At 50.6% G+C, this 70,437-nt stretch overlaps 3 protein-coding genes across 3 annotated transcripts; 2 read left to right on the top strand and 1 right to left on the bottom strand.

Annotated features, from left to right (window-relative positions):
• Nucleotides 1-19,348: 19,348 nt before the first annotated feature.
• On the top strand, nucleotides 19,349-20,287 carry LOC128138241 (olfactory receptor 10AG1-like). Its single transcript, XM_052779548.1, has one exon. The coding sequence runs from the start codon at nucleotides 19,349-19,351 to the stop codon at nucleotides 20,285-20,287; it is 939 nt and encodes a 312-aa protein (XP_052635508.1).
• A 20,950-nt stretch (nucleotides 20,288-41,237) lies between these two features.
• LOC128138240 (olfactory receptor 14A16-like) lies at nucleotides 41,238-54,333 on the top strand. Its single transcript, XM_052779547.1, has 4 exons — nucleotides 41,238-42,249; nucleotides 43,571-43,664; nucleotides 47,645-47,791; nucleotides 54,147-54,333. The coding sequence occupies exons 1-4, from the start codon at nucleotides 41,283-41,285 to the stop codon at nucleotides 54,331-54,333; spliced, it is 1,395 nt and encodes a 464-aa protein (XP_052635507.1). The 5' UTR covers nucleotides 41,238-41,282.
• Nucleotides 54,334-66,622: 12,289 nt separating this feature from the next.
• LOC128138243 (olfactory receptor 14A16-like) lies at nucleotides 66,623-67,549 on the bottom strand. The gene has a single exon (XM_052779550.1). It carries the CDS (start codon nucleotides 67,547-67,549, stop codon nucleotides 66,623-66,625), a length of 927 nt encoding a protein of 308 aa, XP_052635510.1.
• Nucleotides 67,550-70,437: the final 2,888 nt, after the last annotated feature.

Raw genomic sequence — 70,437 nt, 5'->3', positions numbered from 1 at the left:
AATTTCTCCCTGGAGAAACCCTGGCTTCCCCAGGAGCCACCTGGAGGGCTTTGCCTGCTCAGAGTGACCGCTCTACTTTGGGAGAGCTGAGGGCTGAACGGAGGCAGGCATCTGCCCCCAGGGCAGTGGCTTAGGCCCCAGCACCACCAGCAGGCCTGGGCTCCTCCATTCTCCTACTGTGGGACAAGGCCAGAGCAGGGCTGCAGGGCTGTGCTCCATCCCTCTGCCTGCAGACAACTGCATCCCATCCCCAGAGAGAGCTCTGCAGAGCCTCATCCCACCAGCCAGGCAGCAGGTGCCTGGGTGCCCCCAGCAGCAGCAGACCTGGCTGTGAGCTGCAGAGGGGACCCAGGTTTTGCCCTCGCTTCTCATCAGCAAAAGGCTCAATCTTGTTGTGTTTGGTGGGAAATCCCCCCTCGCCCCGCTCCCTGAAGGATGCCATGCTCCCCGGTGCCACCAATGGCTGTGGCATCTCTGCTCTCCCCAGGCTCAGCCGGCTTTGCATCCCTGCGGCTGGTGGGTGGAGGGAGCCGGTGCGATGGACGAGTGGAGATCTTCCAGAACGGGACATGGGGCAGAGTCCTGGATGACCAGTGGGACATGCAGGAGGCCAGCGTGGTGTGCCGGCAGCTGCGGTGCGGAGAGGCAGGGACAGCCTACAACCCCCCAAAGCCTGAGCGAGGGACCGGCCCTGTGGGGCTGCGAGGGGTCCGGTGCGCAGGGCACGAGGCCAGCCTGGCCCTCTGCAACACCTCCCTGCCCGAGAGTGCACCGGCGGCAGGGGTTGCGGAGGACGTGGGAGTCATCTGCTGGGGTGAGCGGCGCTGCACGGGCCCCCCAGGTGATGGGGTGGGTGGGCAGCCGGCCCCTGACAGCAACTGGGGTTGCAGCACCCAGAGGTGAGAGGCAAATTTAGCACTGTTGGTTCCTGGGGTGCCATCCCTGGTGCCATTCAACTCTCTGCTGTCCTGAGACCCCAGCCTCCTGGGAAGGGGGAACCTGTCCCGGGAGTTTTCCTTGGAGGGACTAGGGGTGGGAGAAGGAGCTGAATGTGGTGAGGAGCAGGGAGGAAGATGATGCATAGACCCCCTGGGGTGAACTGCATTGTCCTGCCTTGCTGCTTGCAGGGCCCAGCCTGCACTCCCGGAGAAGTGCTGGGGTCCCTGGAGCTGAAGGAGGCACATGGCCCCTGTCCCTGGGAAGCATGGGCTATGATGATGCTGAAGAGGTGTCTCTGGCACATCCCCCTGAGGACACAAGAGCTGTGACACCGGAGCTCTGTGCACAACAGTCCCAGAGCCCCAGGCCATGAGAGCCCAACCCTGCTGTGCAGCTGGGTGCAGCCAGGAGCGAGAAGAGGTCTGTGGAGCTGGGAGAGCCGTGAGCAGCAGGGAACCATGTCCCTTGTCCCATTGGCAGCAGAAACCGCCTGGAGTTTCCTCTATTTTTATTCCCATTTTTATGCTGTGCATCATCTTTGTTCATAATACAACAGCTGTGTTCAGCTTTGACCTGGAGTTGGTGCTTGCCTGCCCAGGTGTCAGGGCATCTTCCTGAGGCTGATCAGAAGGAGCAGAGAACAAAGTCACAGAGGTGGAGAAATGGGCATGTCTCAGGGACAGCAGGCTTGGGGTCAGGCTGTGGGGCTGCGAGAGCCCATGGTCGCTGGGGAATAATCCTGCTGACAGAGACATTTCCATCCTACTGGCCACAGGCAGTTTCTAGTCAAAATGGCTCTCTGATAGTTCCGTGATGCACTGCAGTGGGAGCACCCATTTCCTCGCCCTAGGGTTTCCCAGCTGCTCTTTGCCCCAGGCTGGTCCCACAGTGCAGAGGCCATGACAGAGCTGCCGTGTCAGGGTAAGCCCTGTCCTGCGGCCCCACAGAAGTGAGCCCTGAGGTGGCCGCAGTGCCCTGAACACCCCAGCCAGCCCCAGGGGGGAACATGGCCCATGGATTACCTCCCACCATGGTTAGGAGGCAGCTCTGCTCCCCACCGCCCCAGCACAGGGTGCAGAGCCGCTTTCTGGGTCACATGGGGCTGGGATTCCCTCTCCTCATGCTCTGCCAGGGCCCCAGTCTCCATGGGCTGCTCCTGCTGCCTTGGGCCCGTGCAGACCCTGAGCACTCTTGTCAAGGCACTGAGCTGCCATCTTCCTCAGCAGAGGCTCTAAGGCCCTACGGCAGCCCTGGGACCCCCTCCTCCTGCTCTCCTCCAGCCCCCACGCCTGCCCTCCTGCTGCCTCGCCAGGGATGTCAGTTTGGGTTTGTGTCAGGACGGTACTTGTGTGCAGGAAGAAGAGGGATGGGAGCATGGGGGGACGGGGGCACCTTTCCCCCAGCACTGTTGGAGGGCCAGGGGGAGGAGAAAATATCCCCCGGAGATGTGTGCTACAGCCAAAAGCCGTGGTCCAGTCCCTGGCCTGGAGAAGGGCTCATCTGGGAGGATGTTCACGTGGGCACGTTTCCATGGCAGAGATTTTGTGTCCCTCCCCTAGAAGAGGCACTGCTGGGAGCTGAGCCAGTGTTCCTCTCCCTTGGCTGTGGCTTTCACCTGCCCAGCGCCCATGGGCAGAGAAACTTCTTATGTAGCAGCCAGTGACACCTGGGCAGGACCTGGCACCCAAACTGCCCTCCCTGCTCCTGCTGGTGGGTCTCCACACCCCTCCGGCACTTCCCCAAAAGGCTCCTCTGCTGCGGGCTGGAAGGTGCATTGGCTGTCTGTGGCAGGGTTCCCTGTGGGGAGTTGCTGGAGCTCAGTACTGCTGCAAGCAGCAGGATCTGGCCCTAGAGGAGAAGTGGGGAGGAGGTGCCTGTGCCAACATCCTCTCCCACTTCAGCATTGCGCCATTCCCTCCTGGGAGCTCCTCCACCCCTGGGGTGATCCTGGGGGCATCTGGGAGAAGCCCAGGCACACATATCCCTCTGCCCCATACCCCAGAGCTTTCCTGCTGGCAGACCCCATGGGAGAGCAGCATTCCCAGGGTGAGACCCCCACGGTGATGGGTGACATACAGGGGCACTGCAAACACAGCCTCCATCCCCTGGAAAACTCCCATGGGGGCAAGCTCCAGTCCTGCATCTCAGAGAAGAAAGGTATAAAAGTGAAGAAGAAGGGGGGAGTGTTATCTTCTGAACAGAGGATGGTGGTGGCTATGGACAGTATGGACACTGACGTGCAGACTCAAGGTGCTACAACTGGGGACTGGGGAGAGGAACCCAGTGCCTGTCCTGTGCCACCTCACTGCCAGCTCTGCCCTCCCACAGGTGTAATATTTCTCCCTTACTCTGGCACCTGGCAGACATTTTCCTCTTCCTCCTTGGGGAGATGAGCCACAGGCCTGTGTGTGCTTGAGGGGGGCAGCACGCCTGAGCAGGAAGAGCCTGTTTCATGGCATTTGGGGACCTGAACAGTCTGGCCCTGCAGGCTGGGTCCATTCTCTGCAGCAAAGCAAGATTGTCGCTGTAGCCCAGATCTGTGGTTGTTCCTGCAGCTCCCGAGGACCTGCCTGAGGGGGGTCACAGTGAGACCCCCCAAGTCTCAGCACTGCAGCCCCCATGCTGGGCAGAGCTTGGCTGTTTAAAGCCCATAGGAGAGCAGCCTTATTTCTCTGAGTTTTGGCTCACCAGGGTGCTGGGCATGCTGCCGTGAAAGTCCATGTCTCATGCCCCATTTTGGTTGTGGGGGTTATTGCCAGGGAGCAGCCGAGGCACCATCTCCTGGCCCTCACTGCCTGTGCATGGCTGTGGACAGACCTGTGACTCCCTGATCCTACCAGCACAGGGTGGATGGAGTCACCAAACACCCCAGCAGCAAGAGGTGGGCACCGGCCCCAGCAGTCCTACCTCTGCAGGGCTGTGCCTGACCTCAGCAGATCCAGGTTCCCTGAGCTGAGACTCTGCTCAAGCTAGTGGCGATGGTGGAAGGAAAACTCCAGCTGAGAGTCCCACAGCCCTGCCCAGCTCACAGCCAAGCCCTGGGTGGGCAGGGCAGGCCCACAGGGCCTGGAGAGGAGCAGTGCCCGAGCTCCAGCCCACACCTGCCTGAGGCTGGGCAGTCAGGGCATAAGCACCATCCCTGGAGATGCCAGGGATTGAACCCAGGACCTCCCTCACGTGAAGCGGGCGCTCTTCCACTGAGCCCCATGCCCTTGATGCCTGCCAGCAGGAGAGACGCTCTTCTCCGGTGATGTGTCTATGACAAGCACAGTCCTGTTTTGCCCAAGTATGTTAACAGTAAAAAGTATCCCAAGGAGAAGATCTATCCTTTAATGGATACAGAAGGGAACGTAGCCACCAGAGATGAGGAAAAGGCCGAGGTAGTTAATGCCTTCTTTGCCTCAGTCTTTAATAGGGAGACCAGTTATCCTCAGGGTACTCTGCCTCCTGAGCTGGAAGGTGAGGATGAAGAGCAGAATATACCTCCCTTAATCCAGGAGGAAATAGTTAGTGACCTACTACGCCATCTGGATGCTCACAAATCTATGGGACCTGATGGGATCCATCCAAGAGTACTGAGGGAACTGGCGGAGGTGCTTGCCAAGCTTCTCTCCATCACCTATCGGTGATCCTGGTCAACGGGGTTGGTCCCAGAGGACTGGAGGCTTGCCAGTGTGACTCCCATTTACAAGAAGGGTCGGAGGGAGGATCCGGGGAACTACAGGCCTGCAGTCTGACCTCGGTACCGGGGAAGATTATGGAGTGGTTTATCTTGAGAGCACTCACGTGGCAAGTCCGGGACAAGCAGGGGATCAGGCCCAGTCAGCATGGGTTTACGAAAGGCAGGTCCTGGTTGGCCAACCTGATCTCCTTCTATGACCAGGTGACCCGCCTAGTGGATGAGGAAAAGGCTGTGGATGTTATCTGCCTTGACTTCAGCAAGGCCTTTGACACTGTCTCTCATGGCATACTCCTTGAGAAGCTGGCATCTCATGGCCTGGATAAGTGCACTATTCACTGGGTGAAAAACTGGCTGGATGGCCGAGCCCAGAGGGTAGTGGTGAATGGGGTGAAATCCAGTTGGTGGCGGGTCACACGTGGTGTTCCCCAGGGCTCGGTGTTGGGCCCCGTTCTCTTTAATATCTTTATCAATTATTTGGATGAGGGGATTGAGTGCACCCTCAGCAAGTTTGCAGATGACACCAAGTTGGGAGGCAGGGTCGATCTGCTTGAGGGTAGGGAGGCTCTACAGAGAGATCTGGACAGGCTGGATCAATGGGCTGAGGCCAATCGTATGAAGTTCAACAAGGCCAAGTGCCGGGTCCTGCACTTCGGTCACAGCAACCCCATGCAGTGCTACAGGCTTGGGGAAGAGTGGCTGGAAAGCTGCCCAGCAGAGAAAGACCTGGGGGTGCTGGTTGACAGCCAGCTGAATATGAGCCAGCAGTGTGCCCAGAGACTTAAAATCTCATGGAGCTCGGCCGCGGCAGAGCCTCTTTCCAAAAGGCAAAGGTCCGGCTCCATCTCGCACAAGGAAGGGCCCAGCCCTGAAATCTGTTGCTGCTCTTCACGGTCCCTTGGCGCCCTATCCTCAGGAACAACAGCACTGGGGATCTGTGCTTTCCCAGAGACGGAATATCTCATGGCGATCGGCCTCGGCACAGCCTCTATCCGAGAAGGCAAACGTCCGGCTCCTTTTCCCATAAGGAAGGGCCCAGCCCTGAAAGCTGTTGCTGCTCTTCATGGTCCCTTGGTGCCTCTCTACAGGCACAACAGCACTGGGGATCTGTGCTTTCCCAGAGACTGAACATCTCTTGGCGCTCGTGGTCGTCAGAGCCTCATTCCGTAAACCAAACGTCCGGCTCCTTCTCCCACAAGGAAGGGCCCAGCCCTCAAAGTTCTTGCTGCTTTTCACGGTCCCTTGGCGCCCTATCTACAGGCACAACAGCACTGGGGATCTGTGCTTTCCCAGAGACGCAACATCTCATGGCGATCCGCCTCGGCACAGCCTCTATCCGAAAAGGAAAAATTCCAACTCCTTGACCCACAAGGAAGGACACAGCCCTGAATGTTCTTGCTGCTCTTCACGATCCCTTGATGCCCTATCTACAGGCACAAAAGCACTGGGGATCTGTGCTTTTTCAGAGACGGAACATCTCATGGTGCTTGTCATCGGCGGAGCCTCATTCCGAAAAGTCAAAAGTCTGGCTCCTTCTCCCACAAGGAAAGGCCCAGCCCGGGAAGTTCTTGCTGGTCTTCACGGTCCCTTGACGCCCTATCCTTAGGCGCAACAGCACTGGGGATCTGTGCTTTCCCAGCGACGGAATATCTCATGGCGCTCATTCGCGGCAGAGCCTCTTATCGGAAAGGCAAACGTCCGGCACTTCTCCAACAAGGAAGGGATCATCCCTGAAAGCTGTTGCTGCTCTTCACGGTCCCTTGGTACCCTAACTACAGGCGGAACAGCACTGCGGATCTCTGCTTTACTAGAGACGTAACATCTCATGGCGCTCGTCCTCGGCAGAGCCTCTTTCCGAAAAGGAAAACGTCCGGCTACTTCTCCCGCAAGGAAGGGCCCAGCCCTGAAAGCTGTTGCTGCTCTTCACGGTACCTTGCCGCCCTATCTACAGGCACAACAGCACTGGGGATCTGTGCTTTCCCAGAGACAGAACATCTCATGGCGCTTGTCCTCAGCAGAGACTCTTTCCGAATAGTCAAAAGTCCGGCTCATTCTCCTACAAGGAAGGGCCCAACCCTGAAAGCTCTTAATGCTCCTCACGGTCCCTTGGTGCCCTATCTACAGGCACAACAGCACTGGGGATCTGTGCTTTACCAGAGACGTAAAATCTCATGGAGCTCGTCCTCGGCAGAGCCTCTTTCCAAAAAGGCAAACGTCCAGCTCCTTTTCCCACAAGGAAGGGCCCAGCCCTGAAAGCTCTTGCTGCTCTTCATGGTCCTTTGGTGCCCTACCTAGAGGCACAACAGCACTAGGGATCTGTGCTTACCCACAGGCAGAACATCTCATGGCATTTGTCCACTGCAGAGCCTCTTTGCGAAAAGGCAAACGTCCGTCTCCTTCTCTTACAAGGAAGGGCCCAACCCTGAAAGCTGTTGCTGCTCTTCACGGTAACTTGGCACCCTATCTACAGGCACAACAGCACTGGGGATCTGTGCTTTCCCAGAGATGTTAAATCTCATGACGCTTTTCGCTGGCAGAGCCTCTTTCCGAATAGGCAAAAGTCCAGCTCGTTCTCCCACAAGGAAGTGCCCAGCCCTGAAAGCTCTTGCTGCTCTTTACGGTCCGTTGGCGCCCTATCTGTGGGCACAACAGCACTGGGGATCTGTGCTTTCCCAGAGACAGAACATCTCATGGAGCTCGGCCTCAGCGGAGCCTCTTTCCCAAGAGGCAAACGTCCGGCTCCTTCTCCCAAAAGGAAGGGCCCAGCCCTGAAAGCTCTTGCTGCTCTTCTTTGTCCCTTGGTGCCCTATCCTCAGGCACAACAGCACTGGGGATCTGTGCTTTCGTAGAGACAGAACATCTCATGACGCTTTTCCCTGACAGAGCCTCTTTCCGAAGAGGCAAACGTCCGGCTACTTCTCCCGCAAGGAAGGGCCCAGCCCTGAAAGCTGTTGCTGCTCTTCACGGTCCCTTTTCACCCTATCTACAGGCACAACAGCACTGGGGATCTGTGCTTTCGTAGAGACAGAACATCTCATGACGCTTTTCCCTGACAGAGCCTCTTTCCGAAGAGGCAAACGTCCGGCTCCTTCTCCCACAAGGAAGGGCCCATCCCTGAAAGCTCTTCCTGCTCTTCATGGTCACTTGGAGCCCTATCTACAAGCACAACAGCACTGGGGATCTGTGCTTTACCAGAGACGTAAAATGTCATGGAACTCGGCCTCGGCACAGCCTCTTTCCGAAAAGGCAAACGTCCGGCTCCTTTTCCCACAGGGAATGGCCCAGCCCTGAAAGCTCTTGCTGCTCTTTACAATACCTTGGCACCCTATCTACAGGCACAACAGCACTGGGGATCTGTGCTTTCCCAGAGACAGAACATCTCATGGCACTCGTACTCGGCAGAGACTATTTCCGAAAAGGAAAACGTTGGCTCATTCTCCCAGAAGGAAGGGCCCAGCCCTGAAAGCTCTTGCTGCTCTTCAACTATCCTTGGTGCCCTAACTACAGGCACAACAGCACTGGGGAACTGTGCTTTACCAGAGACGGAACATCTCATGGCGCTCGGCCACGGCAGAGACTCTTTCCGAGAAGTTAAACGTTTGTCTCCTCCTCCCACAAGGAAGGGCCCAGTCCTGAAAGCTCTTGATGCTCTTCACGGTCCCTTGGCGCCCTATGTACAAACACAACAGCACTCGGGATCTCTGCTTTTTTAGAGACGGAACATCTCATGGCGTTCGTCCTCGGCAGAACCTCAGTCGGAAAAGGCAAACGTCTGGCTCCTTCTCCCACAAGGAAGGGCCCAGCCCTGAAAGCTGTTGCTGCTCTTCACGGTCCCTTGGCACCCTATCTACAGGTACAACAGCACTGGTGTTATGTGCTTTCCCAGAGACAGAACATCTCATGGCGCTCGTCTTCGTCAGAGACTATTTAGGAAAAGGCAAACGTTGGCTCATTCTCCCACAAGGAAGGGCCCATCCCTGAAAGTTGTAGCTGGTCTTGACCTTCCCTTGGTCCCCTATCTACAGGCACAACAGCACTGGTGATCTGTGCTTTCCCAGAGACAGAACATCTCATGGAGCTCTTTCGCATGAGAGCCTCTTTCCGAAGAGCAAACGTCCGGCTCCTTCTCCCACAAGGAAGGGCCCAGCCCTGAAAGCTGTTGCTGCTCTTCACATTCCCTTGGCCCCCTATCTGTGGGCAAAACAGCACTGGGGATCTGTGCTTTCCTAGAGACAGAACATCTCATGCCGCTCGGCCTCGGCAGAGACTCTTTCCGAATAGGGAAACTTTGGGCTCCTTCTTCCTCAAGGAAGGTGCCAGCCCTGAAAGCTCTTGCTGCTCTCCACCATCCCTTGGCAGCCTATTCACAAAAAAAATAAACTTTTATGTTGCTCTTGCAAAACCTTGGTTTGGGTATTGCATATCGTTGATGTTGGTATTGCAAAACACATTGCTGTTTCTATTGCAAAAATTTTTGGTGTTGCTATTGAAAAGACATTGTTTCTGCTTTTGCAAAACACTTTGAGTTTGATATTGCAAAACACATTGTGGTTCCTCCTGTTTCATCCTATTATCTCCTCCTTTTTCTCTTTTTGTTGACTCCTGTTGCCGCCTCCTTCTTTTGTCTCTGGTGTCCTACTCTGTCCTCCTCTTGCCTCCTCTTTCTTCCTTCTCCTGTGGCCTCCTATTGCCTCCTCCTCCTCCACTTGCCTCCTCTTACCTCATCTGGCATCCTGTGGTCTCCTCCTTTTACTCTTTCTGTTGCTTCCTCCTCCTTCTTGTCCTGCTCCCTCCTTTTGCCTCCTCCTCCTTCAGCTGTCTCCAGCTGTGTCCTCCTCCTGCCTCCAGAATTCTGCCCCTGCCATTGCCTCCTGTTGCATCCTCCTCCTCCTCCTGTTTCCTACTCCTACTCCTCTTGCTGACCTTTGTCTCCTGGTACCTCTTCCTCCTAAGCCCCTCTTGCCTCCTTTTGCCTCTCTCCTTTGCTTCATCTCATAAGCCTCCTCTCCTCAACTCTTGCTTTCTGCTGCCTCCTCTTGCCTCCACTTCCTCATCCTCCTCTTGTCTCCTCTTGCTTCCTCCTCCCCCTCTTGCTCTTTTCTCCTCTTGCCTCCTATTGCCACTTGTTTTTTCCTGTTGCCTCCTCCTCCTCTTCACTTCTCCTCTTACTCTTGCATCATGTTGCATCCTCCTCTGTGCATCCTGTTGCCTCTTAATGCCCCAATGCCTACTCCTCCACCTCCTCTAGATTTGTACTCTTGCCTCCTCTTGTCTCCTTCTCCTCTTCCCTATATTGTCTCCTCTTGCCTCCTCTTGTCTTCTACTTCACCTGCTCATCATCAACATCCTCCTGTTGCTTTCTCTTACCTCCTTTTTACTCCTCCTGCATGAACCTCCTTTTGCTTCCTTCTCCTCCTGTTGCTTCCTGTCCCCTTCTCCTCCTCCTCCTCCTCTGTTTGCCTCATTTGCATGTCCTTTTTCCTTGTCCTCTTGTTTCCTCCTGTGCTCTCCTTTTCCTGTTGCCTCTTATTGTCTCCTCCTTCTGTTTCCTCCACCAGCTTTCTCCTGCTCCTCCTCAGCTATTTCTCCTTTTGCCTACTCTTGCCTCCTCTTTTTGTTCAATCCTACTCATGTTGCCTCTGGTCTCCTCATTCTTCCATTTCCTCCTCCTCCTTATCCTCCTCATATTACCTCTTCCTTCTCTTGCCACCTTTCTCCTTCCATTGTCTCTTGTTTCCTCCTCTTGCCGCCTTCTCTTTCTCCTCCTGTTGCCTCTTGTTGGTTTCTTTTCCCTTCTCTCCTGTGTGCTGCTTTGTCCTTCTATTGACTCCTCTTTTTCCTTCTCCTCTTGACTCCTGTTGACTTATTGCCTCTTCCTCCTCCTCCTGTTGCCTCCTCCTGCCTCTCGTTTCATCCTGTTGTCTCCTTTTTCTGTTTTTCTTGCCCCCTCTGGCCTCCTTCTCCTTTTCCTCCTGGGTCCTCCTGTTGCCTTCTGGCTTTTTATAGGCAGAGCACTGTCTGTAAATCAAGCATTTACAAGTCCTAAGGGGGCAACTTGGACTGGAACTGCTGCAGGACAGTGAGATCTGTGACACCCCTGTGGCCAGGGATGCCTCCACCATTGTCTGCTTCTGCTGAGGACTGAGGCAGTGACTCATATTCTTTTCTATGGGTTTCAAGTCCAGATTAGGATTCTTGTACTGAGACAGCAAACCACGTACTCAGATTTGACCTGATCTGTAGAGGGTCCAGGTAGTTAGGAAACATAAGGTAAGTTACATTAGGATCCAGGTGATTAGAAATTATAAGAAGTTCAGTTGTATTATAAATTCTGTATTATGATACTTATAAATTGTTCTACATGGATTCTGCTTGTAGAAATCCTGTGCTATTCTACTCATAATTTTGGCGCTATACTAATCCTAGTATCCTATTAAGAAAAGAAAGCTTAATTATAACTATGATTTAGTGCCATAATCATTCTGGCAAGAATTCCTAAAAGAACCTGTCTGTCCCCTTAGTCTCGGGTGATACTCTTGCACACAGTTCTCCACAATGTGCCATGGGAAGGAGGTGGCTCATGATAGCTGCTTGTAGTTCAGCAGCTCAAACTAGACATCGTCTGCAAAGAGGAGGAATGTCGTCACTGCCACAGCAGGTAAAATTTCCAGGAAAGATTCATAACAAAGTTCTAGAGAAAAGGTCGTCTACAGAAACAGCTTTTGGGGAGTCAGTTGTTTTGCAGGAGCTCAAGCTGTCCCCTGACCTTTGGTGGTAATTGTCTACTTCTCCCAGCCCTTTCCAAGGAACAGGAAGCACACAATGCACGATCCCCAAGACCTGGAGAGGGAAAGGGGAGGGCAGCTGCTTCCTTCTCCCCAGGGATAATCACTGTGGGGAATGCAAGCTCCCGCAGCCATCATTCATCAATGTCCAGCTGGAAGATGGGTCTGTGAACCACAAATATGACTCATTTGCTGTGGAATTGCTCTTGGACCACAGCAAAGATCCTGAGGTTCCTGAGTCCTGCAACGAGGACATGCTGCCCAGGGAAAAGACAAAAAGGCTGATGAGTGAGTACTTTAGAGATAGGAAAAGTGAAAGCTTTTGAAAAAAACCCCCATGTTCTCCATTTTCTTCTTTCACCTCCTGAAAATATTTGCTGACATCTCTTGGCTAGAGAAGATCCCAGGCATTTCCACATGTGGAATACCCCTAAGACTTATTCCCGTGGATTATCTTTGGCACAGACCCAGCATCATCCCCTGTCTCTCTGCTTGGTCTCTCCACTGACCGCAGGGAAGAGTGAAGCCCTGTGGGGTGCTGAATACCTTCTCAGACTGGATCTCGACTTGGTTTCTCTCCCGGTTTGCCAAGAAGCTGCTCTGGGCACATGAGGTGGTCTCAGTGTGCTGCTGTGATGCTCAGGGAAGGATCGCTCCTCAGGGCCCAGGCTCTCAGGAAGACTGAAGCCCTACAGGGCGAGGGGGACCAGGATGCCAGCCCACCTTGTCCAGCTTCAGCTGTGCCAGCATGTAATCAGACACAGCTCCCCAGACAGCCACTATCTCTGGAAAGCGAGGGAAAGAGGTCCCAGGCTTCAGGCTAGACAGCTCACGGACTCTTGGCAAGCTCCTTGCCCCGGGCATGACAGATGCTGGCGTACACAGAGAGCCCAGAAAAACACTGCCATGGCTGTGGAGCTCCCAGAGAAAGCTGGCTCTGAATGGTCCCACTTTTGAGGGGACTGAGCCCTGCCCACAGGAGCCTTCATACTCAGGGCAGCCCCCGTACCAGGACCTGGCAGTCCTGGCAGCCACATTGTCCCCCGAGCCCGGTGGAATCCACAGGCAGGGCTCTTGTGACAGTCCCCAGCCCTGTCCAGCCTCCCCACAGCCCAGCTTTTGACAGCTGACAGCCCCACTGCGACTCCTGGGGAAGGAGCTCCCCAAACCCTCACCCTTGGTGGAAAGCTGCAGGAGTGTGGGCAACAAGCAGCTCAGCTCCAAGCTGATGGCCATGGTGCAGCAGCCCTCCATTCACCTTGCTGCTTGCCCTCAGCTCAGGAGAAGGGACACTCTTCCCGGCTCCTCACCCCAAACTCCTCTCTGACATTCTCCTGTCTGTCAGCGAGGGTCCCCCAGCGCATCCCTGCTGCCTCCTGACCCCGCTCTCAGCCGCGGAGCAGCTCCGAAGGGCAGCGGTGGGGAGTCCCTGAGCAGTGCCCGGCAGCACCCAAGCCTCGCTGGGAAGTGCCGGCACTGCCGTGGCGCTGGGGACACCTCCCTCTGATGCACTGCACCCCCCTGTGACATCAGCCCACGTCATTTGAAGGTCCATTGTGACATCAGCAGGGAGATGGTACAGCTGGGCAGGGAGGCGAGAGATTTTCCCCCTTGTCCTGAGAAACAGTCACCCCCTTTCTCCCCAGTCCTTTTCCAAATATTGTGTCTGCCCCCTGCACCAACAGGGCTCTGCTACTGGGACCCTCTCTGGTCAGGTGGGGTTTTGGGGTTGGCTGCAGTTGGGATGTTTTCAAGAGATGGGATTGAAGCCCGTGGGGTACAGCAGCCCCTCCCGTGTTACCGAACACTCTCTGCGTTGTCTCACTCTCATCGTAGGAGCAGCACATGCTTCACTGCACTGGTTTTGGCTGGGATGCAGTTAGTTTTCTTCATGGCAGCCCATAGGGTAATGTGGTTTGGTTTTATGACCAAAGCAGTCCTGATAAACCACTGATGATTCAGCTATTGCTGAACAGTGCTTGCACAGCATCAAGGGCTTCTCTGTTCCTCACTCTTGCCCACCAGCAAGTAGGCTGGGGGTGGGCATGAAGCTGCAAGGGGACATAGCCGGGACAGCTGACCCCGGCAGACCAAAGGGTTATTCCATGCATTATGACGTCATGCTTAGCAATCAAAGCTGGGGCAAGGAGGAGAAAGGCGGTGAGGTGGGTATGTTCAAGGCTATGACATTTGTCTTCCCAGCTAATTCCCTCAGATACTGGATACGTCCCTCAGCAGTGCTCCACTTGGTAACCTGCATGATCTTCTTTGAAGGGATACCTTTCCTTCACACTCAACTGGTGCCAACTCTAGGGGCACCTGATAGAGTTGGGGGCTGGGTCTCCGGTTTAGCCACAATGTCTGTGTGTGTGTCTTCAGATCCAGAGACCCTCTTTTCTCCTTGAGGGTGCTGAATAGTCATGAATAGTGCTCTGTAGGCACAGGCCAGGTCCCCGAACAGTGCAACAACTTGTGTCTCTTTGGCATAGCCAGGGCCAGGGCATGCTCTTTTCAAACATTCTGGCACTTCATTAGGATCCCACACTTGTTCGGGGGTGAAGTCCCAGACCACCATTCCGGGTACCTGCCCAGATTCTTCCATGTGCCTTGCCACCTAATACTGCACTGCCTTGGGTCATATGCCTGTGCCGATCTCTCTAAAGAGCTGCTTAAACTTTGAAAGAGCAGAAACAATATTCCTGAGAAGTACCAATAGGAGTATTTTGCTCACCCAAGGATGCTCACGATACTGAAGTTATTGTAGGAAGAGAAAAAATACTTACCTCACAGGAGAAAAAGGGGAAGGTGCCCTTCTCTTTCCTCCACTGATTGGCTCTTGGAAGAGAAAAGGGAAAAAATGTAATTGTGAAGTGTCTCCGTAAGGTGGTTCCCAAAATACAGGCAAGGCATAAATGCAGGGCTCAAATACCAAAACAGGATCAAGGCCACTGCTTTTATCAGAATTCTTCCAGGCAAAACACCACCAACTGCTACACAGCACAGCAAAAAAGGGAGCATGGCACAGATCAGATAAAGCAATGTCGAGGACAGAGAAGTCCACATCATGACCAGCAACTCTTCAAGAGATGTAATAATTATAGGTTCCCTCTAGTACCCTCTGGTCAAACCCTTTGAGCCCCATCTTGGGTTTAACCCCAGTAGGCAGCTAAGCATCACACAGCTGCTCGATCACTTCCCAACCTGCAATGGAATAGGGAGAGAATTAGAAGGGTAAAAGTGCAAAAATGTTTGAGTTGAGATAAAGACAATTTAATAAAAAGAGTAGGGGGGAACACCCACACACTCACCAAAAAAACCCAACCCAAACCAAGAAAAGTACGTGATGCAAAAAATCCCAATTGCTCACCACTGATGGATGCTCAGCCAGTACCTGAGAAACAGCAGCCCCCTGCAATTATCCCCACCCACCCCCACCATCTCCCCGATTTGATTTCTGAGCACAACATCATATGGTCTGGAATATCCCTTTGGTCAGCTGGGGTCAGCGGTCCCAGCTGTGTCCCCTCCCAACTTCTTGTGCACCCCGTGCCGGCTCACTGGCAGGGCACTATGAGAAGCAGAAAAGGCCTCGATGCTAACTGGGCAAGAACTGCTCAGCAATATGTAAAACATCCCTGTGTGATCAGCACTGTTGTAAGAACACATCCAAAACATAGCACCATACAGGTTCCCATGATGAAAATTAACTCTGTCCCAGCTAAAACCAGCACACAGGCACCATTATCACTAAAGACGCACACGCTTTCAAATGCAGATACAGCTGTAAAATATGTACAACTATAGATACAGTCAGATACCGTAACTTTCCGCATTGCAGATACAAGTATGGTTACACACACAAGCGCACGCTCCATTACACCTACAACTACAGCTACAGCTCCTAATACCATTACGGATAGAGGTGCCATTAAACATACGGGTACTGATCCAAATGCAATTGAAGACACACACACACAGATACCAGTACAGACGCAGGTACAGGTACAATTAGGCATGGAGGTACCCATACAGATACTGTTACAGACACTGATAGCAGTAAAAAGACCGCGACACTGTTTCAGACAGTCACACCCATGCCGAGACTGTGAGTGGTACAGAGACCATTAGAGAGAGCCTTGCTGATACTATGTCAGCTAGCGAGTCTTTGGAACTTAAAAGAGGGTCTTGGAACCTATAAATGAGGTTTTGGACACTAAAAATGCATCTTTGGCCTCTAAACCTGAGCCTTTGGGAACTAAACCTGAGCCTTTGGACCATTAAAAGGAGGCTGCTCTCCAGAAAAAGGCTTTCTGCACCTTAAAATAAGGGTTTAGATCCAAAAAATGAAACTGTGGGCCCTAAAAAAGCCTATGGGTAATAAAAGACAGGTCTGGACCCTAAAAAGGAGTATTTCTGCCCTAAACATGAGGCTTTGGGCACTAAAAAGGAGGGGCTAGAAGCTACACATGATGCTTTGCACCCTAAACAAGAAGGCAACCTATTGGTTCTTCTATGGAGCCCAGAAATGAAGCTTTGCTCCCGAATATAGGGCTTTGGGCACTCCAGTGGAGGCTTAGTGTTATGTAAAGGCAGTATTAATAAGTCTTCTCCCTCCCAAAGTCAAAGTCAAGATTAACAGTTTCAAGATACTTTTTTTTTTACCCTTGGCTTTTGACTCATTAAGGCAAAAAGTATTCTATTACTTTCTCTCTCTAGTTTCTACAGGGACATCCATTGCAACAGCAGAAGTGGAGGTGACGTCACATGAACCACTTCTTTGCTTAGACCTAACAAGTAAAACCAGAGGAGACCTTAATTCCTGCAATGGAATGTCTTGCTCAAAGTTACTAACCATACACAATTTCAACACCGAGCTGCTCCTCTTTAAGGAGATTGATTGTGCATCCCTCACCCCTTCCACCTGGACTTCCAAGCCGCACACACAGCAACCAGCTAAGAAAGCAGATAGAAAACAGCAAAGTTTGCAGGAAGTCTGGTATCAAAGAGCCTCCCTCACCGAGTGTTTATGCATGAGTAACTTTTCTTTCAATCACTTTGACAGAACACTTGCTCCATAAACAAAGGAAAACATTTCAGTTGAATTGTTGCTGTTTGAACTTTATTTAAAACAGCTGTAATCTAAGCTGCATAGTCCTGGGGCAGTATCGAACTTCTGCAATAGCCAGGGGAACTCCAGAACAGTGACGTCACTCTGCACTGCGCCAAGCATTGAGTCAGGGTATGTTAAGGTAAAGTGTGTAATCTCACCTATGCTGGATCAAGTCCGGGAAAGTAGGAACCTAACTTCTTCCTAAACTTCTTCTTAACACCCTAAGAGTGAGAGGAACAACAACAACAAAAAAAGTAAGAGCAATCAGAAGATAGTTCTGCAAAGCAAAAGTAAAAAAAAAAAAAAAAATCCATGTAAAGGCATATATTTTGATATCAATTAGCTAGGTTAGTTTGAGACTAGTTGCATAAATGCATATGCTGACCTAGAGGTTAAGGGCAAGACAGCCTTTAACAGCCTTGGGATACTCAAGTGGAAGAATTTGCTTAAAAGCATGGTGATATCACAGGGTTGTAGACTATAACAAAACACTTACTTTTCACATTTGCTTTGCTGTTTATCTTATCACCTACTTCAGCCTTAATTCCTTCAAATTCCTGATGGATTTTTATTTACACAGGTGCTGAAGTTGTATACCTACTGTAACTAGTACACAGACTTGACAGTATTTAAATACCATGGTTTTAACACAGGTCACAAAACCAAGGTAACCATTTTACAAACTCAAGGTGTGGCTCTGCTAAAAGCCACTTAAGTTACATGGATTCTGTTTCTTAATTTTAACCTGTGAGTAAACCTAAGCCTTGCACTCTGAAGTTTTGGGGGTTTTGGAGGGGAGAAGGAAGAAGAGGACCTCTCAAACCCACTAAGGGAAATTTTCTGAGATAAATTGCACTTGAAGCAAGCTGGAAACCAGAGGTAATGAGGAAAAAAGTAAGTATATGGTCATAGTCATGCTTTCTCCATAAGTTTGGAATACTAGCAGTAGGGGGAATGCTAGAGAATGAGGACCTCACAAGATAGCTACATGCCTCTTGGGTCTTGTCACTAGGGTTTTAGGTGGATGCTTAAGATGATTAGAGCTCAGAATTGCTGTTTAAGCCAAGCAACTAATTTTAAAAGAATTCAGGGGTATCTCTTGTTCGCACAGCAAACTGGGACTTCTGCTGTCAAGGCAGTTTGCATGTAAGTGGTAGCTTTGAGTTAAAGCATTAATTTAAAATAAATGTGGGTAAGTCACAGGTTTTTTTCAGAAAATAAAAGTATTTCATTTTTCTGTACATTTATATGAATAGGTAGGCAGATTAGGAAACAATCATGGTGACTTTTGCCTCACGCAAACCCTGATGTTAACTTGTAAATGTTGAATGGCAGCCTTAGGAGATAGATAAAACTCACAGGAAAAAGGCAGGAATACCTTGGAAAAACAATCAAACAATTAGGACCACGTGTTTTTGTGAATTCCAATTTTTCTTGTGAGAAAACTGCCGTGCAATTTTCACTTGGCTAATCTGAACACTTTTATCACATGTTTTCTGACCTGTTGTTCTCATCACTAATGCATCCAAGTTTAAGAAGACTTCTCAAAGGGTGTTATTGATAGCTGGAGAGACACAGCCAGCATCCTCAGTCCCCTGCCTGGAAGAGGATATTGCTTCCCCATGTCAGACCGAGAGTCTTACACATCTTTCATCTGAGTCACTTCTTCCTAAGAAGTGACCCGCTAGTGCGGTGCTGCTTGCTTGTAGCTCAGATCCTTCAAGTGTGTCCAGCAAGAAGTCTTTATGCTCTGGGAAGGTGGGAAATGCAAAGGGAAGGCTCAATTCCCCAGGCAGCAAGAGCATTGCTCTGCCTCTACGAGGGCTTGCAGGGGACTGGGAAGCATTGCAGGCTTGGGATGAGAGCGAACGGGCCCTCAGCTGGATTTGTAAGCTCTTCAGAAACCCAAGTGACAGAGCAGCAAGTTTAAGAATGTGGAATTATTCTGGACTCATTCAGAAGTTATAAAAGCCTGACCTGTTCAGGAAAATGGGGTACCGTCAGGCCATCACCCACTTTTGGTCACTTTCTTCTCTGTATGACTGAAAACTGCATGAAGCTATTTGATTGCTTGCATAAAACTGTCTTTTAGCACCCTGAAAACTTGTGATTTATGCATAAACTGCTGCTGATCTGTCTTGTTAAAATGTCCCATGCATGCCTCAGTGTCACTGGATTCACTGGCAGATAGCAGCTTGTTTTACTTCTGATGGGATTCACCCTTCACCATGTCAAAATTAATGCTTCGGATCTAAGATAGTCTCCCAGATCTTTGTGTGTGGACACAGCATCAGGGGGTGAGCTCTTACATGTGAGCGAGGAGAGCTAGGACTGATCTCTCTCTCTAAGGTCTAAGAGTCAAGTCATGCCTTGCCTTGCTCTGCCTTTCCCTTTTTCCTCCCTTTCCTCCTTTGCACCCTATTTCTTCTTAATTGTCTTACACTAAAAGCAGCTCTTATAAGATCCGGACAAGGAGTGTAAGCAAGACTGTTGCTGAAGTGGCTAGTATTTATCCCTTTTCTGCCTTTTTTCTCATCTGTCACCAGGTATTCTATTCTCTGAAAAAGAAAGTCAAGTTTCTTTTCTGCAGATGACAACCCAGTCATTCAGGGTCAAGGATTCTGTTCTCTCCTCTCTTTACAAACCTCTCTGCAGCAAGCAACCTGTGTTAGATTTGCAAACATTCATGCCGATCTTGGTCAAGCTCGCCTAACCCTGCAGTCACCTGTATGCGGATGTTTGTAGTCTTTATCTAGGCTTGAAGTGTTTGTGATGGTGGACAGGCCATCAGCATCCTCTAAGAGCCCGTTGTTTGGATTGCTCTGTATAGGGAAAATGTCCCAAAGAAAAGGCTTGGAGAATCACACTGTTGGATCTGGATTCATTCTTCTGGGATTTTCTGACCACTCCAGCTTGCAGGGCCTGTGCTTCGCAGTATTCCTGGTCATCTACCTTGTGGTCCTCACAGGGAACAGCCTGATTGCTCTCATCACAGTGGTGGACTCAAGCCTCCACAGCCCCATGTATTTCTTCCTGAGGAACTTGTCCTTCCTGGAGATCTGCTACACGTCAGTCACTCTGCCAAAAATGCTGGTGGGTTTCCTGACGGAAGATGGCCGGATCTCCTTCCTTGGCTGTGCTGCCCAGCTGTATTTCCTGGTTTTGTTGGGCAGCATCGAATGCCTTCTCCTGGCTGCCATGGCCTACGACCGCTACACAGCCAGATGTGACCCCCTGCACTATACCCTCATCATGAGCAGGGGTCTCTGCATCAGACTGGTGGTGGGGTTGTGGATAGCTGTCGTTCCAGTGCAAGTCGGACAGACCTACCAGGTGTTCACTTTGCCCTTCTGTGCATCCCATGACCTTCACCACTTTTTCTGTGATGTTCCCCCTCTGCTGGAACTGGCCTGTGCCGACACTTTCTGGCACCAAGTGATGCTGTACACCATCATCCTGGTATTTGCAATCCTTCCCTTCTCCTTAATAGTTATTTCTTACATTCAAATTATCAGGGCAATTCTGAAAATACCTTCAGCTCTGGGCAGGCACAAAACCTTTTCCACCTGCTCTTCGCACCTCGGGGTGGTGATGCTCTTCTATGGCTCAGCCACAGTCACCTACTTAAAGCAACGGTCAAGGGATTCTGTAGATGCTGACAAATACCTTGCCCTGCTTTACACAGTTGTGACCCCCACGTTTAACCCTGTCATCTATAGCCTGAGGAATAAGGAAGAGAGAATTGCCTTGAGGAGACTCCTACGGACAAAGTGATACTACAGGGTATGTGAAATATAGTCCCAAATAGTCCCAGATGTTCCACTGGGGTACGTGGTTGCCTGAACAAAGGCATCCCATATTTGCTCAAAGAAAACTACATGTCCAGCCTGGCTTTCATCCTCCTCAAGAAGGGGAAAGGTGTCCTGAGGCATTCCTGTTAGGTCTGCCCCCCCCCCCCAATATCTTTGTACTCTAGAGCATCTTCAGTGCCCCTAAGTATTTTAATGCAAAGAGCTACTTCAAGCTGTGTCTGACCTATGTAATATGAAAGGGAAATAGTCAAAGCATGGTCTGTAGTCAATGAAGCCCAGAGGGTGACACAACCAACGAAGAGATGACTACCTTCAGGTTTGAGAAATCACTTGCTAGACCCCATGGACTATCTACAGTGTCCCTGCGTGCAATCAGCTAAAAAAAGTTAAAAGACATGAAGGTCATCTTCCCCTGCTACAATGTCTTGCACTGAGTTGTGTAATGCTTGACTATCTTGACATAAAGAATAATAAAAAAAATCACCAGGGGGACAATCCAGCACTGGAACAGGGTCCCAGAGAGCTGTGGAGTATCTGTGTGTCATGGTTTAACACCAACAGGCAACTAAGCATTACAGAGTTACTCGCTCAGTCCACAGCCGTGAGGTGGGGGAGAGAATTGGAAGAGGAAAAGTGAGAAAACTGGTGGGTTGAGTTAAAGGCAGTTAAATAGGTAAAGCAAAAGCTGGGCACACAAAACAAAAGAAGGAATTCATTCACTCCTTCCTATCAGCAGGCAGGTCTTCACCCATCTCCAGGAAAGCAGGGCTCCATCACGCATAACAGTTACTTGGGAAGACAAACGCCATCACTCCAACACCCCCCCACCCCTTACTTCTTCTGCCAGCTTTTATTGCTGAGCACGGCGTCATATGGTCTGGGATATCCCTTTAGTCAGTTGGGATCAGCTGTCCCAGCTGTGTCCCCGCCCAACTTCTTGTACACCCCCAGCCGACTCGCTGGCAGGGCAGCGTGAGAAGCAGAAAAGGCCTTGACATTGTGCAAGCACTGCTCAGCAGTAACTAAAACATCCCTGTGTTATCAACACTGTTTTCCACACAAATCCAAAATGTAGTCCCACACAATCACCTATGGAGAAAATGAACTCTCTCCCAGCCAAAACCAGCACAAGCATTTATGTACGGAATCCACTTTGCCACTCTGAAAGTGTCTCTTTGAAAAACTAGCCTGGTGTCTGGTTTTTAACCCAAATGCCTATGCAGCACTGAAGTGTGTTTCCACATATGGAGCAGCTTTGCACAATGTCTACTCCAAGAGGGGCAATATCTCAGCCTGCAATTGGAAATGGCTGATGCTGGGAGGGGATAAACGTGTTTCCTGAGACAATATTTGATATGCATACAATACAAAAAGATTGCGAAGGTGAATGGATATGACAGAAACAGGAAAACTGCCCACCCAATGGAGCTTTGCAGAAGGAGGAAGGAGCGGTACACAGCATGAGGTGACACCGGTGGGATTAACATGTAGGAAAGACTTTTGAAGGGAAGGCTTTGCAAGGGCATACCCTGACTTCACCCAGCTGCAAAATAGAGACTGGGCAGTGTATTGAAGTGATGGTGAGAAGTGTCCTGGGGTAAAAGAGTGTGGATGAGAGAAGGTTGGAGAGATTTGGGCTGCAGAGATTTGAGGTAGTCCTTGGATGTTCTGAGTAGGCTGAGCTTTGGAAATGAGAAAAATAAAGCAGCTCTCAAGGATGTTGTGGAATTAGTAGTGTTATCGCTAAAAACAGTAACAGCACAGTGCTGTAAGGGAATTCCTTCTTATTCTTCATTATGATTAATTAAAGCACTTTCATCTCATTCCCAACATTCATTTTCACATGACAAAAGAGCCATAAGTTCTCGGTAGTTAGCCTCTGCCATGAGTTCTTAAAGCAGTGGCTTTTCTCTCACGGCTAGCTCTTTGTTATCATTTACATGTTACACTTCTTAGACAGCATTGCCCTTTAAGTTATGCCTGCTTCATATCTTTTCTCCCTGTTTTGTGGAGGAGAGGGAGATGGAAGAGGGGAGATGTTTCTTTTTTAGCCAAAGGCGGCAGAGGGACAGATCCCAGATTAGTGCAAAGGCACAAAGGAAGCCAACATTGCCCTGTGGTGTACACTAACACAACACTGTTCCCCACATTTCCAGTCTCTGAAGTCCAAATTGTGCAGCAGAGACCCTGGAAGCTCTGAGCTCCTTTCATCTGTCCTGCATCTCAACATGTAAAATGAAACTAACCTAGTCAAAAAGATTCTTTGGATTCTCTTCAGAGTCTGAAGCTCCGCATTTGCCAGGAGACTGCCCAGGACACCAAAAGAGGACTCACACTCCTCTGCACATAAAGCTTAGGTGTTCCCAGGAACCTCAGGAGGCACGGCATACCGATTCCTGGGTTCAAGGAGCTGGTCAAATGCCTTGTCTCCATTTCCGTAATGCTGGCCTCGATGCCTGGCCCATGTGCAGACTCTGTACAGGGATGCTGACATTCATGGAGCAATCTGCTCGGACCTGAGAGCTGGTTGGCCCTGCTTGGAATCAAAGGTAGAACTTGAGACCTCCTGAGTACAGGACCATTCCACCCTGAGTTGTCCTATGACCCTCTGCTGTAGAGACCCCCACCTCCAGCTGAATCCTTTCTCCTGGGGCACACTGCAAGGCAGAGGCTTATGGAAGGGTTGTTGGGAAAGGGAGTGCTGGGATCTCTGGTCCAGCCTCCCAGCAAAGGGTGGGGTATCGCCGGTTCCAGGGTCAGGTTGGCTGAAACATCATGGGGTTTATTCCGCTCCCAGTGCAGACCTTGCCCCCTTCCCCTTGAAAAACTTCAGGAGGTTTCTGTTGGCCAAAGCCACAAGGGTGTGAAAGTGCCTCTGGACAGAAACTCCAATGTGTCAACATTTAAGATTTGTGGGCCAATGCCTCTGGCAAGATAGCAATATGGGGAACTGCAGGACACTATGGGTAAAGAAAGAGAATGACGTGGTTAACTGAGTGGCACCCATGGTCATAAACATTACAGCAACCATCTCAGAAGTACTATAAGAGGGTACAAAACAAGAGGTGCAGGGCCAATGGGGAAAGGATTAACATGGCAGGCTTTTCTATTGGAGAGTAGCAGAGAACAGCTTGGGCAGAGGGAAATGAAAAGGGAAGCAAAGGATGTGGTCAGGGCTGTTTGGGGACACCTGTGAAGCAGCCCTGCACCTGATGTGAAGTACTTCTGTGGTCAGGGAGAATCTGAGAGCTTTCTCTCATTTGAAGACATGAAGGGGAAGGAAGGACAGCATCATTCAGGCTGGAAAGGACCTTGGGAAGTTTCTTGACCAACCTCCTGCCCAAGACAGTGTCAGACCAGATTCCTCAGGGCTTCATCCAAACATGGCTTGGTCACTTTCTGGGATAGAGCTGGCACACAGTCTCTGGGTAATGCCTTCCAGCACTTGACTGTTGTCATGTTGGAAAGGTTTCTTCCTGTATGTACCCTGACCTTCTCTTGTTTCAGCCCATTGCTTCTTGTCCTTGTGTCTTGTACCATGGACGTGAACCTAACTCAGTCTTCCCGGGAACACTGCAATGCTGCTGCACGTTCCCCCAAGATCTTCTTTTCTCCTGGCCAAACAAGCCCAGCTCTTTTAGCTTCTTTTCACATTCCAAGTGCTCCTGCCCTGACCACTGTGGTGCCCATCCACTGACTGGCTCCAGTTTACCAATGTCTCTCGGGTATTGTGGGGTCAAAACCTTGGCAAGTATTCTGGATCTGTTCTAAAATGTGCTGAGCAGAGGGGGATAATCACTTCCACTGTCTGTGCTCCTTCTCATACACCCAGGATGCCATTGGCCACCCTTGCTGATGGCTCATCTTTTGCCTAATGAAACCCAAGGACGACCAGAGCCTTTCCCACAGAGCTGCTACCCAGCCATGCAGCCCCTGGCCTCTGTCATTGCAGGGGCTTAGTTCACCTTGGGGGATGGACTTTGGATTTGTCTTTATTGGATATCATGAGGTTCCTTTTGGCCCATCCCTCCAGCCTGTCTATGTCCTTCTGAGATGGCAGCCCTGCCCTCCAGTGTAGTGTGTGCTGTCCTCAGTGTGATGTTTTCCTGGTTTTGGCTGGGATAGAGTTAATTTTCTTTCTAGTAGCTGGTACAGTGTTATGTTTTGCATTTAGCATGTGAAGAACGTTGATAACACTGATGTTTTCAGTTGTTGCTAAGTCGTGTTTAGTCTAAAGTCAACGATTTTTCAGTTTCTAAAGCCCAGCCAGCGAAAAAGCTGGAAGGGCACAAGAAGTTGGCACAGGACACAGCCAGGGCAGCTGACCCAAAGTGGCCAACAGGGTATTCCATACCATGTGACGTCACATCTAGTATATAAAGTGGGGGAAGTGGGGGCGGGGGGAATCGCCACTCGGGGACTAACTGGGCATCGGTTGGTGGGTGGTGAGCAATTGCACTGCGCATCATTTGTACATTCCAATCCTTTTATTATTGCTGTTGTCATTTTATTAGTGTTATCATTATCATTATTGGTTTCTTCTTTTCTGTTCTATTAAACTGTTCTTATCTCAACCCATGAGTTTTACTTCTTTTCCCGATTTTCTTCCCCATCCCACTGGGGGGGGGGAGTGAGTGAGCGGCTGCGTGGTGCTAGGTTGCTGGCTGGGGTTAAACCACAACATCATCCCAACCCCAAGAGGAGGATGGGGGATGGTGAAGAGGGGGTTAACAGTCACTAAAGAACAACTCTGCTGCTCCTTCCTCCTCACACTTCTCCCCTGTTCCAGCTTGGATCTTCTCCATGGGATCCCATCATATTTGCAGTCAAGACTATGTGTTGTTCATTCCTTTCTGTCTTACTTTTCTCCTTTATACTCAGAGAATCACAGATATGTTGCAATTGGAAGGGACCTCTGGAGATCATCTAGTTCAACCCATAAGCTGAGGAAGGGTCAGCTGGAGTATGTTGCTCAGCACCTTATCTAGGTGAGTATGGAATAACTCCATGGAGGGGGACTCCACAATTCAGATGGAATTCTATACACATTAATAAGATCCCCCTCAGCCTTTTCTTCTTCAGGCTGAACAGTCCCACATCTCTCAGCCTTTCCTCCTAGGAAAGATGCTCCAGTCCCTTAAACCAGCTTTGTGGCCCTTTGCTGGACTTGCTTGAGTAGGTCAACAAGTATGATGCACTGGGTGGGCAGCACAGCACTCCAGCTGTGGCCTCAGCAGTGCTGAGTAGAGGGGAAGGATCACCTCCCTCCCTCTGCCAGCAATGCTTCTCCTAATGCAGCCCAGGAGGCTGTTGGTCTTTGCCATGAGGGTGCATTGCTCGCTCATGCTCAGCTGCTTGTCCTCTGGGACCTCAAGATCCTTCTCTGTGGAGCTGCTATCTAGCTGGTCGACCCCAGCATGATGTCCACAGTGTGGTTGGATCACAGGCTGTCCTCCCCCAGGGACTTGTCCTTCTTGAAAATGACCTTCACCTCTGGCACAGGTCCCACAGTGCTGCAGAGTCACCTGGGACAGCAAACCCCTCTCCTGCCAGGGCTGCACAGCCCAGGCCTCTTTCTCTCGTGGCCTTGGGGACTGCAGCTTTTGCTCTTTGGGGGAACCTCATTCATCATGATGTTGCCACCTGCCATCTACTCCAGCATGCCTCTGCTGAGAAGCAAAGCCTTTCTAGACAAGGGTTCCCATCACTTGGCAGAAGGTTTCCTTGTTACAAGTCTGCCCTTGGCCCTGGTGCCACATCTGAGGTGCTGCAGTCCTAATGGGCATCAATGCCCACCACCTGGGGGGCGGACAGCTGGAGCCCTGTGTGCCATGACAGAGCTGTGACATGAGTGGAATAAGAGCTGAGGTGAGGAAGAACAGCTCCCACGGGTTATTTGGTGAATGGAGACACAACATGTTCAGGAGAGACTGACAGGGAAGATGAGAAGCGGGAGATGCCTTGTGTGATGTCAGGGCAGCTCAGATATGTGTGGACATTCTCTATGGGACAGGCAACTGATGAGGTGGGAGCTTCTGTGTGAGTCAGCTTCTGAATAGGCCATCCAGTCTGATGTTCACCTGGACCTGGAACTCCCAGAAGAGGAAGAGCTGGTCAGGGATGTGAAGACTGGTGTCAGCCTTGGCCATAGTGACCATGAAATTGTGGTCTTCCATATCCCCAGGGATGTGAAGAAGGAGAATAGCAGAGAGCAGACCCTGGACATCAGGAAATAAGAATTTGGCCAATTGAGGGCACTGGCAGGTGGGGTCTAAGATGGCAGTGTCAGGGCCCTGGGCAGCATCACCTGCGGCCTCCACCCACACCTCTGTCCATGAGCCCAGGAGACGATTGAAGCCTAGGCCTGAGTTTCAGCCCCAGCTTGATCTATGCTGTAGGGCTACTGGTCTCCAGACACAGCCATAGACACAGCCTTGCCTGTCCATGCACCTCGTTGATTCGGACTTGCAGGCTCACTTCCCACCTTGATTCTTTATGGGTTGTACAATGGAAGGACTCTGTGGCCCTCCAGGTGCCAGACCCCAGCTGATTCATGGAGGCCTAGGGCCTTTCTGCTTCCTTTCTTCCTGTCATCACTTGGTCAGGTTTTGGGAGGAGAGGAAGGAAAAGCAGGGGTAGTTTCCAGGTGCCAATGATTGAACTGGGGGAGCAGAGCCATCACATGTGAAATGATCTAAAGGCTACACCAGTTCAAAACTGTTATCTTCTGCTGTTATTTCAGAGACCTTAAATCTTCAGCAGGAACCTGGAAGCTCTGAGTTCCTTCCATCTCCCTCTCTTTTAGCAATTAAGCTGATAGTGCCCCAGTCACAGGCTTGCTTTCATTTCTGTTTGCAGCCTAAAGCACCCCATTGGTCTGCAGATATGCCAGGAAACTTGCAGAAGGAACCCACTCCCATGGACAAGAAGGTGTTTGTTCCCAGGAATCTCAGGAGGCGTGGCATACCCATAGCTGTGCTCAGGGAGCTGGTCAAATGCCTTGTCTCCATTTCTGTAATGCTGGCCTAGATGCCTGGTTCATGTGTCAACTCTCTCTGTGGCTGCTGACATTTACTGAGCAGCCTGGTCTGACCTCAGAGCTGGCCCTGCTTGCAGCTGGGCCTTGGACTACAGTCCACCTGAGCTCCCTTCCACCCTGAATTGTCCAATAAGCGTATGATGTAGAGACCCTCGCCTCCAACTCGATCTCTTCTTGTTTAGCATGTGCCAAGGCACAGGCTTCTGGAAGGGCTGGTGGGAGAGAGACTGTTGGGGAGTGTCTAGTCCAGCTTCCAGGCTGGCTGTGACTTTGAGGAGCAAAGAAGAGCTCCAAAGGTGGAGATCACTAACAACACTCCTCCTAGTGCATTTATTTTTCCTAAGGCTCAGCCTAAAGCTCCCAAGAGGCAATTTGTGGCTGTTGCCTCTGTCATATCATTGGCCCCTGCAGAAGAGAGCTTGGCTCCACCATCTCTCCAGGTAGCTGTAGGCTCTTCTTAGGTGGCCCCATGCCTCCTTCAGCAGGCTGGAGAGGCCCAGTTCCCTCAGACTCTCCTCACAGCTTGTGCCTTAAGCCCCTCACTCCACCTTGGCATACCTCCTCCGCACCTTCTCCAGTTTCTCCACTCTCCTTTTGAAATGGGAGGCCCACTGGCTTATATGGCATCATTCTGCTGCCTAGGCCTTTCTCCTCAGAGCACTCCTTAGCCAGCCAGGTCTCTACCCATGCTGCTGCATGGAGTTGTTGTGCAGCTTGTGGGTTGGGATAAAAACAGATAATAGGTAAATGGAAAAAGATTAAAACAAATAAAAACCCAACCCAACAGGCAATGCAAAGGCAATCACTTACCACCTCCCACAAGCAGACTGACACCCAGCCAGTCTCCCTTCAACAGACACCTTGAACGACAGGAAACTCCACCGCCTTCTTCCTATGCCCGAGATTTTATTCCTGAGCATGACATCATATGGTATGGAATATCCCTTTGGTCAGATGGGGTCATCTGGCCTGGCTGTGTCCCATTGTCCCCCAACTTCTCGCCCACCCCTAGCCTACTCACTGGGAGGGAGCAGAGTGAGAAACAGAGAAGGCCTTGACGCTGTGCAAACACTATTCAGCAACAGCTAAAACACTGCTGTGTTATCAACACTGTTTTAGGCACCAATGCAAAACAGAACACCATAGGGGCTGCTACGAAGAAAGTGAACCCCACCCCAGCCAGATCCAGGACACTTGAACCAGGGTCCCAAAAATGGACACAGTAATGTACAGGTGGTTTGACAAGTGATGGGCAGGGGAGACAATATTTTCCCTCACTCTTTTGGCAAGGCTCTTCTTTCTAAACTCCAGGACACTGCTGGCCACCTCTGCTACCAGGTAGCTTTGCATCATGTGGATCACTGCTGGATCGTGTTTTGCCTTCCGTCCCCCAGCACCACCAGAGCTGTTTCCTCAGAGATGCTCTCTGGCCAGGCAGTCCCCTTCCCCTGCCACTGCAGCACATCAGCCTATCCCAGGCGCAGGATCTGGCCTTTGTCTTTTTTGTATCTCACAAAGTCCCTGACAGGACAGTCCTTCTGCCTGTTAGGGTTCCCCTGAATGGCATCCCAAGGCACAGGAATAGTCCTCCCAATATGATGCCATCAACAGACGTGGTGAGAGTTGCCACCTCTGGGTCATGAGTACAGGTGTTAAACTGCACAGTGCCCAGGAGAGTCCCCTGTGCAGCCCCACAATACCCCAATATGTCCCACTGGCCTCCAGCTAGGGTATGGCCCCTTCACCACTGCGCTCTCAGCCTCATCATCCAACTGGTGTTTTGCCCATCTCTTTGTCTATCCATCTAGACCCTAATGTCCTAACTTGAGCAGAAGAATATTGAGGGAGACCATGCCAAAAGTCTTGCTGAAGTGGAGGTAAAAAACATCCGCCGTGCTCCCCTCGTGCACAAATGCACATCCTTCATCATGACGGCAATCAGGTTGGCAAGGCCTGATTTACCCTTGGGAAGTCCATGCCGATGTTCTCCTTTTTTAGGTGCCCAGAAATGTCACCCATGAGGAGTCATTCAATGGCACACTCCTCATCAAAGTGACCTTGTACAGCCTGTGGTTCCCTGGGTTGCACTTCTGGCCTCTTTAGAAGATGGGTGCAACATTGGTTTGTCTTCACTCTCAAGAGACCCCTACCAATTCCATGACCCTTTACAGAGGACATTCCAAAGAAATATCAGTCTTTCCCTGTAACTTCGTTACCACTATTCTGCCTGTTCTATAGTGTAGCTAGTTTCTCTAGTCTTTCATGTAGTTACCCCTGTGTAATAGTTAACGAGAGATAAGAACAGATAATTTGCTGATCAAATAGGGCTTGTAGTCAAAGATTTATGTATATTGCTAAATGTCCAAACCGCAATATTGAAAGCTATATCCTGTTATGTTAGCTGTAGACCTTGAGCGATATCCCTATATCCTGTTATGTTAGGTATAGATCTTGAGCGATATCCTGTTGTGATAACTGTAAACCTTGAAATGTACTTATAAGGAAGAAATGTATAGAATTATGTAAGACGAACAAAATACGCAAGCACAAGAGATAAAGCAGCTTGAGGAAGACCTACTGCCCTCATCCCGGCACCACCAAAAAAAAAAAGAGGACAGACCTCCTAACAACAAGACCGAGTTTGCGCAGAAAGGACTAATGATGTAAAAACAGGCAGGAGATTGCTGAGAATAAGGAAGTCACGGGAGGCATAAAACATGGACTGTAATTTCCTGAGTTTACGGACCGTTGGTGGAGCAGAGACTCCCCGGCCACCCAGCGCTGCTTTGCTCATTTGCCACCAATAAATTAATATTTTTAACTTAAAAATATTTTTGGTCCCTGTGATTATAACACCTGTCCTGACAAAACGACCATTTGTGAAAGTCATCTTTTCAGATGCAGACTGCCTAGGCAAAGGCCCTTTCCATTATGCTCCACTTCTCTCCTTCCCTTGCTCTTTCTTCATTCAGATACCTCTCCCCTATGCAGCTGCTTTGAGCTTCAGGGAGTTAAAAGCTTGCCTGTCTTCCACTAGTCTAATAGTCTCTTTAGCCAATTCTTTAATTGTGTTTATATCTAACTTTTTCATATCCATCACAAACTTTTCTCATAAGATTATCCCTTGTAGAAAGGCAGCCTCATTAGGGGCAGCTTGTACTTTGCAAGTTGTTGAGGAGTGAGACTTATTGTTTATGAAACTTGATTATGATTTGCTTTGCTTTGTTTGCAAATAGGAAAAATTCTTCTAGGCCTGTGTGTAGCCAGTTCTCTAAGGAGAGCAGGGGGGAGATGATGCAATGAAGCTGTAACCTCCAGCTGCAGAGATCAGTGGAGAAGTCTGAGGCAAGGAACAGTGGTGTAATCCCCAGGTGGCCAATGTCAGAAGTGGTGAGGTTTGAGAGGTGAGGAGCAAGGGTGTCCATACAGTGTCAGAGCTCAAGGGACTGCTTTTCCTAGCTGTCCAGACCTCCTGAGGAGACACTCTGGATCATTATCACTTGGAGAATGCTTCTATCACCTCTTCTCGAAACTGAAGAGTAAGAAAAACTATCCTTTAAAAGAAAAAAATCATGGGTATATGTGCAGTTTGAAATCTTCCTCCTTAACTACACTATGAAATTTTTCTAATTAGCTGTACAAGTCTTGAAGACTTGGAGAAAATTGCAGGAAGAAACAAGGCTCGTTAGAACTTTCTGTATTTTAATGAGCCCCATGGTTTGTTTGAGGCTGAGTCCATGAACCTCAGCTACTGAGAGCAGACTGAAATAAGATTCTCAAGAAGTCAAAGCCAGAAGCAAAGTACCTTGAAGCATTAATGGGCCCCACTGAGGGCCATTACTGACAAAGCCTCCCCAGGGACTCGTTAGAGCAGATAATTGGAGGCTGTGATTGCAGGTAGGCAAAAGCACTGTGAAGGTGGCTATAATGCTGAGAAAATATTTGGTTTGTTTTATGAAGCAGAAAGGCCAAGCCCTGATCTCCAGGCCTTGGGAAGACAGATTCTGTCCCTCACAGGTGAGTCAGGGCTCTTCCTGGGGGCAGTGAGATGTGAGGGGGAGCAATGCCAAGTGAAGGAAAACTGTACAGTGCATCCTGGTTTCCCCAAGCAGGGGTGAGGAAGAAACTAAGCCCAGAGCCTCAAAACAAGTTTTACCTGGTAGGCCTTAGTGGCAGAAGCTACTGTCAAATCCAAGATGACAAATCCCTTGGACCTGTTTGGCCGTTCAGCCTTGCCAGAGCACTTGGCCATCTCTACTGCAGGCTGTCATAACCTGTCCCATGCCTTACCTCCTTCCCTTCAGGCTGCTGACGTCCATCTTGCTTTCCCACCGAGCTCTCACCCCAGCATTTCTGTTCCTTCGCTGATGTCTCTCCAGCCTGGCTGGATTTTCCTTGAAACACAACGCCATGGGCTGATCCGGGCTCTCTCTGGGTGACCTCTTGCACCACAAGGCTACCCTTTGACTGACATTTGTTTCTCAACACATCCAGTCTGAGCCTTCCAAGCTGCACTTTGTGCAGGTTTCCTTCTCTTCCCACCACTAAGAAAAGCTCCATCATCTCTGAAGCCACCCTTCAAGCAGGTGCACTTTACTACTATAGTGCCGTGAGCCTTCACTTCACCAGGCTAGAGAAGCCCAAGTCCCTCAGCCTCTCCAAAGAGGCCCCATCCTGGCAGATGTCCTCTGGGACCGCTCCAGTTCTTCCCCGCTCCTCCAGACCGGGGAACCCCACACCCAGACACACTAGTCCAGATGTGGCCACACCAGTGCCGAGGCCCGAGGGATGAGAACACCCTTGCCTGGGTGGCCACGCCTCTCCTAATACAGCCCTGTATGCAGTTGGCCTTATTCACTGTTTGTAGCGTTTGCTCTATCAAATGGCATTTTAAATGATACTGCACCGAGGCTGCGTGCCTTTCTTACTGGGGACGTAAGAAACCAGAACCTCCAGGTTCAGAACAACCACCAGGTCACGTGCCTGCTGCTGGCTATCAGATTCTCAGGCAGAAGTGATGTCATAGTCGACATGCCAGCCATGTGTCTGCTGATGGCCAATGACCCCAAGAGATTGGAGATTCCAATGACCTCACACTCGCCTTCATGGCCATGTGCCTCCTACTGGCCTATGAGCTTCTCAGACATAATTGGTGTCGGAGTGATAGCCCAACCCATCAGCCTTCTTGTGGCATGTCAACTGACCAGACACAAGTAACCTCAGCGCGATCTTCCAAGCCACGCGCCTGCTGCTGTCCCGTCATGTACTCAGGCAGAAGAGGTGTGAGAACCCATATCCGAGCCCTCATCCTGGATGGGCCTACCAGGTACTTAGGGAAAGGGATTCTCACAATCTACACGCTTTTGCTGGCCTGGCAGATGTGAGCGTAAAAGCACATATCCCAGCCATGAGTCAAGGGCTGACCTAGCAGCTCCTTCAGAAAGAAGTGACCTCACAGTCCCTTTCCCAGCCATGTTGCTGCTGCTGGCCTATCAACTCCAAGGACAGAAAGGACCTCCCAGCCACCTTCCCAGCCTTGTGCCTCCTGCTGTCCCTTGAGATCCTGAGGCACAGCTGACCTCACCATAGCATTCCCACCCATCTCCTCCTTGTGGCCTACGAGCTCATCAGATACAGGTCACCTCACATTCCTCTCCCAATGCCATGCGACTGTTCTGGGACCTCACGATCCCTGCCCCGGTCCCACGGGGCCAGACAGCTTAAGTGAGGTTGAGGAGAGGTGACCAAGATGAGGGCAGTAGAGCATGGGAAAGAGAGCTTCAGGGATTCGGTGTTCAGGTTGGAGTTTAGGGATTAGAGCTCACCTTTCAGGGTTGGGGCTTAGGCAAAGGCTTCGGCAGAGAGTTTGGTGTTCTGCTGAGGTTCCCTGGCTAGTGTTTAAGGTGCGGGCTAGCACGGTGGGTCAGGGTTTTGTTTAGGGCTGGGGTGAGGGCTAGGATTAAGGCCAACATGTTAATACTAGGGGTAGAGGCTAGGGTGAGGAAGCGGGTAAGGGTAAGGGTAAGGGGTTATGGGTTTGGGATTTGGCTTAGATGTAAGCTTTGAGGTTAGGGATAGCCTAAGCCTAGCTAGGTTAGTAACAGTGGATTACTGTCAGGGGGAGGAGTAGTGTTTAGGCATAGGGTTAGGGCTTAAGGTTACTAGTTAGAGATAGTGTAAAGGCTTAACAGGAATGTTTTCACAGTCAGTGTTTTCACAGCAACGTCCCCTTAACCCATTTTACCCTTTCAAAATCTTTTGTGTCTGTTTGCCAAGGCTCTCTTCCCTCCCCCAAATCTCCCATTTCTTTTGCCCAGGCTCCTCCTGAGCTCCTGTCCTGGTTTCAGCTGGGATAGAGTTAACTGTCTTCCTAGTAGCTGGTACAGTGCTATGTTTTGAGTTCAGTATGCGAAGAATGTTGATAACACTGATGTTTTCAGTTGTTGCTCAGTAGTGTTTACACTGACGTCAAGGATTTTGCAGCTTCTCATGCCCAGCCAGTGAGAAAGCTGGAGGGGCACAAGAAGTTGGCACAGGACACAGCCAGGGCACCTGACCCAAAGTGGCCAATGCTGTATTCCATACCATGTGACGTCCCATCTAGTAGAGGAACTGGGAAGTGGGGGCGGGGAATCCCGGCTAGGGGACTAGCTGGGTGTCGGTCGGTGGGTGGTGAGCAATTGCACTGCGCATCATTTGTACATTGCAATCCTTTCATTATTACTGTTGTCATTTTATTAGTGTTATCATTATCATTATTAGTTTCTTCTTTTCTGTTCTATTAAACCGTTCTTATCTCAACCCACGGGTTTTGCTTCTTTTCCTGATTTTCTCCCCCATCCCACCGGGAGGGGGGGAATGAGTGAGCGGCTGTGTGGTGTTTAGTTGCTGGCTGGGGTTAAACCACGACACCTCCCCAAAAGTGTCATCTTGTTGGGGGCGGCTTCCTGATGACCTTCATGACCTCAGAGTATCTCTCTCCCTGCTGCTGCTGACCAGTGAGAAGTGACCTCACAGCCACCATCCAAGGGGACATACTGTCTGCTGTGCTTGAGAGGCCTCTTCACAGCCTACCCAGCAGCACTGGAGGAAGGTGATGCCCTGCACCACCCCAGAGGTTCCCTGCCTGCAAACCCACTCGTACATCCAAAGGATTCCTGCATCACTTTTCCCACATGGGTGCTTCTGTTACCACAGGGCAGCTTGGATGCCATGGCCACCTCTGTGCGGACAACTGAATCAAGACCAGAATGTAAATTTTAGAAAGATGTTGAAGCCTATGCAGAAAAGGAAATCTATGGAATAGCAGAAAAAGTCTTAATTTCCAGCTTTTAATGATCTTTTATGAAATTTTGCTGATCACGGAGGGGTGCTGCTAGTATCTGGCTCCTCAGAGGACTTTGTACCACTGATGGAATTCATTCCTGATCATCCAGCCAACTTCCCATGCACTGCATCATCCACGTCTTCAGTCCAGATGTCAACAATCTGCTCTAAGGAGACTATGGGAAACCACATCCAAGGACTTGCAAAAGTCCAGGTACACAGCATGCCCTTCTTTCCCCTCCCACATAGTTCAGCAATCCTTTTCTTGTCCTTCAAGTGATGGAGGTGGCTGCAAGAGCATTTTCCCTGTCACCTTGCCAGGGACTGAGGTGAAGGTGGCCAACCTGTAACACTCCCAGTCCTCCTTTTCGCCCTTCTTGAAGATGGGTTTGAGATTTGCCTTTTCTGAGGATCTTGGAACCTCCCTGATCTCTCTGCCCCTTCCAAGATGTTTGAGAGAGGCCTCGTGATGACACCAGCCAGCTCCACCAGCACCTCTCTGCTGCGTCGCACACCAAAAGCCGTCTTCATATCTCACACTTGCAGGGGAGTGCCCAGGACACCGCACATGCCAGTCCAGGTCCCCTGGGCTGGTTCAAAAGAGAACCAGAAGCGATCTCTTCCTGCAGGCCCACAACTCCCATGGGCTCTCCGTGCAACTCACAGCTTCCCGGAACATTTTTCTCTGTGTCGCCCTACCCCAACCTTTCTAGTCCACAGTCTGCAGTTGAGAGAATTGAACAGGGATGTGAGGATGGTGTAGATAAGGGGCTTTGTCAGCCTATCTCAGGAGGGTTCTTCTGGGCATCACACACCCAAGGGTGAGGGTGTCGTAGAAAAGAGTGGCACTAGTGAGGCGGGAGGAGCAGGAGGAGAAGTCTTTCTGCCTGCCCGCGCCGGATGGGAGACGTTCCTCAGGGTGGCAGCTCTGATGCACACAGGATGACCATGTGAACGGGAAGGGGAGGGTGGGATCTAAAAAGCAGGTCATGACAGCAAAGAACATGAGTGTCACAGTGCCAGTGTGTGAAAGCTCCAGCAATGGGGCGAAATGACAGAAGAAGTGGTCCACTCCACTGGGGCCACAGAACAGTATCTGGGTCATGACTGAAATGATTACTGTAGCTGACAGAAATCCCCCTAGCAAAGGAGACAGACCTGGCAGTTCCTGAGTCTTGTAGAGAGCAGGGGGTGGCACACAGCCCAGTACTGATCGTAGGATGTAGTCACCAGCAGTAAACACTCTCTACATGCAAAAGGACATGAGGTCCTTACAGCTCCAGTGCCTCGTTGCCTCCTCACCCACCCTCCACAGAGCCTGCTCATGAACCTGGAGCCTTCCTGGGGTTGCTGACAAAAGACTTTTTCTGTTTTCTCTCCCTGAGCAAGCAGTTTGCAACTTCCAACACAAGGTCACTCTTGCTGACTCCTGCTCTGATCCTAAATGACAAAAGCTAGTCCAACCTGTTGTCTGTCACAGAGAGGACCCCCACAAAAACAGGCTTCCCCTTCATAAAGGGACATAGTCCTTGTCCTCCCTGCTGCTCCCTGGGCAGAGCCTGTAGCCCTCCATTGCAACACTACAGCTCAGCAAGCTGTCCCACCATGTCTCATTTAATCCAAAACCATCACAGTTCTGTGACAAGCCATGGGTCTCCAGCTCCTCCTGGCAGTGCACATTTGGACCACGGCATCTCAGCTGTGGCAGCATAGTGGACCACAGACTTCTCACAGGGAAACCTGAACACTGGTCCTGACCAGAAAAGTATTGAACATCGAGTTCTTAGGGCTGCACTGCGCTGCACCCTGCTGCGTGTACAGCATGGCCGTCAAACTTGTGTTATGCTGCACAGATCCCTTGGCCACAGGACAACCTCAGCAGCATATTATCACACAAGAGCCTGCAGGCAGGTCCCACTCTGTCCTGGACATCATGCCTCCTGCGTGGCCTTGCCTGTACCTAACAGCGCAGCAAAACATTCTCATGAAAACATCATTTCTGTTTGACTGTTGAGATGATGAGTAGAGTTGTTCCTTGTAAGAAAATCCTACAGTAGCTTGAATGACCAAAACAGGAGACTGTCTTCTATGGATGGGGTCTGCATGGTTTGCTGCATTCAGGTACAAGGCCCGTTCAATGCAACACCCCCTGGCGTTCCCACCATCTAAAGGGGCCTAAGGTCATCTGCATGATTCTCTCCTTATAGTGTTAATGATGATGAACATAATTTTAAAATGCAGCTCACAGTGTCCGAGTTCCTTTCTTACTGGGCTCATAACAGACCAGCACCTCCTCGAGAAAAAAACACTCTCTCAGCACCCTTGGATGCAGCCCCTATGGTTCCCATGGACGGGTAAGGGTGTAGTTTGCTTGAGTAACCCCGCGCTTGATCCCCATCCACTGCTGGTTGTTCTCCTCCAGAGTCCTGCCTCACAGCTCAAAGGCCTGGGAGACCTGGCTGGTATTAACCGAGGCTGTGACATAGAGTACCTCAGATCTATCTAGAGCTACTCTTCCTCATTTCAGCAGTGGTCCTACCTTATCACTTTTTCTTCTGTAACAGTTCCCGAAGTATCAAAAGTTCATCTTGGTGCCCTTGAAATCCTTTTTGAGTTTCCACTGAGTATTGACATGGACCATTGCTGTGCTGGGAGGATGATGTGCTTGAAGACAAGATGTATCCAGGCACACTCTGAAAATTCTTGGTCTTTTCATTGGTTGGATCATCAAGGGAGTGAGTAAAAACCCCTGTGTGACATGCTGCTTGTTCATGCAATGCCTGCACCTCTTGGGTGGAGAAGGAGCAGACCTTGCCTCTCTGACGGCATCTGATGACTGATGCCTCTGACATGGCGTTAGTGTACAGCAAACAGGCACCAAATCACACTCTCTGTAATGCCATCTGGGACGTCTATGACGCACCCAACCCTGAATGGGAATTGCTTTCCAGCAGCTCCTGTGAGGTCCCTGCCAGCCTTGGCATCTCATGTAGCTCTGTGGCCCTGGATCTGGACATTAAATAGAGTACCTGCCCTGAATTCTGTTAGGCAGTGTGGGGACGAACATGGGACACATGCCATTACAGTCAGTGGAGGTATAGTAAATTCAGCTGATGGTAAAGAGAGAGACCCAGCTGTCGCTACGCTACATGACTGCAGTTGTTCATATCAATACCTGTATCAAGTGCCATGAAGATAAGGAGTAGGAAAAGGTCCTTTTGGCCTTTAGTTGGGCATAAGCTGTCATGTCACTTGGCCAAAGGAATTTCCCACCAGGCTCATACGTGATTCCCAAGATTTTGCCCTGTCTCTATGAACTTTGCTGTTACCTACATGTATCTTGGACCACCTCTGGCAGTTCAAATGTCACCAGGGATTTGCATCTGAACACCTGACTCCTGCCTTTCCTCTCCATTAATTCAGATGGGAGCTGAGACAAGGAGCTCACATGCAGGTGTCTATTTTGCTCACACCTGAACTGAGGCAAGAGGAATCCCACCTCCTGTGGCTTTGTGGTGTGCATGGGAGGGAGCTGAGCCTCCTTCAAATGCCATGAGTAGAAACGCAGGATGAGATGCCTCCATTGACCCAAGGATCCCTTCCCTCAGCAGGGGTAAAGGAGATCCCTGCCTGCCTCTCTCTGGGTATCCTGTCTAACAATACGACCAAAAAATGTGGCATGTAGAGGTAATTTTGTCTCTGAGAGGAGAATATTATTTCAGGAAAAAAGTGTCTCTCCCCAGCTGAGGGAGGCAACACCAGTGATTGCTTCAGCCTGTTTCCCAGCAGGTTCCCCTGGAGCCCCAGGGACACCTGGAGGGAGCCCAGAGGGGGCAGAGAAAGTGCTGCCTTGGGCTGGTCCTCTGCTGCTGAGCTGGGCTGGGCTCCTGGGATGGAGGGAGCTCATGGCAAGCAGGCAGCACTGCAGAGAGACAGCTCTGCCCAGGAGCAGCTCCTCTGCAAAGCGCAGCAGGGCTGAGGGCACTGTCTGCAGGCACCGAGGGGAGAGAAGTGAGGCAGAGAGAGATGTTAAAGGCAGTCTGGGGTGGGAGGACAGAGAAGAGCTCACTTGGAGACAATTTTTCACAGCCCTTTACAGGGTGAGTGTCTTGCTGCAGGGCAATACAGCTGTGGTTCCTGGAATGATCTCCTAAAGCTGGCACATCCCAGAGCCTATAGGATCTTTCAGGAGGACTCTCACACTTTGTGCAGTGTAGAGAAAAAGGATGCGTTTTGGAGCACAGCTTCCCTGCTGCACCCTCAGAGGGACAGGGCATGTCAGCTGCCTTCACCCGGGGATGGCTGCGGAGTGTGAAGCTGGGTGTGCAGCCAGGGGTGCCCAGGGCTGTCCTTCTGAGCAGGGTCCCTGCACCCCAGGGGCTGTGTGCTGGGGCAGGGACTCTGCTGCTGGTCAGGGTAAGTACTCTGCCTGCCTGGGGAGCTCTAACAGCAGAGTGGGGAGAAGCTGTGGATGAAAGAAGCAACCCCCAGCAGGGCAGCGTCCTTCTGCTGACAAGAGGGTGCTGTGTGGGTCACTCAGAGCTCCACATCATCCCAGGACATTTCAAGACAACCTTTCAAGGGCAAGGTCGAAACAGGGATTACTATATCATAAAGATCTTTCCTGAGTCTGTTTTTTCAGTTTCCTACTCTTGGGGAATTTTCAGGAGAAATGGAAAAGGAGCTGTCATGCTTGAACAAGTCACTGAGATGCCTGAGGTGTAACTCTGAGGGATCAGTAAGTCTGATAGGAACCTCCTGCAGTAGAGCACAGGGACTGAGAACAACTGCCTGGCTGTGTTGGTGTCTGGGGGGTGGCATGTACAGCTGGGTAAGAGTAACTCTTTCCTGAGACTTCAGCTGCCTCTGCCTTTGCCTCTCTGAGCCAGTCAATTGCTGCATTTTTCCTTTATTCTCCACTAATCTGTGTTATTGCTATTGTTATCTTGTTCTGGCTGTCAGGCTCTCTGGGGGAGGGAGTTTCAGCTGCAGAGTCACACACTGATCTTGTGGGTCCTCCCATGCAGCTGTGTCCATGGGAACAAGGTTACAGTTGTCCAAGCTTTCCTCCAGGCTGTGGCCAAAGTAGCCAATGTTATTCCCTAGCAAATGAGCTGACTTCCTGAGATACCATCATCAGGACACTTGGCTATATTCTTGGGGTGTCCTTCCAAGCTGTGAGCTGCCCTCCAGGATGCAGGTCTGTCCCATAGTGTCTTGGTGTTTCTGAATGCCCCATGGAGAAGCACAGAGACACTATGACTGAGGAAATGCTGTTGGGTTTGTGAAATGAACCATTTGTGTCCTTGGCAAGAGGTGGGGTGCAGAGACCTTGAGAAAGGGGGAGACACTTGGTGTTGGACAGTGGGTGTCTCTGCTTTCACTAGTGCCTGGTGTCTTTTCAGGTTAACATGGGGCTGTGATTACAGTCCATCTCAGAAAGGTGAGAGCTCAGTGTAGCTGGCAACAAGAGTGACAGACCAGCTCCCCTCGCTCTGCACTAAGCCACAGACAGTACTCTTTCCTCACAGGACACACTTTATTTTCTCCGAGTGAAGCAGAAATGATGAGGGTTTCTGAAATCCAAGGAAATCACCAGATGAGATAGTGGAGAGCTCTAACCCCCCCACCTCTCACTCTGTCCTGGTTTCAGCTGGGATAGAGTTAACTGTCTTCCTAGTAGCTGGTACAGTGCTGTGTTTTGAGTTCAGTATGTGAAGAATGTTGATAACACTGATGTTTTCAGTTGTTGCTCAGTAGTGTTTAGACTAATGTCAAGGATTTTTCAGCTTCTCATGCCCAGCCAGTGAGAAAGCTGGAGGGGCACAAGAAGTTGGCACAGGACACAGCCAGGGCACCTGACCCAAAGTGGCCAACGGTATATTCCATACCATGTGACGTCCCATCTAGTATAGGAACGGGGAAGTGGGGGCAGGGATTCGCCGCTCGGAGACTGGCGGGGTGTCGGTCGGCGGGTGGTGAGCAATTGCACTGCGCATCATTTGTACATTCCAATCCTTTCATTATTGCTGTTGTCATTTTATGAGTGTTATCATTATCATTATTAGTTTCTTCTTTTTCTGTTCTATTAAACCGTTCTTATCTCAACCCACGGGTTTTGCTTCTTTTCCTGATTTTCTCCCCCATCCCACTGGGTGGGGGGAGTGAGTAAGCGGCTGCGTGGTGTTTAGTTGCTGGCTGGGGTTAAACCACGACACACTCAAACACTGTTTTGATTGTGGTTTCTTAGCCCTGGGAGTGCAGATGCTGACAAGCACTTTTACATTAGGAGCACTTTCATCTGACCAATTCAAACACCAATACTGACCCCCCTGACCGACCAGAAAGCCACTGCTACAGAGCAGGGCTGACTCCGTGGCAGCCAATACGCAGAGGTCCTGCTCCTCACGACACACGCAGCCAGCACCACCCAGAGCTCTATCCACAGAGCTGAACAGAGATCTCGTTGAAATGGAAAAAATGTGGTGAACATGTAGTATGAGAAATGGCTTTGATTTTGGTCAGAGAAAAATGCCCTAACTTGTCACTGTCCTTGCCTCCCTGTTCAGTGCTCCACTTCCAGAGGCAGCAGATGTCCAACAGCAGCTCCATCACTGAGTTCCTCCTCCTGTCATTTGCAGACACGCGGGAGATGCAGCTCTTGCACTTCTGGCTCTTCCTGGGCATCTACCTGGCTGCCCTCCTGGCCAACAGCCTCATCATCACCGCCATTGCCTCTGACCACCGCCTCCACACACCCATGTACTTCTTCCTCCTCAACCTCTCCCTCCTTGACCTGTCCTCCATCTCCACCACTGTCCCCAAAGCCATGACCAACTCCCTCTTGGACACCAGGGCCATCTCCTACCCAGGATGTGCTGCACAGGTCTTTCTGTTTGTCTTTTTGATGTCAGCAGAGTATTTTCTTCTCACTGTCATGGCCTACGACCGCTACGTTGCCATCTGCAAACCCCTGCACTATGGCACCCTCCTGGGCAGCAGAGCTTGTGTCCACATGGCAGCAGCTGCCTGGGGCACTGGTTTCCTCTATGCTGTGCTGCACACTGCCAATACATTTTCACTACCCCTCTGCCAAGGCAATGCTGTGGACCAGTTCTTCTGTGAAATCCCCCAGATCCTCAAGCTTGCTTGCTCAGATGCCTACCTCAGGGAAGTTGGGGTACTTGTAGTTGGTGTCTGTTTTGGATTTGGGTGTTTTGGTTTCATTGTGCTGTCCTATGGGCAGATCTTCAGGGCTGTGCTGAGGATCCCCTCAGAGCAGGGACGGCACAAAGCCTTTTCCATGTGCCTCCCTCACTTGGCTGTCGTCTCCCTTGTTATCAGCACTGCAGTGTTTTCCTACCTGAAGCCTCCATCCACCTCCTCCCCATCCCTAGATCTGGTGCTGGCAGTTCTGTACTCAGTGGTGCCTCCAGCAGTGAACCCCCTCATCTACAGCATGAGGAACCAGGAGCTCAAGGATGCCCTGAGGAAACTGGCAACTGAATGGTTTTCAGCAGCCATAGACTGCCTACGTTCCTTTGCAAGTGACTCCCAGTGTATGTCATGACAGGCCAAGTCTGCCTTTTCTTCTTTACTTTTTTTTCCCTTTTTCCACTTTTGATGATGTTGTCTTCAAATAAACATATTTTTTTAATCCCCTTAAATATCCACCCTCCTTGTGTGACACTGAGCCTTTGTAGAAATGGGAAAGCATGTTATTTAAGCAAAATACATGGACCTGTAGCAACTTCTTTGTCTAAGATCCATCTTCTGCATAGCAGGAATGAATGGGAAATAAAAACACCTTTCTGGCTGCACCGGCTTAGGGCAGGCTGCTTTGTCCCTGGGGGATTAGGAGCTCTTGAGGACCGCAAGGACTAGGGCTCTTGTGCTAGCCTGGGGAGATGGGATGGCACAACGAGGCTGCAGACCTCTCAGGATATCCTGGAGAGGAGAACAGGGGGCACAGGGTGCCACTGACCTCCTTTTCCTGCTGCCCACCCATCTCTGGGCTGACTCCTTCTGCCCTACAGAGGTGCTGGGGCTCTGGGGTGAGTGCCCAGAGCTCTGCAGCACCCTGTGGCAAGTAGTGCTGTGGGGCCAGACCAGACTGGTCTGGGATGGAGAGAGGGCAAGGGAGGCGGAGGTGTTGGAGGGAGCTGAGCTGAGCTGGAAGGTTCCGGGGAGGGAAAAACATCTGTGTAAAGCTTGTACTGCGTGACCGTGCAGGGTGAGGCCTCGCATCAGGGGGTTTGTGGTGCAGAGACAGGGCTCCTGGATGGGGGCTGAGACATGCAGGTACAGGAGAGAGGAGGCCTGTCTGTGCCCTTGGTGTCATGGACGGACCAGGAAGGTGGCCCAGGGCCTTTGTCACCCCCCAGCCTCCCTCACCAGCCATTTCTAGCACTGGCTGTTCACCCGGTTTATGCTAAGTCTGGCTGTGAGGCTATCTCCATCCTCCGGCTGGGCTCAGTGCCTGCAACGGGGAAAATGGCCAGCTCTGCCCAGCTTCTTCAGAAGAGTGAGTGGGGCCCCGAGCAGCAGTGACTGGCCATGTGCACACCTGGGAGAGAGACTCAGGGCATGTCGGTCAGAAACAAGGTAATGGCTGATGGCTTTAGCAAATCCTTACAACCACGTCTGAGCCCAGAAATGGAAAGCAGTTGATCCGTGTGAGTGGAGGAGGAGGAGGAGGTTTGTCCTGGGAAGATGGCAGGAAGCAATTCCCCTCCTGCGCACGTCAAGGATAATGGAGATGTTTCCGTCTTGTGTACATGCCTCTACCTGGCAGATAGGGAATGCTTGCTGCTAGGGGTGGCTGTGCTCAGTCATGCCTCATGAGCTGACCTTGCTCTCTTCTCCTCCTTCACTCCCCAGACTTGGATGGACCACAAGAAACATCCATGATCCTGGAAAAGGCAGAAACTTCTTGCAGTGCCATAACTGCAGGGGAGGCGGGAAGTCTGGATTTGTGAGACACATGGCAGTGCAGGGAGAGAGCGGTGTGTGCATAGCAGCTTGTGTGGTAAAGGCAGGGAGAGGACCTGAAGTAGTGATTTTGAGACAGCAGAAGGAGGAGGACGTGCATTTCAGTGCTGGGATACAGAGCCAAGTACAGGAGCAAAGCAAGTCAGGGACTGGGATGTTTTGGGTGTGAGAGGAGCATTAGCAGGGTATTGGAAGAAGTCAGACAGGTTGTGGGGACCTCCCAGGCATTGTCAACTCCTCAGGTAACCACAGCTTTGTGTTTGATGGGACAGCCAGTGAGGACAAATTAGCATGTAAAAGTCACTTATTCGCTGGCTTAGGAGGCAGACAAGGATGCTTAGCAGAGAATTACCAAGGTAATTTATTCTCTCATTTTAGCTGTGCATATAGTGGTGCCCCAGCCTAATGCATGGAGGACCCCAACACAGAGGAAAGCAGGGTTTGCATCTGTTCCAATACAGTTGTAGAGACCAATCCAATTATTCATGTTAAGGGATGACCCCATCATTTATTAGTGCTCGCGTAATTGGTGTGTACTTGTCCCACACGGGATCAGTACACGCTTGACCTGTGCAGGTGATGCAGAGGTATGGTCAGTGGTGTGTTAATCGTCATTGTTCTAAACTGATGGCCAGTGCAGGTGGGGGATGTTTATCCTGGATTCTGGTCGATTGTAGTTCATGCTTGGTTCATGGCTACATGCCTGGTTTTTTGAAAGGTAAATCTTCCATGCTTTTATTGTCGTTATGGGGTGTTCTCAGTCATGAAGTGCTGGCTTAGATTGGGTCTACAGGTCACATTGACCCTGAGGTAAAAGCTCGTAGTGTCAGATAGTGTTCATTCTCCTAAGCAAGTTGTACTGCAGCTAGCGTCTTGCCTTTCACAGGCATCAGTAAAGCTTGGGAGATCCCAAGGTCAGGGTGAGGTGGGGAAACAGGGGGAGGCAGCTAAAGTCTGCAGGGAAACTGGCATAGGCATAGGACAGTGTAGGACTGTCTGTGGTGCAAAGAGGGCCCCTGTGCGCTGCCCCCCTCCTCCCTGCCAACAGAACTGAAGTCCTTGTCATCTCCACGGTGGCTGCTGTCTCTTCCACTGAAGCCCTTGCGAGGACACCGGTTCCTTACAGCCCTAGGCCCTTGTTCCCTCCTCACTGACCCCCAAAAGAGCCTGGGAGGTGTCCTACCGCTGTCCTTCACTCGGCTTCACACCCCCCCCCATCAAACTGCTCCCGGAAAGAGCTGTAAGCATCCCATGAAGGAAAGGATCCCCCTTCCCAGGGGGTTGGGGCTCAGGGCTTGGCCATCCTGCTTGCTGAAACACATTTAGGGCTTTCACAGCCACCTCCACAATTGATCTGCCACCTGTAACCAGTGTCTCTGACTTCCTGTTTCACCAGCCCCCAGGTGAAACCTCCTTGTCTGGTCATTCCCTCCACAGTCTCTTCAGTGGTGTTCCTCAGTGGAGCCCAGCAACACCCTCAGAAACTTGCAAGTTTGATGCTGACTTTTACTTCTTGAGAGGCTTGTTCAATCTTTCAGGATCTGCAGTTCAGGAACTTGGCACCAGAGGGCTCATTAACATGAAAACTCCCTAACGAGCCAAGGCTCTGTGCATAATTTTCCTTTAGGTCTTCAATTCTTATGTGGTTAATAAGAGATTTCAGGAGTGTAGTCAAAGTGGAAAGATTTCAATACTAAACAATAAGAAAGAATTCTTTTTTTTCCCCCCACTTTTCTTTATTTTTCTGCTCATGCACCATGTGATATCAGAAATCCTCAATTCATATTGATCCTCCTAATGGAGTTTGAATGTATACAAAAATCAAGACCCTTTACGTCTTAACAATCTATGGTCATTCTTCATCCCTACCCCCAGCCCCACCTTTCCTCTCAACCACCTGGCACTTACAGCAGCCTTGTTCAAATCTGAGCTTTCTTCACTGAAGTCTGTAGCTGCATGTTTCAGCCCGTGGGCACCAACTCCCTCCTGCTTGGAGAACGAGCTGCACACAGACACGCGGTGATGTAATACACTCAACGGCTGTATATTAAGTCCACGTTACCTCCTCTGAAGTCCACTTCCCACAGCGGATAGCCTTAGATGAACAAAACCCACATTTTTGTGTAAGCTGAGATCCCAGGACCCCCCCAAAACACTCCCTGCCCTGGACTCTATCTGTCCATATCCGCTCTTTGCACACAGCAAGTCACACATTGAAGTCACGAGCTCCCCTGATTCACAGAGGGGGAAAAAAGAGACAAAGTGAATGAAATGCTCTCTTTTGAATAGGCAAACGGGCACTAAGCCCAATGTATCTGGGACACAGGAGCTTCTTCAGGCAGACTCTGCAATACCTAGATCCACTCATTTTTCATTCCCTGCAGGGTAAAGTACCTGTGACTCCATTGTCAGCAAAGGCAGAAATGAGAGTGATCCCCTCTAATGTTGGACACCTGGGGTGCTGTTGCCCAGGCTTCCTTTTCTACCCGTATTAGGTAGTCATCCATTACGATCCAAAAACCCCCATGGCACTACATCTAGCTGAGGCTTGACTATCTCCATTGTGGACATCCCACAGCCTTTCTGGGTGCATGTTCCCAGTGCCTGACAGACCTTATAGTGCAGATGCCTTTCTCTTAAGCCTAGTCAGAATTTCCCATGGCCCAACTTTTTCCCATGGCTTCTCATCTTTCCACTGTGCACACCTGGGAAGAGTCTGACTCATTCTCCTCTGCACTATCCAATAAGTTAGCTGAAGACAATGACAGTATCTCCCCTAGGCCAGCCTTGAATTTCTGACAACCTTCTCTTTGGCCCAATGATATCGACCGGTCTTCAGCAGACTCCCCATTTCCAGCAGTTGGAGGGTGTTGGACTTGAGGGCTTAAACCTGTGTCTATAACCGCCGTGCTCATCCCCACCAGGTCCCACTCAAGCTTCAGGAGATAACTAGGGATGTGAAGTCAAGGGTCACCCACCCCATTCCAGGGGTATTCATGCCATTGAGAGAGACTCTGTCCTTGTTACGGATGCACGACCAACCAAATCCAACAGGTGTTAAAACTCAGATTTATTCTTCAGCAAAAGTTAGTTAGAAGTCCGGTAACATCTTATAAAACCACAGGCTCAATGACGTAAAGAGAATTAGTACTACACAGCCGACTTAAGAATTCCCAAGATTTAAAGTGATGGCTCAAAACGCGCGTATCACTCACCTAAAAGCTGAGGGCTCTCTCCCTCGAGGAGTTACCTCGGGCTGTGCCCTGGCCCGAGGGGGAGTCCCCAACTGCTGACCCGCTGTTCCGAAGAGGACTGCCAACATGTCCTCCGGGGGGACCCCGTTTATACCCCGGTCGAATCTGACCTGTGGTCATTTAATTCTATTGGCTAGGAGGGTCACCTCTATGTACCTGGCGCATCTTGATTGGCCAGTTCAAATTTCAACCTGCAGCCTCCAGGGTTTTCTTCCCCTTCTCCCTTCCTGGAGAAGTTTTGCTTGCTGCTGGCAGGATGGGGGGGTGGGGGGGGTGTACTGACACATAGGGCTGCGCTGCGCTGCACCCTGCTGCGTGTACAGCACGGCCGTCAAACTTGTGTTATGCTGCACAGATCCCTTGGCCACAGGACAACCTCAGCAGCATATTATCACACAAGAGCCTGCAGGCAGGTCCCACTCTGTACTGGACATCATGCCTCCTGCGTGGCCTTGCCTGTAGCTAACAGTGCAGCAAAACAGTCTCATGAAAACATTATTTCTGTTTGATTGTTGAGACGATGAGTAGAGTTGATCCTTGTAAGAAAATCCTACAGTAGCCTGAATGACCAAAACAGGAGACTGTCTTCTATGGATGGGGTCTGCATGGTTTGCTGCAGTCAGGTAGAAGGCCTATTCAATGCAACACCCCCTGGGGTTCCCACCATCTAAAGGGGCCTAAGATGATCCGCATCGTTCTCTCCTTATAGTGTTAACAACGATGAACATAATTTTAAAATGCAGCCCACAGTGTCCGAGTTCCTTTCTTACTGGGGTCATAACAGACCAGCACCTCCTCAGGAAAAAAACACTCTCTCAGCACCCTTGGATGCAGCCCCTATGGTTCCCAGGGACTGGTAAGGGTGTAGTTTGCTTGAGTAACCCCGCACTTGATCCCCATCCACTGCTGGTTGTTCTCCTCCAGAGTCCTGCCTCACAGCTCAAAGGCCTGGGAGACCTGGCTGGTATTAACCAAGGCTGTGACGTAGACTACCTCAGATCTATCTAGAGCTACTCTTCCTCATTTCAGCAGTGGTCCTACCTTATCTCTTTTTCTTCTGTAACAGTTCCTGAAGTATCAAAAGTTCATCTTGGTGCCCTTGAAACCCTTTTTGAGTTTCCACTGAGTTTTGATATGGACCATTGCTGTGCTTGGAGGATGATGTCCTTGAAGACAACATGTATCCAGGAACACTTTGAAAATTCTTGGTCTTTTCATTGGTTGGATCATCAAGGGAGTGAGTAAAAACCCCTGTGTGACATGCTTCATGTTCATGCAATGCCTGCAGCTCTTGGGTGGAGAAGGAGCAGACCTTGCCTCTCTGACGGCATCTGATGACTGATGCCTCTGACTGATGGCTCTAGTGTATGGCAAACAGGCACCAAATCACACTCTCTGTGATGCCGTCTGGGACGTCTATGACTCACCCAACCCTGAATTGGAATTGCTTTCCTGCAGCTCCTATGAGGTCCCTGCCAGCCTTGGCATCTCGTGTAGCTCTGTGGCCCTGGATTTGGACATTAAATAGAGTACCTGCCCTGAATTCTGTTAGGCAGTGTGGGGACGAACATGGGACACATGCCATTACAGTCAGTGGAGGAATAGTAAATTCAGCTGATGGAAAAGAGAGAGACCCAGCTGTCGCTACGCTACATGACTGCAGTCATTCGTATGAATGCCTGTATCAAGTGCCATGAAGATAAGGAGTAGGAAAAGGTTCTTTTGGCCTTTAGTTGGGCATAAGCTGTCATGTCACTTGGCCAAAGGAATTTCCCACCAGGCTCATACATGATTCCCAAGATTTTGCCCTGTCTCTATGAACTTCTCCATTACAGTTTGCTGTTACCTACATGTATCTTGGAACACCTCTGGCAGTTCAAATGTCACCAGGGATTTGCATTTGAACACCTGACTCCTGCCTTCCATCTCCATTAATTCAGATGGGAGCTGAGACAAGGAGTTCACATGCAGGTGTCTATTTTGCTCGTGCCTGAACTGAGACAAGAGGAATCCCACCTCCTGTGGCTTTGTGGTGTGCATGGGAGGGAGCTGAGCCTCCTTCAAATGCCATGAGTAGAAACGCACGATGTAACGCCAGCATTGACCCGTGGATCCCTTCTGTCTGTAGGTGTAAAGGAGATCCCTGGCAGTCACTCTCTGTGTATCCTGCCTAAAAAATAACACAACAAAAGTGATACATTAAAAGTAACTCTGAGAGAATGATTATATTTCTGGAAAGAAGTGTCTCTCCCCAGCTGAGGGAGGCAACACCAGTGATTGCTTCAGCCTGTTTCCCAGCAGGTTCCCCTGGAGCCCCAGGGACACCTGGAGGGAGCCCAGAGGGGGCAGAGAAATTGCTGCCTGGTGCTGGTCTTCTACTGCTGAGCTGGGCTGGGCTCCTGGCATGGAGGGAGCTCATTACAAGCAGGCAGCACTGCAGAGAGACAGCTCTGCCCAGGAGCAGCTCCTCTGCAAAGCGCAGCAGCTAAGCACCACACAGCCTCTCACTCATTTCCCCCCTCCCAGTGGGACTGGGGAGAGAATTGGGAAAAAAAGTAAAACTCCTGGGTTGATATAATACTTTAATAGAAAAGAAGAAACTAATAATGATAATGATAACACTAATAAAAGGATTGGAATGTACAAATGATTCACAATGCAATTGCTCACCATCCTGCCAATCGACGCCCAGTTAGTCCCGGAGCGGCAATCCCCCCACCCCTGTTCTCCCCAGTTTCTGTACTAGATGTGACATCACATGGTATGGAATACCCCGTTGGCCACTTTGGGTCAGCTGCCCTTGCTGTGTCTTCTCCCAACTTCTTGTGCCCCTCCAGCTTTCTCGCTGGCTGGGCATGAGAAGCTGAAAAATCCTTGACTTGAGACTAAACATTACTTAGCAACAACTGAAAACATCAGTGTGTTATCAACATTCTTCTCATACCAAACTCAAAAACAAAGCACTGTACCAGCTACTAGGAAGACAGTTAACTCTATCCCAGCTGAAACCAGGACAACACCTCAGCCTGGCTTTGGGTCCCTCGCCCAGCCCAGCTCTGCTGCCCAAAGTGTCCCCTGAGCCTCCCATTTCAGAATGGCTACAGGACAATACTGTGGCTGCTCCTTATCTCATCACCAAGGGAAACCACTCCCTGACAGGGAGTCCTTCTCTCTCTGGCATTCCTGCTTCCAGCCAGTTTAACCCCTTCTGTTGTTGGGACTTCTTGCCCTCCATGCCAGATAAATGCTTGGTCACAAATTACCACTGCTGAGCAGTCACTATCTGAATTTTCACTTTAGGTTTCCCAGAAATGGCACACCTTGCTGCAGTGTCTAGGATCTGGCAAGACAGCTCTCAAGGTTTCTTTAGGGTGGAGGAGGACATGCTCCAGAGAAGAGCTTCCCTGCTGCACCATCAGAGGTTCAGGGCATGAGGCTGCCTTCACCCGGGGATGGCTGCGGAGTGTGAAGCTGGGTGTGCAGCCAGGGGTGCCCAGGGCTGTCCTTCTGAGCAGGGTCCCTGCACCCCAGGGGGCTGTGTGCTGGGGCAGGGACTCTGCCGCCTGCCAGGGTCAGCACTCAGCCTGCCCAGGGATCTCTCCATGGCCCTGCGGGGAGAAGCTGTGGGTGGATGGAGCAACCTGCCAGCAGAGCAAGGCAGGGTCTTTCTGCTGCTGAGAGAGTGCTGCATAGGTCAGGGCTGCTCACAGCTCCAGATCACCCCAGGGGGACTTTTCCAGAAGCACGTCAAGGCAGGGGCTACTTGGGAGGAAAGGTGCTTTCCAGGGTCTGTGCTCTCAGTTTCCAGCTGTGGTTGTGGGGGAAAATAGGAGATGTCGGTGTGTATGTCAGTGGGTGAAACCACTAGCAAATATTAAACCAAAGCAGCCAGCAAGTATAAAAAGAGGCCTGAGAGCCAGTTATTTTAGAGACCATAAGCCTGGACTGCATATTGGAGAGCCCTGAGAGTCTGTGAGTTAGCTACTGGATGGATAATGTGGCCCAAAACACCTCCTGGAGAAACTGAGGGGTTTGGGGGGGTCAGGTGCTGATAAAGCCATCGGTCTGGATCTGGAAGGGAAGTTGCCCTTTATGTGAGAGAGCAGCAGGAATGCATGGAGCACTGCTGGATACGGACAGTTGGACAGTCCGCATGAGAGGCCAGAAGAACATAAGCAACATTGTGGTGGGTGGCTGTGTGCTGTAGACCTCCTGATCAGGAAGAAAAAGCAGGTGAGGCCTTCTTCAGACAACTGGAAGAAGCCTCCTGTTTGCAGCCCCTGGTCCTCATGGCAGACCAAAACTGCCCTGAAATTTGCTGAAGGGGCAACACAGCGAGGTGAAAGCCATCCAGGAGGTTTTTGGAGTTCATTGACAGCATCTTCGTGGCAAGGGTGCCTGAGGAGCCAGTGAAGGGGAGTTTCCTGCAGGACGTCATCCTTGGAAACAAGGAAGAGCTGCTCAGGGGTGTAATAGTCAGGGGTGAGAAAGCAGAGTTGAGGCTCCTGAGAGAAGGGAACAAGGCAAAGAGCAGCACTTCGGGAGAGCAGGCTTTGGTCTGCCAAGGGACATCCTTGACAGAATCCCATGGGATATGGTCCTGCAGAGAAGAGGGGAGAGCTCTTTGATGGTCAAGGCTTTCTTCTTCAAGCACCAGAACAGTACACCCAGACAGGCAGGAAGTCAAGCAAGCTGGTATGGATGAGAAAGGACCTCCTGACAAAAATCAATATTCCTAGGCTGGATATTAGGAAAAATTTCTTCACCAAAAGGGTCATCAAGCATTGGAACAGGCTGCCCGGGGAAGTGGTTGACTCACCATCCTTGGAGTTATTTAAAAATTGTCTAGATGTGGCACTTAGGGCCACGGTTTAGTGGTGGACTTGGCAGTGTTAGGTTAATGGTTGGACTCGATGATCTTAAAGGTCTTTTACAACCTTGCTCCAGCGCAGTTTGTGCAAAATAGGTGCCCGCAGGCCAGCCCCTGCCCTGAGCTCCCGCTGGGATCCATGGGGATGCAGGGTGGTTGTCAGCTGCTCACACAGAAACAGCCAGTGGCGTTTGAGGTGCCAGGGGTGGTCAAAAACTTGTGTACGTGTCTGCAAGCTCTGGTGGAACATAGCTGGGACACCCACAACTGCCTAAGCATCAGCTGTGGGGTTGTGGAGAGGGGTCCCTTGGTGACCTCAGATTACACCCAATGTTTAGGGCACCTGAATGTCAGTTAGACTCACATTTCCATGGCAGCTGCTGGTCTTTCGGATGACCAAAAGGAGGCATGCACCAGAAGGATGGTCAGATCTGTCTAGGCACCCTCCACTGCACTCACTAGAGCTCAGCTCACTGCAAAACTCAGACATGAGCATATCCCTGCATGGCAGGCACTGATATTATGTCAAGGCTCTCTTTGAAATGGCATAAGAATGGCCTCTAGTGCCATGGCGAGTGCCTGGGCTACCTAGTACAGTGGCATGTGCCTGGCAAATATGGCACAGGACCTCCAGGAAAGCCATGTTCCACCGGAGAGGGAGCTGGAGAAAAACACCAGGGCCTCCCAAAGGGTCTTGTGTCTTTTTGCCAGCACCTGAATGCCAGCATCGTGGCAAGGTCCATCTTGTCTACACCAAGGGGCCCTGCATGATTGGGAGGCACATCACACCGGGGTCTCCGCTCATGTCCCTGTACTCTCAACCCCCCACAATTCTCTTCTCCCTTGTCCTCTACACACCTAATGATGCTATGAAGAAAACACATGCCACTGATGTCCAGGGCCTGGCTGGATTGCAGGCTTATCTCACCCAGGGACATTCTCAGGGGAACCTTGTGTTCCTGGAGATTGGCACAAGGTCCTGCAGAGTCACCTCAGGCAGCAAACTCCTCTCTTGCAAGCCTGGCATGGCCCTGGCCTGTTTTTCTCCGGCGTTGCAACTGCAGGGCTTGTTGTCTTTGTAAGCATCTCATTTCATCACTACATTGCCACCTGCCATCCTTCCCAGCAAGTGTTTGCTCTGAAGCAAGGCCTTTGCATACGTGGGGCCCTGGGGTGCTTGGTTCCAGTTTCCCCCATGAGAGAAGTCTTTGGTGAGTGGCTGCAAACCAAATGTGCATCTAGGCCCTCAGTTTGAGACACAGGGGGGAGGATCTGGAGCCCCTTATTCCATCACAGAGCTTCTGAGGGAACCCCTGTGGTGACGTGGTGGGGCAGGTTGCACAGTTTTGGGTGCTGTGAGGGATAGAGACAGGCTCTTTAGGAGACACTGGGGGATGGTTGGTAAAGGTGGGAGAATGAGGCTGGGGCATGGCCTCTGTAAAGGATGGGGCAACTCGAATATGTATGGTGGGGTAGACAACAGGTTGTGCAATCATTACTGGGTTAGGAACAGATGACGCACCACTGATGGTGACATGAAGGTGGGAGTTAGAACCACTCAGTCAGGGTGAGGAAGTGGACAAAGTCTTCTGTAGGTAATCTGAGGAAGTCTCCAGATCAGCAAACCTTGCCCTCACTGGACAGGCAAAGTGACTGGGTGCAAACAGCCCCATTGGGTCCTGGAGAGTCTCAGGGTCGAATTCTTATCACAGCAGCCGGGTAGGCCAAGAGGCTGAGTCAGGGACGTTAAAGTGTCAGCCTTGGCTGCAGTGACAATGAAATCACTTGGTCCCAGTTCTGAAGGGAACTGAAGCTGGAGAGTAACAGAGCTCAGGTTTGGGATCCCAGAGAAGCAGACCTTGGCCTGCTCAGGGCTCTGGTGGTAGTGGGAGACCCCATGGGAAGGCAGCTCTGAAAGGTAGAAGTCTAAACTCGCTGAGAGGCCTTTAAGGACATCTTCCCCCCAAGCACAGGAAGGATCTGTCCTGATACTAAGGAAAACAACCCTTCATGTCCAGAAACCGGCTGGGCTAAACAGGAACCTCAACGCCAAGCTCCAGTGCCAAAAGGCAGCACACAGGAGGTGGAAGCAGGGACAGGCTACAAAGGAGGAGTTTAGAAACGTTGTCTGGGGAAACAGGGATTGTGTTCGGAGACTCAAAGCTCCCCCAAAGTTCAAGCTAGCAAGGGATGTCAAGGGCAACAAGATGAGCCACTACTGCTTCCTTAACACTTGAAAAACAAAGAAAAGTAAATTGAGCCACTACTGAATTTAGAAAGAGTAAATGCAGGTAGGTCTGACGTACACTATGACTTCTTTTCCTCTGTCTTCCCCTGCAAGGTCTCCCACGTCTCTGTTGCCCTCAGGCAGGACTCAAAGAGGAGGAGAACAGCCAGCAGTGGATGAGGACCAAGTCAGGGGCTACCTGAGCAAATGCACCCCTTTAGACAGCCTGCATCCAAGGGTGCTGAGAGAGCCAGCCAATGCCATTGTAAGGACACTCTGCATCATCTTGGAACAGTCATGAAGACCAGGGGAGGTCCCAGATGACTTGCAAAGAACAAGAGATGCATGCATCTTCCAGCAAGGTCCAAAGGACCAGCTGGGGAACTAAAGGCTGTTTCACCTCACTTTGGTGAGGGGTGTGTCACAGCCTTTGTCCTTCTGAATCCCATTTCTGGGAACATGAAAGGGAAAGTGATTTGAATTACCAAGGGTAGGTCATGCCTGAGCATCCTAGCATCTTTCTGTGATGAAGAGGACTGCTTTTCTGGATGAGAGGAGAGCAGTAGCTATCATTTCCCTGGATTTCAGCAAGGCTTTCAACACTATTCCCCAGTATATGCTTGCCTATTCTGGTATTCAAGTAAAGACATTACAGTCTGGATGGCTGGTTGGATGGTGGGGTTTGGAGGGTTGAGGTGAATGAGTGGTTCTCTGCCTGCTGACCAGTAACACCTGGAGAACTGTAAGTGTGCGTCCTGGCATCTGTCCTGGTTAATGTCTTTACCAATGCCCTGGAGCAACTGATGGAGTGCACTCCTGTCAGGTTTGCAGATGCCACTAAACCATGGAAGAATGAGTCAATATGCTGGAGGGCACTACTGCAATCCAGAGAGACCTAGAGAGGCTGGAGTGTTGTGGTTAATCATAGTAGGCAGCTCAGCCCCACAGAGCCACTTGCTTACTCGACGCCAGTGGGATGGGGGAGACAATCAGAAGGGTAAAAGTGAGAAAACTCATGGGCTCAGATAAGGACAGTTTAATAGGTAAAGCAAAGCTGTGCATGACCACCAAGCAAAATAAGGAATTAATCCACTCCTTCCCATCTGCAGGCAGACGTTCAGCCTTCTCAAGGAAAGCAGGGGTACATCAGGTGTAACGGTTACTTAGGAAGGCAGACACTGTAACTCTGAATGTTCCCCCTTCCTCCTTCTTTCTCCAGTTTTTATTGCTGAGCGTGACATCTAATGGACTAGAATATCCCTTTGGTTAGCTGCGGTCAGCTGTCCCAGCTGTGTCCCCTGCCAAATTCTTGTGCACGCCCAGCCACCTCAATGGTGAGGTGGTGTTAGAAGCTGAAAAGGCCTCGATGGTGTGCAAGCACTGCTCAGCAGTAACTAACATATCCCTGTGTTATCAACACTGTTTTGGTCACAAATCCAAAACACGCAGCCCCATATGAGTTGCTATGAAGAAAATTAACTCCATCCCAGCCAAAACCAGGACAAGCTTCCCCTCTTATTCTATACCGCTTACAGCATGCTCAGGTCTCACACTATCCAATACAAACTCAGTAACCATCACTCCCCCTTCCCAGCCTTTCATTTAAACACACATATCATTCCCTTACTCTAGGGACCAGCCCTGTAAAATGGCCACAAAAAGTCCATCGAGTTCATTTAGTCCATGTCTTGGGTTCTGTCTGTTATGGTGCTCTGTTGGGAAAGTGTTGGTGTGACTTCTGATCTTGACCCATGAGGTCACAGAAGGTCCATCACCTGTCCCAAGGCAGAGACCCATGCATTCCCACTGCTCTCTCTATCGTAAAGGGCATCTCCCCCCTCTCCCCCTCCTTGCCTTACAAACCTGTCCATCCCTGGCTGCACTCCTGCTGTGTGCTCTCTCACACCGTCTCTGCTATCCACATGAGACTGTCGCTCACTGTAACCACACACAGACAACTAATTCCTCCCTTTTGTTGAGCACACTGCGCACATCAGTGCACTGACAATTCAGAGAGGTGTCCGGTAGCGCTGATTTCCCTGAAGGATATCACAGGACCACAAAATTACAGTAGAGGTTTGAAGGGACAGGACTGGACCCAGTACTGACCCCTGCAGTGCACCACTGGTGACCTGCCTCCAGGGAGACCTTGTGCCACTGATCACCATTCTGTTGGCCCGGCCATTCAGCCAATTTTTCAGTCCACCTCACTGTCTGCTCATCCAGCCTCTGCTTCAGCAGCTTCTCTATGAGGATTTTATGGGAGACAGTGTCAAAAGCCTTACGCATCTACCAAGGCAGCCATTGCATTGGAGAAGTTTATCAGGTTATCAGATAGGATTGGCATTTCCTTTCATCGGCTGTGCTCTGGGCCTCTGTGGTGTATCGGTTGGGGTCTGGCACTTGGAGGGCCATGATGTTATGCCATTGTATAGCCCATAAAGATTTGGCCACCTCACAAAAGGGATGCTAGGTGGGCAGTGCTACCAATTTTGGACATTGCTTGATAGCAAAGAAATAATAGTGGGCTCTATCTAAGCTCTCCAACCCCCACTGCTCTCAGCTCTGTTTAGATATGAAATACAGATGTCAAATGTTTTAATATAAACTTGTCCTGAGAACAATTGCGCCATTCAAAGTCTTCATAGGGAATGAATTTCAGAAATGACTGTATAAATCTAGATTTATGTAGAGGGAGAGAAAGTGTAAGGACCTTGCTGTTCCATGTCAATGGCCAATAGATAAAGCAATAATGAGGATTTATAGAAAACCCTCAAAAATCTGAAAATGAAGACTTCTTACACACTTATTACACCAAGCTCTTTTCTGCATATGTTTCAACTTATACCTATCATCTCCACTCACGGGTTGATGCAGTTGCCCACATGGGGGCGGCCACTGCCTCCAAGATACCCTGAGGTAGCTGAAGACCTCATGCGGGACAGAGAAATGCGAGGCAGGACCAATGGCAGAACTTTTGGAGCATGAGCTGGTGGACAGGCAGGCTGCGTCAAAGCCTCTTGGCTGAGACAAGTGATTTCTCTCCCTTGACTAGCAAGGGAAGCCTGGGCAATTGCACCCAAGGTGTCTAGTGTTAGAAGTGATCGCTCTCATCCCTGCCTTCACCTACAAGGGAGTCACCTGTAATTTACCATGCAGCGAATGAAAAATAAGCGTGTCTAGATGATGCAGAGTCTGCTTGAAGATGTGCCTATAACCCAGATATGTTGGGGTTAGTGCAGATTTGGCTATTCAGAAGGGAGCATTCCATTCCCTTTGTCTCTTTGCTTCCCTCTGCGAGTCGAGGTTGCTCGTGACTTCAGTGTGTGATATGCTGTCTGCAAAAGAGCGAGTATGGACGGACAAACAAACAAAGTCAAGGACAGGGAACTTTTGGGGAGGTCCTGGGATCTGTGACTAAACAAAAAATGTGTTTTCTCTTGGTCTAAGGTTATCCTCTGTAGGAAGCAGCCTTCAATTTAGGTAATGTGGACTTAATACCTAGCTGTGAATGTCTTTTATTTTTTATTGAACTCTGCCTTCCTTTGGTTTTGCTTGTTGGCAATTAAACACCCTTCTGTGTCTGTGTGCCTCTCATTCTCCAAGTAAAACAGGTGGGAATTGGTGCCAACAGGCTGAAACATACAGCTACAGACTTCAGTGGAGAACACCCAGATTGGAACAGGGCTGCTCCAAGTCCCAGGTGGCTGATGAGAGACATGGTAGGTTGGGGGTAGGGATGAAGACTGACCATAGGTTGTGGAAGATGAAGGCTCTGGATTTTCATATCTATTCAGACTACATTAAGAGATGCACAGGAGTAATATCAATTAGAGACTGCTGATATCAATTCATGTATAAGCAGAGAAATAACGTGGAGAAAAAGAAACCCTTTCTTTTTGGTGTTTAGTGTTCTTATCATTTCACTTTGATTACACTCCTGAAACTGCTCTAATTAACCCCATCAGAATTGAAGGCTTAAAGGAAAATGATGCAGGGCAACCGGACTTGTTAGGGTGTTTTGCATGTTAATGAGCCCTCTAGTGCTGACTTCCTGAACTGCAGATCCTGAAAGACTGAAGAAGCCCCTGGAGAATTAAAAGTCAATAGCAAGCCTCCAAGGTTCCGAGCGTGTTAGTGGGCTCCAGTGAGGGCCATCCCTGAAAAGGCCATGGAGGGACTGACGAGAAAGGGGACCATCCCTGGGGGCTGGTGAAGCAGGAAGTCAGAGGCACTGCTTAGAGGTGGAAAAATGAAGCGTGGAATGTGGCTGTGAAAACCCTTGATGTGTTTCACCAAGCAGGACAGCCAAGCCCTGAGCCCCATTCTCTGGGAAAGGGGTCCCATTACCTCCTGGGATGCTTGGGGCTCTTCTAAGGAGCAGTGGGGGTGTGCAATGCTGAGTGCAGGACAGGATCCACAGAGGGTGGGTGAGGAGGCAACAACGCCCTGGGGCTGTAAGGACCTGGTGTCTTCTCATGGGCCTCAGTGGAAGAGACAGCAGCCAGGGTGGAGAGGATAAGGATCTCACTTGTGTTGGTTGGTAGTGAGCTCACCTGCTGCAATGCCCTTGATCATCCCCATTGCAGGCTGTCCTACACTGTCCTATGTCTGTGCTGGTTTCCCAGCAGACTTTTGCTATGTCCCCATTTCCCCACTGCACTCGGACCCTGGGATCTCCCAAGCCATACTGATGCCCTTCTGTCCTTACTGGCTGTTGCTTCAAACACAGAACTGTGGTCAAGCAAGGATTGGTCAAGGTCTGTGAGTTCCCCACAACCTGTCTGCCTTCTTCCAATACCCTCATCATGCTCCTGTCACACCCAAACTATCGCAGCCCCACACTTGCTTGAATCTTGTATTTCTCTCTGTATGCCAGCCCTGAAACACATGTCCTCCTTCTGCCACCTCAAATTCAAAACTTAACTTATTTCACTTCAGCAGGATGCCCCACTACCCCTTCCACTACTTCAAGTCTGCTACCATAGATGCAGAATGCTGTCTTACATAGATTTTTGTTTTGGAAGATGAATGACTTGTTTCTCTTCTTTCTTTCTTTTTTTTTTTTTAAATAGATACTGGTAGTCCTGCGGAAATCACACAAACACCTACTGAAGGATTCTTGATATGGTCAGAGCTGTATGTATGGGGGCATGTATAAATCAGCCCTGCACCTGATGTGAATTACTTCTGTGGCTAGGGACATCCTGAGAGCTTTCCCTCATTTGAAAACATGAAGGGGAAGGAAGGACAGCATCTTTCAGGATGGAAGGCACCTCAGGAACTTTCTGGAAAAAACCTCCTGCTCAAAGCAGGGCTAGACCAGATTACTCAGGGCTTTATCCAAAGATGCTTTGGTCACTTTCTGGGATAGAGCTGGCACAAACTCCCTGGGAAACAGCTTCCAGCCTTTGCTATCCTCATGTTGGAAATGTATTTCTCTATATGTGCACTAATCCCCTTGTTTCAGCCCATTGCCTCTTGTCCTTGTGTCTTCTGCCATGGACACGAGCCTGACTCAGTCTTCCTGGGAACACTGCAATGCTGCTACATATATCACCCAAGATCTTCCTTTCTCCAGGCTGGACAAGCACAGCTCCCTCAGCCTCTCCTCACAGGTAAAGGCTTCCTGCCTCGGAGCATTCCTGCCCTTTGCTAAAGTGGCTCCAGCGTGCCGACATCGTTCCTATATTGGGATCTGAAATCTGGACACAGTGTTCTGTAGAATCTCTTCCCTCAATCACCTGGCCGTGCTCCTGTTCATATAGCCCAGGGTGCTCCTGTCCTCCCTTGCTTCCAAAGCACACACATGCATCCTGTCCACTGCACTGTCCACCAAGACTTTTCCAAAACGCCTCCTTCCAGCCAGGCAGCCCCCCACCTGTGTCATTGCCAGGGTTAGTCCCCTGCAGGGACAGAAACTGGCATCAGTCCTTGCGGGATTTCCTGACTTTCCGGCCAATGCATGCTCTCCTCTTCCTTGAAGCCTTTCCCTGAGCACAGGGGCCTGGAGACCATTTCAGTAAAGACTCAGGCACAGCAGGCATTCATTCCTTCAGCCCCAGCTGTGTCTGCTCTTCTTAAATCACCTTCCCCATTCAGCAGCAGCCCTGCATTTCCCTTGTTCAGCCTTGGTCTCTCAGAAGTGACCAAAGCTCTTCTGTTTGATTCTGAATTCCCTTGCAACCAGCATCTCCAGATGAGCTTTTCTTTTCCTACACACATACCTCCACAATAAAGGCAATATATAGCAATTCCTGCTTTGTACCTGTCCTTGCTGAAAACTGGCAGCTGCTTCTGTCCCTGTGCTGGCCCAGCCCCACCGCCCATACACGGTCCCACAGCTCCAGTGTGCAGGCACAGCATAGGAGAGGGTAGAATCAGGGGTGGGAAAGTTCCCCCCATTGTGAGCACTATGACAGCCTTCAGATCACAGTTCCCCCATGACCCTCCTACTTTTGCAGCTACCCAGCACCCGACCCCAGCTCTACCGCAGCATTGTCCCATGTGGAGCTTTGCAGACAGATCTGCTCCAGGGTCTGCCAGGATCTGGGCAAGGAGCAGGACTGGGCAGGGCTGTCTGTTCCCCCAAACCAGCCCTTGGCCCAGCAGGAAGATGGAGATGGCCTCACAGCAAAACTTACCTGTCAACCTGGAATAACTGGCAAGTGCTGGAAATGGCCAAAAAGAGTCGTTGGGAGTAACAAAGACCCCGAGCTACCTTCCCAGTGTGTCCACCCCGCCAAGGGCACAGACTGGCGTCTTCTGTGCTCTGCACCTGCGTGTCTTCCATGCTTGCCACAAGCCCTGCCTCTGCACCACAAACCCCCAGTGTCAGTTCTCACCCTGCATGTGTGGGATACTTGGAAAGTAATGGACACATAGTGAACAATCCAGACACGATGGAACTGATTAATGTGTGAGCCAAAGATGCTTTGCAGGCAGCAGGCCTCAAGGACGCTTTGTTAAGGATAATTGTTGCTACAATTTTGACGGAGCAAGCACAAAAAAGCAGGACAAAGTTGGGCCTACATGACGGAAGGAAGGACACAGAACAGGGTACAGGCGGAGGGAATCATTTGCGTGATCAGAAAGTCTTATCCAATCAAACTATTGCTTTAGGCGCGTGGACAGCACATGCTAACCAATCTTTAATCAGCTTATGCGTGATCAGGAACCAAAATGAGTATATAAACCAAGCTATTAGGGCAATAAAGTGGCATCTGCTTGATCACATTGATTGTGTGCAGTGTCCGTGACTTCTGCGTCAACAAGTGGCGCCCGAACAGGAACCCTCGGATCGGCGTTGAATTCTACGACAGGAGCCAACGGAGAGAGGGTGCGGGAGCCGGCCGTAGGTGAGTGCTGCCCCGGCACTCGGGAAAAAACAGTACCGTCGTGGGAATCTCGCCCTGATCAGGCGAGCGGCCGGGGAGGAGATGGGGTCCACTATGTCCAAGGAAGAGGCAGCAGTGGTTAAGCTCCTCCAACATATGCTCTCTGCAAGAGGGTTAAGTTATGACTCGTCTACCCTGAAAGCCCTGTTACTATGGGCGAGAGAAAAAAGCTTATTCCCTACCTTCGGAGATGCTTTTGCCATCCCTACTTGGGAAAAGATAGGGCAAGAACTATGGCAGAACATAAGTTCGGGTTCAAAAGAGGCGAGCAGATATTCCACCATGTGGAAGTTAATTATAGAAACTTTAAAAGATATGAAAGCGGAACGTTCAGCAGCAGCTTCTGCTTTTCTGCACTGCAGCCCAAAGGGTCACAAGGGATGCCATCCCCGGCGAGCTTCACCTTTGCGCCACCACAAATTCCAGCCATTGTTCCAACCCATGTATCCGGGGCAGGGGCTAGTGCAGTCAGGAAATCTGCAGTAGCAGATCCAGATCCCAGAGATCAGCCCTTGGAAACAGCTGACAGCCTGGCGGAATTTCCACCACCACCAGCAGAAGAGACGGAAAACAACTTAGTCTCTAATTCTCGTCCTTCATCACCTAAACCAGTTGCCTCATCCCTGTATCCACCACTGCCGCCATCCACTCCTCCATCCCCGCTCGAGGGAAGGGAGGAACGGGCGATAGGTTCAGGGAATCCGCAATTAAAGGAACTGTTACACAGACTAGAGACTCTCAAAGCCTGACTGGAGCCGTCAGTGAGGCCCGAGCCGGCGTCTTCAACTTTTCCTGCACCTCCACCACCTCTCAGCGACAGTTTGCCGCCGCCGCCTCTGACGAATCCTTGTGTTTCACAGGACGTATCGGGTAAGATTGGTGCCATGGCTTCTTTGCCACCGCCACCTCCGACGACCTTATTAACAGGAGGTGGGGTTGGAGATCCGGCAAAAAGATGGAAGGGGGTAATCAGAGATGCTTTAATTGAAGGGGAAATTATTCCATCTGCGTTTCCAGTTGTGGCAGGGGCACATGGGGGTCCTGTTTGGGAAGCGTTAGACTGGAAAGTTTTAAAAGAAGCTAAGGCAGCAGTCACTCAATATGGGTTAAAATCACCATACAGTCAATCTGTTATTCAACATGTATTTTCTGCACATTTATTGACACCATACGATGTTAAAATGATTGTGCAAATGTTACTGCTTTCATCCCAACAGATCCAATTTTATCAAAGCTGGCAAGCAGCCTGTGAAAATGCAGCCGCTATCCCACGACAGAACGGGGATCCTTTGTTTGGAGTGCAAGCTCACATGTTATCGGGGGCAGGTCCTTATGCCAGTTCAGGATGGCAGGCACAATTTGTCACAGAAGTTTTACAACTCAGTCAAGACTTAGCTTTTAAAGCATTGAATAGTGTACAGGATGAAAAATTAAACATCCCTTCACTTCGGTGAAGCAAGGTCCCACGGAAACATTTTCAGCCTTTATAGATCGATTGCATGCCGCTATCATGGCACACCCTGATTTAGATCCTGACATGAAAGTCAAGTTTTTGGATATGCTCGCTTTTGATAATGCAAATGAGAAAACCAAAAAAGCTCTTAGTATACTGCCAAAAGGTTCTACCACCGCTCAGCTGTTGGAAGCTGCAGAGCGGATGTTAGAATCAGAAAAAGCAACAATGATGGCCGCTGCGGTAGGAGCAGCTGTAAAACCACTATTATCAGAAGGCAAAGGAGGACAAAAAGATAAAAAATGTTTTCGTTGCAGAAAAATGGGACATTTTAAAAAGGATTGTAGGAGCGAAATAGCTCTTGGCTCAAGTGATTCCAACCCGAGTGACTCACAGAAAAAATGGTGTGTAAACTGTCAGCAAAATAATCATAACACCCAAGAGTGCAGGAGATCGGGAAACAAGTTACAGAACGCGACTCACCCACGCGCGACGACACAAGTACAGGGTGCCTGGACCGCTGCGCAGCCGCAACCAGCGAAAGCTCAGGGGTGGACTTGGCAACAGCAGTAGACACTACACTGATAACCTCTGAAGTACAACTCATAAATTCTGATCAAAAAGGACCACTGGGACATGGGTTAAGTGCATTGCTATTAGGTCGTTCTTCTGTTTCTCAGAAAGGCATTTTTATAGTGCCGGGACTTATTGATGCAGATTATTGTGGTGTGATAAAGATTATGGTCTATACACTGACTCCTCCTGTTACCATACCAGCCCAATCGAAAATAGCCCAGTTGGTACCATTTCATGCATGTGTACCCAGAACACAGGCTGTGGAACGAGGCCACGGGGGTTTCGGTTCCACGGGCCAACCTCAAGTGCTGCTAGCTGTTGACATTGCTAGAGGAAAGCCTGAAGAAAGAATCACAATGCTGCACCCTAACGGACAATCCCTGACAATGTCAGTGCTGATGGACGCTGGGGCTGACATTACCATCATCCCTGCAGGCAGATGGCCTAGTGAGTGGCCGCTAGTTCCCGCGGCTACCTGGGTAGTGGGAGTAGGAGGTGTTCAACAAACAATGATCAGCAAAGTTCTAATCTCTTTTTGCTTTTCAGATGGCACTGTGGTAACTACTCGACCGTATGCGATGCATTTACCAATAGCTCTAATTGGTCGGGATCTTTTATCCCAAATGGGTGCTCGTTTAGTTACACAACCTTTTCAGGAGCGGCCTCTGAAGAGCAGCCTGTATTAAAACTCACCTGGAAAACAGATGAACCAGTGTAGGTGGATCAGTGGCCACTGAAACAAGATAGGCTGCAAATAATACAAACATTAGTGGGTGAACAATTGGCAGCAAGACATATCGTATCTTCCACGAGTCCATGGAATACACCCATTTTTACAATCCCTAAAAAAATCAGGAAAATGGAGATTGTTGCACGACCTTCGAGCAGTAAATGTGGTCATGCAAGATATGGATGCTTTGCAACCAGGTCTGCCATCCCCTGTTATGATTCCAGAACATTGGAAACTATTAATTATTGATTTGAAAGATTGAATCCTTTGTATTCTCAATGTTGAACTAAAGCTTTTTAATTTTCTTTTTACTTGACAGAATAGCTTTAAGTTCTCAGAGATGAGCCTCTGGTATGCAATTCTTAGAACAAGTGTCCATGATGGCACCTCCTGGCAGCTGCTTCATGGCCCCTGTCAGCACCCTGTTCTTGTGCTGGCCCAGCCCTACTGCCCATACATAGTCCCACTCTACAGGCACAGCATGGGCAAGGGGAGAGTTGGGGGCGGGGTAATTTCCCCAATTTGTGATCCCAGTGGTGGCCTTCAGATCATAGCTCCCCCATGACCCTCCTACTTTTGCAGCCTCCCCCAGCACCCGACCCCTCCCCTGCCCCAGCCTTGTCCCAGGTGGGGCTTTGCAGAAAGCTCTGCTCCAGGGTCTGCCAGGGTCTGGGGAAGGAGAGAGGCTGGGCAGGGCTGTCCCTTCCCCCACACCAGCCTTTGGAGCACCAGGAAGATGGAGGTGGCCTCACAACAAAACTCAACTGTAAACCTGCTGACGTGCAGAAAACAGAGTCCACAATCAGTGAGATTATAAAGTTGGTTTGTTCATTCAGCGCTGAGCAGCACGGGGGGTAGTCCTGCCAAAGTCGTGCGCGCCTGACTCGTTAGTTCATTTCAAATTTATACAGTCAAGTGTTACATATTCACAATATGCCTATACATATGCATGACCTTTCCCTGCTTCATATATAAAATTACCTCTGAGAGGTCATTTCCATAGTCTCCTCTCAACTACGCTTGCGCAGTGCCTCTTTATGGTGGTCGTCTGGTGGTCGCAGAGATGAAGATAGATGACTCTTCGTCACCGCTAGTAACCTCTTTTCTTGCGCAGGCTCAGTGGTTTCTTGCTATTTACCCAAGCGACAAGACCAGTCTTAGCTGGCTCTTGGGGCCTGCTCCTGCTTCTTATCAGGAACTGCCTCTGCCTCATTGGCTGGTTTTTGGGACCAGCACTTCTTATCAAAGACTGTCCCTGCCGCAGCTAATTTCAACAATGTAAGTGCTAAACATCATCTCTCATTCCCCTTTATTATGTCTACTGGGAGTCTTTTGACTCCCCTTGTCTCAGTGGGATGACTGGCAAGTGCTGGAAATGGACAAAAATTGGGATGATAAAGGCCCCAAGCCACCTTCGCAGTCTGTCCACACAACCAAGGGCACAGACCAGCCTCCTCCTCTCTCCTGCACCTGTATGTCTTCCATGCTTGCCACAAGCCCTGCCTCTGCACAACGAACCCCTGGTGTCAGTCCTCACACTGCATGGTCACACACTGCAAGCTATACACTGATATTTTTCACTCCTGGGCACATTCCAGCTCAGACCAGCTCCCCCTAAACTCTCCCCACTGCCCCTGACCTCCCTCCAACTCCCCTGCCCTCTGCCCGGTACAGTCCAGTCTGGCATGGCCCCACAGCAGTGCCCGCCGCAGGGTGCTCCAGAGCTCTGGGCGCTCACCCCACAGCCCCAGACCCTCTGAAGGGCACAGCAGCTCCTCGGGGGTGGAGAGGGGTGAGCCCCAGGGGTGGGGGGCATCCGTGGCACAAGGCCTGAGGAGATCCCCTTGTATGATGGAAATGCTGCAATGGAGGCCAGCTCTGTCACACAAGTGCCCACTGCCTGTCCTTGCCTGCGGCCACAGGCCTGCCACACAGCACGACTGTAACCATGCTTGAAGAGCACTCAGGCCTTCCACCAACCAAAGGGTTCAGAAGGGAAGCACGGAAGTGGGAAGAGAGCAGCTCGGGAAAGACCAACGCTGGTGCTCCCTGGCACTGCTGCTGTGCCGGGAGACTTTTCTTCTTCCCCTCTGCACACAGGCACTGCTCCCTGCAGCTGCAGACAAGGTCTTGGAGGAAGGATCTCAGAAAAACAAGTTACTGCAGGCCCCTTTATTTTGGTTAAACTCACAGAGGGTATGGCTCCTCATTTGCACAGCTTGCGGTGCACACAAAATCTGGATAGAATGTGAATTAGAAACCAGAGGAAGAAACATTTCTTTGTGGAAAGCATTCAGATAAGTAAAACAAAGCAAAAAGAGCAATCAAAAACCACACTCAAAACCAAAAATCACCCTAAAAAACCCACCAGAAGACAGGCTGAGCTTGTAATGAGATATGAGTCCTATGCAAAACATAACAGGAAGTTTATTCCTTATGAAAAGCATCCAGTGATTAGTTTTCTCAGGGCATCCTTGATCTCATGGTTTCTCATGCTGTAGATGAGGGGGTTCACTGCTGGAGGCACCACTGAGTACAGAACTGCCACCAGCAGGTCCAGGGATGGGGAGGAGATGGAGAGGGGCTTCAGGTAGGCAAACGTGGCAGTGCTTACAAACAAGGAGACCACAGCCAGGTGAGGGATGCAGGTGGAAAAGGCTTTGTGCTGTCCCTGCCCAGAGGGGATCCTCAGCACAGCCCTGAAGATCTGCCCATAGGACAGCACAATGAAACCAAAACACCCAAATCCAAAACAGACACCAACTACAAGTACCCCAACTTCCCTGAGGTAGGCATCTAAGCAGGCGAGCTTGAGGATCTGGGGGATTTCACAGAAGAACTGGTCCACAGCATTGCCTTGGCAGAGGGGTAGTGAAAATGTATTGGCAGTGTGCAGCACAGCAGTGAGGAAACCAGTGCCCCAGGCAGCTGCTGCCATGTGGACACAAGCTCTGCTGCCCAGGAGGGTCCCGTAGTGCAGGGGTTTGCAGATGGCAACGTAGCGGTCATAGGCCATGACAGTGAGAAGAAAATACTCTGCTGAGATCAAAAAGACAAACAGAAACACCTGTGCAGCACATCCTGGGTAGGAGATGGCCCTGGTGTTCCAGAGGGAGTTGGCCATAGCTTTGGGGACAGTGGTGGAGATGGATCCCAGGTCAAGGAGGGAGAGGTTGAGGAGGAAGAAGTACATGGGTGTGTGGAGGCGGTGGTCACAGGCTACGGCAGTGATGATGAGGCTGTTGGCCATGAAGGCAGCCAGGTAGATGCCCAGGAAGAGCCAGAAGTGCAAGAGCTGCAGCTCCCGCGTGTCTGCAAATGCCAGGAGGAGGAACTCAGTGATGGATCTGCTGTTGGACATCTGCTGCTTCTGGGTGTGGAGGACAGAACAGGGAGGCAAAGACAGTGACAAGTTAGGGCATTAATCTCTGAGTAATATCAAAGACATTTCTCACACTACATACTCACTGCACCTTTTTCATTTCAACGAGATCTATTTTGAGCACCATTGCTGGAGCTGTGGTTGGTGCTGGCTGAGTGTGGCCTGAGGATCAGTACCTCTGCCTACTGCCTGCCAAGGAATCAGCCCTGCTCTGCAGCGGTGGGTTTCTGGGAATGATGTCAGTCAGGGGGGTCAGTTCTGCTGTTTGAATTGGTCAGATGAAAACATTCCTAATATGAAAGTGTTTGTCAACATCTGCACTCCCAGTGCTAAGAAACCACAATCAAAGCATTGTCTGAGAGGGGTTTTTTTACAACTCTCCCCCATCTCACCTGGTAATATTCTTGGATTTCAGAAACCCTCATTTTTTCTGCTGCACTCAGAGAAAATAAAGTGGTTCCTGCGAGGAAAGAGTAGTGCCTGCACCGCAGTGCAGAGTCAGGGGAGCTGGTCTGTCACTCTGTCTTGTTGCCAGCTACCCTGGGCTTGCTTCTTTCTGAGACAGGGGGTAATCACACACCCATGTTAACCTGAAAAGACTCCAGGCACTCCTGAAAGCAGAGAGACCCACTGTTCATCACCAAGTGTCTCCCCCTTTCTCAAGGTCTCTGCACCCCACTTCTTGCCAAGGACACACATGGTTTATTTCATAAACCCAACTGCATTTCCTCAGTCATGGTGACTCTGTGCTTCTCCATGGGGCATTCAGGTAACACCAAGACGCTATGGGACAGACCTGCATCCTGGAGGGCAGCTCACAGCTTGGAAGGTCACCCCAAGAAAATAGCCAAGTGTCCTGATGATGGTATCTTAGGAAGGGACAGTCAGCTCCTTTGAAAAGGAATGATGCAGACTGCATTGCCCACAGCTTGGAGGAGAGCTTGGACACCTGTAACCTTGTTCCCATGGTCACAGCTGCATGGGAGGACCCACAAGATCAGTGTGTGACTCTGCAGCTGAAACTCCCACCCCCAGAGAGCCTGACAGCAGGAACAAGGTAACAATAGCAATAACACAGACTAGTGGAGAAACAAGGAAAAAAAGTGAGGATCTGCCTCAGAGAGACAAGGGGAGAGGCAGCTGGGCACTCAGGAAAGAGTTACCCTTACCCAGCTGTACATGCTGCCTCCCAGACACCAGCACAGCCAGGCAGTTGTTCTCAGTCCCTGTGCTCTACTTCAGGAGGCTCCTGTCAGACTTACTGATCCCTCAGAGTTACAGCTCAGGAGTCTCAGTGACTTGTTCAAGCATGACAGCTCCTTGTCCATTTCTCCTGAAAATTCCCCAAGAGTAGGAAACAGAAAGCTCAAACTCAGGAAATCTCCTTATGTTTATAGTAATCTCTGCTTTGACCTTGCCCTTGAAAAGTGCCCTTGGAGATGTCTTGGGGATGATCTGGAGCTGTGAGCAGCCCTGATCCACACAGCACCCTCTTGTCAGCAGAAGGACCCTGCCCTGCTGCAAGTTGTTTTTCCACCCACAGCTTCTCCCCACTCTGCTGTTAGAGATCCCCAGGCAGGCAGAGTACTTACCCTGACCAGCAGCAGAGTCCCTGCCCCAGCACACAGCCCCTGGGGTGCAGGGACCCTGCTCAGAAGGACAGCCCCGGGCACCCCTGGCTGCACACCCAGCTTCACGCCCCGCAGCCATCCCCGGGTGAAGACATTTGACATGCCCTGTCCCTCTGAGGGTGCAGCAGGGAAGCTGTGCTCCAAAGCACGTCCTTTTTCTCTACACTGCACAAACTGTGAGAGTCCTCCTGAGAGATCTGCTAGGCTGTGGGATGTGCCAGCTTTAGGAGATCATTCCAGGAACCACAGCTACATTGCCCTGCAGCAAGACACTTACCCTGTCAAGGGCTGTGAAAAATTTTCTGCAAGTCAGCTCTTCTCTGTCCTCCCACCCCAGACTGCCTTTAACATCTCTCTCTGCCTCACTTCTCTCCCCTCGGTGCCTGCAGGCAGTGCCCTCAGCCCTGCTGCGCTTTGCAGAGGAGCTGCTCCTGGGCAGAGCTGTCTCTCTGCAGTGCTGCCTGCTTGCCATGAGCTCCCTCCATCCCAGGAGCCCAGCCCAGCTCAGCAGCAGAGGACCAGCCCAAGGCAGCACTTTCTCTGCCCCCTCTGGGCTCCCTCCGGGTGTCCCTGGGGCACCAGGGGAACCTGCTGGAAAACAGGCTGAAGCAATCACTGGTGTTGCCTCCCTCATCTGGGGAGAGACACTTCTTTCAGCAGTGACATTTCTCCTATCTGAAAGAGTGAGGTGCAAGAATCACCTTATAATTCTCCTTTCTTTAGACAGGAAGAACATCACACTGGGGTCACCACGCATATGCCTGCACTTTCAAACTTCTGTTTTTTCTCTCCTCCTACATTTACTCACCCCCTTGAATACATAGTCAAGGAAATGACCAACAGTTTTCACAGGGGGCCTGTCAGTAGCACCTTGTCATTCCTAGAGATCAGCATCAGCTCCACCTAAGCCCCTCAGGGGCAGCAGAGCCACCACTGACAAAAACCCCATTCCCTGGCAGGGCTGCCCTTCCCAGCCCTTCTTCTTTCTGTCCTTGGGGATAGCAGAGTTTGCTCACTGTCTTGGCATCCAGTTTCAGCTTTATGTTTCCATCCACCAAACACTCCAGCATGGCTCTGAAGCCAAGCCTTTGCACACACGGGGTCTTAGACGCTTGGACCAGCTTCCTTAAGACAAGTCAGAGCCTGGCCTGGTGTTACAGCTGAGGTGCTACAGCCCAAATGTGCACTGATGCCCTCAGCCAGGGGTGCAACGAGGATGAGCTGGTGTCCGTGCTT

Source organism: Harpia harpyja, unplaced genomic scaffold (assembly GCF_026419915.1).
Source record: "Harpia harpyja isolate bHarHar1 unplaced genomic scaffold, bHarHar1 primary haplotype scaffold_120, whole genome shotgun sequence".
NCBI lineage: Eukaryota > Metazoa > Chordata > Aves > Accipitriformes > Accipitridae > Harpia > Harpia harpyja.
The sequence above is the reverse complement of the archived record's forward strand: the minus strand, read 5'-3'. Positions and strand labels throughout refer to the sequence as shown.

Excerpts from the sequence above, each read along its gene's own strand:
- LOC128138241 (XM_052779548.1), top strand. The coding sequence starts at position 19,349 with ATGTCCCAAAGAAAAGGCTTGGAGAATCACACTGTTGGATCTGGATTC.
- LOC128138243 (XM_052779550.1), bottom strand. The coding sequence starts at position 67,549 with ATGTCCAACAGCAGATCCATCACTGAGTTCCTCCTCCTGGCATTTGCA.
- LOC128138240 (XM_052779547.1), top strand. The coding sequence starts at position 41,283 with ATGTCCAACAGCAGCTCCATCACTGAGTTCCTCCTCCTGTCATTTGCA. Across the intron at positions 42,250-43,570 it reads CTTTGCAAGTGACTCCCAGT|ACTTGGATGGACCACAAGAA; the intron begins GTATGTCATGAC and ends TTCACTCCCCAG. Across the intron at positions 47,792-54,146 it reads CCTATGGTTCCCAGGGACTG|GTCTCCCACGTCTCTGTTGC; the intron begins GTAAGGGTGTAG and ends TTCCCCTGCAAG.